Here is a 72,089-nt window from a genome sequence, read left to right on the forward strand (position 1 = left end):
CGTCTTCCTAAAACCTCATTACCTAACACCTCTTCTGTCTCTGTTGTCACAAGTTTTTCTTTTTCAACTGGACAACCATCTTTCACTTCATAAGCTCGACCACTGGTGTCAACTGCATGCACCAAATCATTATCCTGGAAATAACTCTCCTCATTAAAAAATGCCTCACAGCTTGAACTATGCATCCATTCTCCAGAAAAAACTTCACAAAAATTACTACGATTAACTATTCTCTTCCATCTACTATTTCTTTTGAAATCATAAATTGCCTTGTTTAGCTTCCTAATTCTATTGATTATCAAAATAAATAACTTACGTTTAATTTCAAATGCCTGATCAATAACTTTCTCAACTATTTTTTTTCTCTTATAAAAAACCACTTTCTGTTGACCTTTCTTAATATTTTTTAACAAATTGCCAATTATCCTGTTGCGGAACATTCGTTTACGAATGTCCCTAAACTGTTGTTTCCTTCTACTATCATGCACAGAGTTATCTCTTGCTCTAGCAGTAACATTTTTCATTGGCCTTTCCTTTCCGTTTAAATTGCTTCTCTTTTTCTGGACTGAAACATTTTCTGTAGTAATATTTTTTTACTACAGATATTTCTTATGAATGTTTTTGTACTCTTACCCGGTGCTTTCTTGGTGACTAGACAAATCTTTTTGTTAGAGGACTGCTGCATTTTTTCATGGACCTGCTGTCTTTGACGTTTTGCAGCCTTTCTCAGTCTTTCTTTGGTTGGCATGCTCAAATCTTGAAATGATCTGCAGTTGAATCTGTGGTAAAATATAATAAAAAATGTTATTAACCACTATTACCAAACAGTAAATCAATAACAGTCATCAAAAACTTAACACACTACTTGACATTTTTACATAGAATATTTTTTAGTGCTTGGCAAATTTAGAATACAGAAATAGCAGAAAAGAAATGGAATTTATATTCATTTTACCTGTGCTGTTTTATATGTGAATCTGATCTAATTTTATGAGCATACTTTAATATTTTATTGAAGACACTACACATAACCTGTTTTTGAAGGTGTCTTTATTTTTAAATGAAACGGTTTACATTTTTACTTTTCATTTATTATAAATTTTTAAAATAAATGTTTATAGTTCCATAGGCTCAAGCACGTCAGCTTCCCATCCTATGTCATACAATTCTGACAAATCTGCATCCTCATCACGTTCTTCTTCATCCTCAGGATTTAAATCATCCAAGGGATCAACATCCACTGATGTCCAATTTTTCAGTGAACAGGACTCATCTCTTCTTAACCTTGGATAAGCCTCACCGACTCTGTGTCCCCTGCACATACTTAAATGTAAAGGGGCAGATTTATGTTAACTGGCACATCCCCAGGGATGCACCAGTTAACGTGCACCGCTGCTCTGTCACCCATGGTGTGCCGCATTTACAATCAGATAGGACAATGCTGCATCAAAACCCTGCGCCTGCTTGAAGCAGGCATAGGTCTTGACGCAGCATTGTGGAGATGGGGCACCCCTGAGCCTTGCTGGAGCTGCATCGCACTTGCGATGCAACTCCAGCAATGCGCCACCTTTACGGCACATATGCGTCACGCATCTGTGCAGTTTTTGCCCCATGGTGCGGCGCATTGTAAATGCAGCACACCATGGGTGGCGGAACAGCGGCGCAGGATGACTGGCACATCCCTGGGGATGCGCCAGTCATCATAAATCTATCCCTAAGCTTCTTATCTTGTTGGAGATGAACCGCCATATGTATCATCAAACTATTTTGCATTTCCTAAATAGCGAATTTTAAGGAATCGCTATTTAGGAAATGCAAAACGGTATGTATGTACAAAATCGCTATTAAATAGCGATTCTTTACCATTCCTAATTTGCGATGAGCAAATTGCTAATTGCAAATTACCCATTCATTTCCATGGGCCAGGAGGCCCATAGGAATGAAGGTGCAATTTGCGATTAGCAATTAGCTAATCGCAAATTAGGAATTTTTCCAAGGGTGCAGGGGTGTCTCAAGAACACCCTGCTGCTGCACCCCTGAAAAAGAAATTTGGGGGCATATGGCGCACATACATGCCCTAAGGGCATGTATGGGCGTCATATGGCACCTTTTGTTTTTGGGGAAAAAAAGCTTTTTGAAAAGAATTCGCAAATTACCACCAACTAGAAGTTGGTGGTAATTTGCAAATCCTTAATGGCATTTTTTGCATATTTTTTGTTTGATACATTGCATTTAAGGAATCGCAAAATTTGCAAATCCTTAAGTGCAATCGCAAAATAAGGAATAGCAAATTTTGCTATTCCTTATTTTGCATCAAACTTGTTTGATACATACCATTTGTCTAATTAGCATTCGCAAAGGCCGAAATTCGCAGAATTTCGGCCTTTGCGAATGCTAATTAGCTTGATACATATGGCCCCAAGTGAGGCCTGTCTTGCAACATGGTGCATCTTTTGCATCACTGCTGCATCGGTTTCATGTGGCACGTTTTTTTTTTACAGCATGACACATCTGCCTAAATGCATCAATTTGTAATTTTGTCGCCACATAGCAAATCTTTTGCACCGCCACTGCGTCACAAAAGTGACGCACAGTGGCGCAAAAGAGGCATACACCTATCATAAATCTGTCCCTAGCATTTTAAATGATTAATTCAGGATGACGATAAGGTGTGGCCTATCCAGAGGTTTGTTTAAGGTGAGGCCTACTCAGGGTTGCAGATCAAAGTTACGCTTGTTGAAGAATACAGAGGAGATAATACATGTAAAGGCCTACCAATGAAGTAAGTGATGTCCACTTCATTGCGCCAGTCATCATAAATCTATCCCTAAGCTTCTTATCTTGTTGAAGATGAACCGCCATATGTATCATCAAACTATTTTGCATTTCCTAAATAGCGAATTTTAAGGAATAAATAGTGATTCTTTACCATTCCTAATTTGCGATGAGCAAATTGCTAATTGCAAATTACCCAGAGACACTCAAATGCCTTATAAAGAAGCATACACCATTATGTCCTTGTCATAAATTTTAAAAACATTCCTTTACCTCAAAAACGATTTTCAAGTCATAATTTGAAAACACTGCACATGGGGAAATGACTTAAAATGTCCTTAAGACACATAAAAGTGTTTTTTGAAAGTCTTTGCAACTTTTTTGGGTCACTTTTAACATGGCTATGTAACTCAAACAATCAAAATCTAAATTTGCCAAGCACAGGTGGGAGCATATTTACAAGGAATTTGCACCACGGGGAAAGGTCTTTTAATTTAATATGGGAAAAATAACATCAGAGACACTAAAATGCCTTATAAAGAAGCATACACCATTATGTCCTTGTCATAAATTTTAAAACCATTCCTTTTCCTCAAAAACGATTTTCAAGTCATAATTTGAAAACACTCCACATGGGGAAATGACTTAAAATGTCCTTAAGACACATGAAAGCGTTTTTTGATTGCCTTTGCAGCATGTTTGGGTCACTTTTAACATGGCTATGTAACGCAAACAATCAAAATCTAAATTTGCCATGCACAGGTGGGAGCATATTTACAAGGAATTTGCTCCACAGGGAAAGGTCTTACATTAAAATGGGAAAAATAACATCAGAGACACTCAAATGCCTTATAAAGAAGCATACACCATTATGTCCTTGTCATAAATTTTAAAACCATTCCTTTTCCTCAAAAACGATTTTCAAGTCATAATTTGAAAACACTCCACAGCTCCTATGCACAAAAACACCCTGTCAGTACTAATACTTCACATTTTCTCCAATTACAATTTCTCAAAGAAACAAAATCTATTTGTAAAACACTTGAGACAAAGCAACATTTTAAAAACACAACTTTCTTCATAATTTTCTCCTTAAAGCACACTATTCTCTATCTAAATTAAAGAAATCTTTTCTCACCTTAGCAAATACTTTATGAGTTTCAAAACAGTCTCAGAAACACACCAATTTGTCTTTAGCAGAGCAAAAGGTATGCACACCAGAGGCTGGAACCAACAATGGCACAGAAATGCTGTAATTCTTCACACATATCTCTCATGTCACCCAATCAAAACTCTTCCCTCACTTTTTTCAAATCAAAACCCTTCCCCCCTCTGCCCTCTCTGCCTTTTTTGCATAGCAACCACCTCTTGGAAGACCTCTGGTGTTTGCAAGTTCACACAACAATGTTTCAATTGAACTCTGAACTCTCAGTGCACCTGCATATCCAGTGCAATCTTTCATTTAATGATTTTTTATTGACCATTCAAAATACATCTTTCAAAGAACTCATACATGCACCCTAACTTTCTGTTTTCAGCAATCAAAATCCACCAATCACTGTTACTGCTTCATTAACACAGAAACTCCACAGTTTTTTTCATTTTAAACTCTTATTTTTTCAACTGCCATTTCATTGCCACACTTCATCTGACTGCAGCAGAACCTTCTCTCACCATGTTTTCTGTCTGGATTGTTGGACATAGTTACATCTATTGGGCTCAGAGGTATGCTGAGAACAGAAATTTACCTAACCTCAATTTACAAGATGTGGAAATTAAGTGGTTTGGCCACAGAGGATTAAAATGTCACCAATTGATACCATTGGTGAAAACCTTTATGCATTTGCCAAAACCTGACCTGTTAATTGTGCACTGTGGAGGTAATGATTTGGGCACTTTGACTGGGGTAGGTCTGCAAATGCTTTTAAAGGACACCTTTGAGCAATTGATGGCACTTTTTCCTCAAACTGCCTTGGTATATTCAAATATATGCCAAAGACAGAAATGGAGGTGGTCAAACCAATTTTGTCCACAAATTGAGAAGTCGAGGAAGCATGTAAACAAATCTGTTTCAGATTACATGAGAGACCATGGAATGGGCTCCATGTACAACAATAACTTGCGTTTCTACATGCAAGATATCTACAGAGGAGATGGAGTTTACTTCTCAGATGAGGGCAACAGAATTTTCATTCTGAATTTAAGACTGTGCATTGGTACCTACTTATAAGTACCTAAATGTACCATAAACCCAAAAGCTCTTCTCAGAGCTACCCTACATCTGATCACTCACAATTATTATTTTTCTCTAACTTTTTTCACTAATTTTCAACAAAGTACGCTCCCCCGGACGCTACCCGGTACGCGTACCGGAAGCTAACCTCGCGAAATTTTTTAAAAAAATGTTTTTTTTTCGCACATATAAGCCTCCTCAGCCACCCTCAGAAAACCTAGGGGCTCAAGATAAGTCTACCGTGCCCCCTTCTACCCATTCTGAACATTATTTGCCCTCCATCTTGTATCTTAATTCGACCGAAACACAAAATGGTGGACTCCCGTACCGCTTCAGGTTCGCGTACCGGGGCGCTCGCCAGTTCGCGTACCGGGTCGCTCCCTGGGAAGCGCACCATCAAAAAAGGTGGGAAAGTAATTTACAGAAAAGCGACTGGAGACAATTTCACCAAATATAGATTAGCTCATACTACATACCAATCCCTACCATTTTCACAAATTTGATTGAAATTCCATTTAGCCATTTAGCCTGTAGACCTCTCTAAATACCGTGAGGTAAATTACTTCACAAAACACATCTGAAGTGTTGGAATTGACAACCAATGAAAATGTTACTTTCATTTTCTACTTTTTTTACCTGACATTTGATTGGTTATATACCTGAATATATATAAAGGAAGAGAAGGAAACACAGCCATTTTGACTACTACTTCCTGGTGTACATTTCAATAGGATTTTCACTAATCACTTCAACTTCTTTGTAAAGGTAAGTTGTTATTTTAAAAACTGAAGTATATTGTGCACTATAAGTTAATATGGTAAACTTTTTCTGATAGTTATATACTATCCCTCTGTAGTAGTTATAGATTTAGATAGACTTCTCTGTTATAGTTATGGATGGAGTTAGGTTTCTCTTGTATAATTATGAATTTACTTACGTTAAATCACATACACTTTTTTATATTCCTACTTCCACTCTGATACTATACACTGCCCAAAGATAAATTCACTGATAAAAACTGCCTATCTAAAATTAATCCCAACAGTGCCCTATCTCTACTAATATATATATTTTTTTATCCAAATTTCAGGCAAAATGGAAGGCAAACACAAAGTTTCATTTCAAATTGTCCTGCAAGAGAGCAGCCAAGAAATAATTGATCCAAATTATATAGAATTTATGGATGAAACTTGGGACCAAGAACTACTGCAATGTGTGCAAGCAGTAGATGACCTCCTTCAAAATGAGGACATTTTACACACTCAGAGATTACAAACTATGTTCAATGAAAATAACGACATTTCAGACAGTGAAATGTTAGAAATGTTATTAAATTTTGAAACACAATCACAATAATAAATAATTGCTTAAAAAATAAAAAAATTAAAAAATAATCAACAAAACCAACAATCAATTAACATACAGTATTTGAAAAGTCTATCATTCTTTTTTCCTTATAGTACGCTCCCCAGAACGCTTCCCACGCAAAAAAACTAAAAATCTTTTTTTTTATTTTTTTTTGCCCTGCGGGGCCCTTTTAAAGCCTCCACATCAAACCTAGGGGGTCAGGGAGGATCTACTATGCCCCCTTATGGTCATTTCCCCCTTTGTTTTGGTCTCCTCTTGTCTCTCGATCCTACCGAGAGACAAGATGGCGGCCGCTCCGGACTGTTTAGAATGTTGACAGACACCGGAGAGCCAATCAGCTTCGCTACGCGAAGTTCCGTTACGCGTCAAGAACGCGAACCGGAGCGCTGCCTGGAGCGCGCTTACAGATATATATCTTTTTTTGAACGTTAATTTCTCAAAATCCACTGGAGCACATATATTGAGACCTAGCAAAGGCACATCGGGCTAACAGTCCCTACAATTTTGCCAAGTTTCGTGCAAATCCATTCAGCCGTTCGGCCTAAAAGTGAGGCCAACCGCCCTATGGAAATTAACATGGGAAAAACACGTTTTGGGACCCCCCTTTTTTCTCGACCCCCCCTTGATGAACCCCCCCCCAAATTTCCAGGGGCTGCTCAGAAACAAAATGTTCCATTTTCCTGAAAATTTCAGCCAATTCCGTCCACAAACGCCAAAGTTAATAGACATAGAATTTTCAAAAATTCCATAGGGAAAAAATCCTAACTATATATACCTACTGGCGACCGCCAGTAGGTAATATATATATATATATATATATTCGCTCTAAGGTTGTCCACCTTTGAGTAGCACATGAGCAGCAGCTTGATTAATGTGCTGGGCTAGCACTCAATAAAAATATTTGCACCATTTCTGGGTCTCGCTGCTCCTGTTTTCCTGTTCGACAGTGACTGCTGTTGCTGATTATTTCGACACGGGAGCACTACATACCTCATATATATATATATATATATATATATACATATACATATTACCTACTGGCGGTCGCCAGTAGGTAGTTATAGTTAGGACCTACTTTCCATAGGAAATCCACAACATTCTATTTGGAATAACTTTGGCGCCAGTGGACCAATCTTCGCGAATTTCTCCAAGAAAATGGCCTGCTCAGTTCCGCTCTTTCCCTGAAAGTTTCGGGGTGATTCGTGAAGTGGGGGCCGAGAAAAAAAGGGGGGTCCCAAACGTGTTTTCCCCATGCAATTTTCCATAGGGACCTTTAGCCAGGGCTACAGCCCGAACGGCTGAACGGAATTACACCAAATTTGGCCGAGAGGTAGAGTTTGGCTCTCAGATTGTGCTTTTTGTTAAATGGTGTATATCCGTTCTGTAGTTCTGAGAAAATTACAAGTAAAATCATAGCAATATCTAGAGACGGATTTCTACACGCGGACGGAGATCCGTTCAAGTACGAGTGCGAGCTGCATGCTGATTGGCTGTCAACTGTCTGTCAACACTCGAAACCAGGAAGTGTTGGCGGCCATCTTGTACCTCGGTAGAACCGAGACAAAAGAAAACAGTAAAACAAAGTTGAGAAATAAAGAAAGGGGGCATGGTAGAAACATTCTGACCCTATAGGCTTGCTCAGGGGGTGGTACATGGATCTTTAGGCTCAATTTTTATTTTTTTTTAAATAAAAAACTTGCGTGGTACTTGTGTGGTACTCATACGCGGTGGAAAAGGTGAACAAAAATGAGAAGTCCGTTTTATTCATTAGGTCCCGGGGGAGTAAATTATCGTGGCAATTTGTTTCCATAATGGGGGGCTTGTAAGGTGCCCGAGTACTGGGGAACGCCACTCCTTTGGTTTTATTTTGAAGTATGCGGGGGGTTACGGTCCTCTTCCCTGCAGTCTCGGGGAGCAGCACCCCTCGGTGTTTTTAAAAAAAATATATGTTTTGAGCTCTCCCTCCCTCTCTCCCCATACAAGTCGCGGGGAACACCCACTTTCTGGGGCAGTAATATGTAAAATGACCTTCCAGCTCCGGGTACCTGCACTGTCTGTTTTTTTAAAATTAATATTGGGAGGGCGTCGTGCGGCCCCCTTAGTGGAACCATTGATGGTCCTGGGGAGCACCATTTCCCAGGGCTGGCTCTTGCAGTGTGTCGGGGTGCGTACTCCCGGGACACTGCTGTTTGCTATGGTAGGGTGGTACCGTCGCCGCAACGCCGCTCCCAGTTTACCATAGCAAACCGTTTTTTTCTATTTAAAAGAGAAAGCAAGTTAATCTGCTCTCTCTTTGAAGTAGGAAAGCAGATTGGTAGGGCGCGGGGAGCCGTCTGGGATCGTGGGGGCATTGGGGCTAACAGAAAGAAAAACATAGTTCTTTTTGAGAACCAGGGGGCATATTATCAAGGACCGGTGGTAAAATTATCGCCGTTTTATCGGCATGAAACTGCCGATAAAACGGCGATAATGGGCTTGATAATACGCCCTTGTTAATTCTCATAGAAGCCTATGTTCTGGTGTTAACATGGGCTTCTATGGGAAATAACAAGCTGTATTATCAAGCCCATTATCGCCGTTTTATCGGCAGTTTCCTGCCGATAAAACAGCGATAATTTTAACAACGGTCCTTGATAATATGCCCCTAAGTTTACTGGTTAAAAAAAGAGCTATATTTCTATGATAGTATGTAAAACTTTTCGGTTTTTTTGTGCAGCAGTTGTACTCTGTACGGATGCGCAGCTTCGTTTCTAAGCCCACATTTTTTTCTTTTTGTTCAAGTTCAACAAGTAAACCTTTCTTTATTTCAGGTATTAAATTTGCCGCTTTCTTTTCCCGGGTCGTGTGTGTCATCCGCTGCTGTACTTTTGTAATATATTAATAATCATCTATATTTATTTGAAACGTAGTGTCGAGGCGCCAATCGTTGATTACGTACTCTGTCCACCGCCATTTTAGTCGTTTTTCACCATTATTTTTATTATATCCGTTACTTTCATTTTACCATCCTCCTGCGTCCTCCTGCGGTGATGTGCAAGAAGACATGATGCACTTACTATGCTCTTGCGAGAAAATGCAAGAGGAGAGGAAACTCCTTTTGAAATGACACTTTATTCGGTTTGGGATACGTACACGAAGGAGTGCAGTACTAACTTGTTTCTCATCTCAAGACCCCCAACTGAGCTGCGGCCTTGAACATTTTTTAAAGGCTGTGGAGAAAAAAATGCCAGGACTAGAATCTTGATCTGTTCTGATCCCAACTTGTTTTGTAACAGAATCTATGTCTACTTCCAGATTCTGTGTGACAAATGAAAGACTAATACGATTTTATAACTATGAAGAATAGAGCACAAAATGTTCATACTATGACGGTTTTAAACATATGTAATTTTATATTGAGTTTTATTTTTAACTCATATTTTGTATCGTACTGCATTGGTTTTAATTAACTGTGCAAATAAATTACTACTTACTACTTACAGTACTCCTATTTTCTCTGTGATCGATGAGATTTCTTGCCACAGACACCACAGTATTTGTCGAATCAACCACATTATTTGTCCTTGGCCTCAGATGTTATCAGACTTGGGCACACGTATACCTACGAACTAAATTGAAGCACGTAAGCCACAGCCATTAGAACGCGTGTTCGTCAACAGAAAGACATTATTATGATTATACCTTTATCATGCGTGGTAAATGTATACTAGTTGTAAAAGCATGCGTGCTAATGGCTTCGTGGTGACGATCACGCGTGGTTATGACTGCGTTGTAATGGCTGTTTCCTCCCAATGGACAGTACAGCAATTGGGTCTGGGCGTTGTGGACTGCAAGGCAGTAGGCGGAGGGCAACACAGCATCTCATACAATATAGAAATTTTTGTGGGGTCATTGGTTGAGGGGCGTCATTGAGGCGCACACATTTAAATTTGTAGGGGGGTAGGTTTGCACTGGAAAATGTTGCATGAGGTTTATAAATGTGGTACACATTGTTAAGTATTATTTTGATTTCTTTTCTAAATTGTAGTCTATCCAGAGGAAATATAACTCAGTACTTTTCAATCCTAGTCTTGAACATCTTACTATAGTATTTCAACATTATTTGTATTGTGGACCGTCATACCCCCTGTTAGACCTGTCAGCCCTTTGGGTGGTCCCTCCTAATTTTTCTTTCTCTCCTTTTTGCCTTCTATATATATATTTTTTGTGTGTCCACTACATTTTTGTTGTTGACCCTAGGTCTCTGGGCGCCTCACTATTACCCATTAGTAATGAGGTGCAGGTGCTCCTTTAAAATGGAGGAAGGTTGTTCTCTCATAAAATGGTGGCCTGCTAACTGTTCAGATTACCTCACAGCCTAAGGCCATAGGGTTGTCATGAGGCGTTCCAGAACCTTCTGGTCCACTCTAGACACTCTAGGCCGAGGCTATATAAGTCGGAATGTTGTGCGGCCATTTTGTGGGGTGAGCTGAGGAGAGAGGTATTCATCAGGTGTGGAATGAGCGGGAGTCCAGGCTGTGGAGCGAGGAGGTGGGCGCGCTGTGGAGGGTTTGACTGCCTCTTGGGGCTGCTCCCTTTACTGTCTGATGCTATCCCTCAACCGTGGATCTGACCCGGCAGAACCATTCACTCATGATATACCTAATATTTAAGAGGAGTGTGCCTACCCCCAGTAGGGACCGCTAAATGAGGACTGAGCAGCATTGTCAGGTGAGGGCCGCTAAGTCAGCCTCCTATTTAGGGTAAGCCCCCGTGGAGTTGGTTCCCTGTCTTTGTTGACATTAGTGGCCGGCGCGAACAGATTCCCAGCTGTAACTACGAGACCCGACTGAGTCTACCCTCTTCCGCAACCATAAACTTACTGTGCCTCTGATAGACTCCAGGTGGTCCCGAGTTCCCCACGTTGGAGTGGCTCACAGCTGCAGGTCTGCGGGAACTTGTGAGGTGAGGGGGTGCTGCGCTGAAGTGTTGGAGCCGGCAGCGCCTTCCGGAGTGAGCCCATGTTGGAGTGACAGGAGGCGGGGCGGGTGACAGGCCCTATTGGTGGTTCGGTTCCCGACTAGGAAGTGCCTGGGACCATCGGGGTTAACCGGAGGGCCCGTCATCAGGAGTTTATTTCCCTCGGAGGGGACCTGAGTGGAGCCGACCTGGCGCTAGTGAGAGGAGCCCGGGAAAGAGTAAGGCGGGACTAGGAGAGGTCGGGAGGGTCAGAGTTCAACCTCACGGTGGGCGTGAGGAGAAAGAAACGCGCAGGCAGCTGAAAGCGCTCGGATTACAGGTTGACTTGTCTGCAGAGTTGAGCCTGCCTTCATCGAACTGGGCCACTATTAACCCCTAAATCCCCGAGAGAAAGCCTTGGCCCCTCAGCCTATTTCCATCGGCTGGATCGCCTGATTCCACAGTAAGCAGGGCTGTGGGCTGGGAAGTTGGGGTCAGCGGAACCTCTCAGGGAGTTCTCCCCTCACTGCATAACGGTCCAGCGAACTGAGGAATAACTGTGGAACCATCTTAAACTGTACAAGTCTGTGAGAAAGTACGAAGTAAATGCACGATTATTCACAAGCTAGGAAGTGTATCTCATCTGAATAAATGTCTAAGCTGCAACTCTTTTCTAAAGCTAGTGTGAAAACTGAAAGAAGGTGATTGTAAATGATAACTGCATTTAAGTTGAAATGTTGTCATGGCCAATTAACTCCATTTAGGCTTAACTTGATAGATATATGTGGCAAACATCTACTGACTTTGGCTACAGTGTCATGCTAATGGTCTGTCTACTATTAGCCAGGATCATATATAATTGAGCCATTACCTGAATGGGGTGCTGTTTGAATCTATTGCATTGAATTAATTCAAAAGGGTAAGTGAAGCTCACTAGTAATTCATGAGTTGTGTCATGTTGTAGAATCACAGAGTCAAGTACACCATATGTAAAATGATGAGGTGTTAAGGTTAATGCAACTGGAACCAAATTTAAAGAGAATATAAAGCTTTTCTAATTTTCTAAAAGATGGTGTGGTGTCATGTTTCTGGTGGAAGTACGCTGTGTTACTGAGTTGAGTGTGACGCAAGTAAACACAAAGGGGCAGATTTATGTTGGGAATGCGCCACGTTTGCGTCACGCAACTGCGGCGTAAACGTGGCGCATCCCTACGACCCATTTACAACGTGACGCATCTAGGCAGATGCGTCACGTTGTAAAGCCCTGCGCCACTTGTGGGCGTTCCGGCGCAGGGTGGGCGTTCCGGGGCAGGTGCGCCTCGCAAAAGTGGCTGAGTGAAATCTATAAGATTTCACTCAGTCACTTTCAGGCCAATGCTGCGTCAAAACCCTGCGCCTGCTTGAAGCAGGCGTAGGTCTTGATGCAGCATTGGTCAGATAGGGCACCCCCGAGCCTTGCTGGAGCTGCGTCTCGCTTGCGACGCAACTCCAGCAATGCGCCACCTTTACGGCACAGATGCGTCACGCATCTGTGCCGGTTTTGCCCCATGGTGCGCCGCATTGTAAATGCGGCGCACCATGGGTGGCGGAGCTGCGGCGCATGATAACTGGCGCATCCCTGGGGATGCGCCAGTCATCATAAATCTGCCCCAAAAGCTTTGGAGTTAGGCCTTCCCACTTGTGCCAATCTACCCTAGGTGGACCGGTGTTCCCGGGTCCAACATATTGGTGTTCAGTGGTGGGATTAGGGCTTGTGCTTGCGTCCACTTGACAGTGGCTCAGTGTACACCACGCACCCTACACCTGAAATTTTTTAGATTTCTCCTAGTTGGTCTCCCTGATTGGACGTTTTTGTTTTTTCCAAATTCCTTTCTGGTTGTGGGTTGAAGTAGCCTTTATTTGACACCTCTCTCTTGAGTAACCTAAATAAATGTCTGAGGGCCCGCCTGTTAAAATGGAGTTTGAGTTGGCTGAGTTAGAGACTTACACAGCGGCCCAACTTAGGGAATTTTGCCAAGAGAAAGGGGTGTTCTTCAAGCGTGGTGCGAAGAAAGTGGAACTCCAAACCAGCTTGAGAGCATGGGTGGCAGCTCACCCAGATGGGGAAAAGGGGAGGAAGAAAGTGATCGTGACACCATCATAGAAGTGCAAAACAACAGTTGATGGACAGAATGCAGAACAATGTCATACATTCACCCCAGTAGAGAGATCTGGGCCTAAATCCATCGTTTTTTTGCACTCCACACCACCCCCGTTCAGACATGGCCATATGCAAATCAGCCTTGACCCTGTGCCTCATGGGAACAGTCCAACCCGAACTGCCAAGCCATGTCTTTCCTGGACCGAAATCAAGCATCCTAGGACCAGTTTCTGGCTATCAGCCGTCTTCAGCCAGGATAGCTTGACTCCAGTGGTGTGGAGAGCACTTGCATTTGTTTTTTTTCTTTTGTTTTTTGTATTTGTCACCCCGAGTGAGACGGGTATGCTCAGACGTGAGTCCCGTGCTCTCCATGCCACTGGAATCAAGCTATCCAGGCTGATGAGGGCTCAGGAAATTGAGTTTGACATTTTTTGGAGACGCTGAACAGGCACAGATAAGGAAAGAAAAATACACTCATACAGAGGGGAATCAAAAGATTCCTAAATCTGAGGAGGGACAGATAGGTTCAGAAGAACGCGTTCAGGCTGGAGACAAGCCAAGTGCAGTAAGACCTGATCAGGACCAGTTAGGATTAGAAAAACAAGTTCAGGGAAAAAAACAAAATAAAGAAAACTCTGAACAGGAACAGTTAGACAATGCGGAACATGTTCAGGTGAAGACTAGCACTTCGAGAAGTCCTGAATTTGGTCAATTAGAGAGGAAGTCAGAAGACGTAGAAAATCAAAATGTGCCACAATGTAAATAAAAGAATCTTCGAGAGTGACAAGGAAATTGAAAGTGCAGGACAAACAAAAAAGTTTGAAAGGGTGATAATTGGCCCATATATGTCAAAAGATTAAGATCAAGACAATAAATGAAGAACCTGAACAAGTAAATGAAGTCACAAGCCTATCAGAACAGACAAACAAATGAAGAAGTCAGAGAATAAAAATACCGACTAACAAATTCAAAGGCCGTGAGTGGACCTATGTGATTCTTGAAGAACTTGAAAATCTTGATATAAATGAGGAAAGTGATGAAGAAGTAAAAGTTGATCAGTTTGACGAAGGAGAAGTAAAACCTCCTTGAAAAATGTAAATAAACAAAATGGCATTGAAATATTTTCGGACTACGTAGGGCACACTATGAAACAAGTTTATGAACAGCATAGCTGCAAGGAAGGGAGTTTGGTAACCAAAAATGACGTTTTATCTGTAGTTGATGAAATGGAAGAAAATTTTGTTAAAATAAGAAATACAAGTGAACAGGTAGTTAACGGTCCCGGGAAATCTAGCTATGACACTTAGATTTGTTACATGGAATGTGCGCGGCTTAAATGATGTTCAAAAGAGGCACAAGATAGGTATCCGATTACGTCAGATGAATGTAGATTTTATTTTTTTGCAAGAGACACACATAATGAGTACGCAGGAGTATTGCCTCAACCAGTTAGGTTACCATCTTATAGCCAGTTCTAAGCAAGGTGCAAAAAATAGAGGGGTCGCTATCTTGTCAAGGAGTAAAAACTTGACAATTGGGAAAAAATTGGAGGATAAATGGGGAAGGTGGGTCATGGTGGAGATTGAGATAGAAGGTGTATGGACAACGATGGTGGCAGTTTACGGGTCTACGCAGGATGATCCGGAGGTGCTACAGTTTCTAGATTCTGAATTAGCTGTCTGGTCCCCGCAGGTCATTCTAGGTGGAGATTTGAATATTAATGGGGCAGAAGGGCTAGGAACAGGACAAAATAGGTGTTATAAAGGACGCAAGAAAAGAGTTGTAGAGATAAAGAAGTCCAGTAGACAGTTCTTGTAGTTATAGTTTATTCCTTAGGTTACAGCTTAGTAAGTTCCAATGTAGTCTTAATATAAGTTCCTAATATATGCCCCACCAGGAGCGGCCTCCTGGCTGCTCAGCCCATCTTCTCCAACTGCTCTCACTTCAAGCACAAACCTCCTCAACGTTCTAAATGACATCACATAGCAAGAGCATCAAAGCCAGGGACATTCATTACATAAGAAGGAGATTACTACACATCTTCCCCTTTATAATATTTAACAACACAAAATAGTATAACATAGGAAGAGAAGATAAACATTCCAGAAGTACACATAAAAGAACACCATAATAATATAACCAAATCTACTTATGTAGTAATAATAATAATGCAAAAGTAAAGCAATAATGAGAAATGTAAGTAATAAAAATTATCCTTGCTTATGTACTAATAATAAATACAATGCAATAGTAATAATAATGTAAGTAATAAACAGTAAAACATCTTTCTCCATGTAATAATGATGACAATAATGGCATAGTAAATATAATAATAGTACTGTAAGTAATAAAATAGCCTTCCCTATGTAATAACACTAATAATAAATAAATGGTAAATAGTAAATGTAGTAATAGCAATGTAAATAACAAAATATTAATATAGAAGTCGTAAACTTAAACAAATAGTAGGACCAGGGAATACCATATGTCCTCTACTGTACACATTGTAATAAATCGCAGGACCAGAGAATATTACATCCCCTCTACTGCCTATACTGTAACATTCTGTTCACCTACCAGGGACAAGGAATGCTCTCTCTTGCACACATTTGCAGGAAAAAATTAATCGCAGGACCAGAGAATGTCACATCCGCTCTACTGCCTACACTGTAGCATTCCGTTCACCTACCAGGGACAAGGAATGCCTTCTTTTGCACACATTTGCAGGAAAATAAATTGCAGGACCAGAGAATATCACATCCTCTCTACTGCCTACACTGTAACATTCCGTTCACCTACCAGGGACAAGGAATGCCCACTCTTGCACACATTTGCAGGGGAAAATAAATTCCAGGAAATATCACATTCCTTCAACTACACACACTATAATAATCCATCCTCTCCCTGTAAATTACTATAAACGTGAATCTACCTCCCTATGTAAGGAAACAACAACTACGTAACATTAGAAACAACACTTACCCAGCATAAGGCCCACCCTCATGCAAGGTAAAATTGTACTTGTAATAATAATAAAGCTGAAAACTGTACACTGATAAACTAAAAAAAAAACGTTCTTGAATAATAAAAATAAATCCTTCAACTGAAACACTGGAAAGTGAAAAGTGAAATGTGAAAAAGACCACTAGATGGCAGTCTTGCACAGCATAGTAATATTTCATAATGCAGGATAAACCAAATCTGAACTCGTTGAAATTGCTCCGTAAACGTTCCTAAAATGCTTTACAAGGAACCAGAAAGAAATGTAATAGAAGTGTTCCGTGAATGTTCCAAGAAGGGTGAAATGTCTTGATGAGTCCGATTTATTAAAAGCTTTGTGTGAAGTGACGCCTCGAGAAGCAGTCTCATCGACAGAAACCTGGCTTAAAACTGCGTTAGACGTGAAAACAGTAAACACTCACTTCACCCGAAACTGCGTAGATTCCCAGTCAGCTCCAGACAGGTAGTGCTCACGAGAGACAAACAGAGGACCCTTGACCTCTGAACTTTACGTTTCCCTCACGCACGTTGAGATGACGAGCTGACATGTCGAAGAAGAATCACCGGCTCGTATCCCTGATGACGCATGGAGCACAATTCAAAATTTGCTAACATTCGTGACAAGAATTTTCAATTCTATTAAGGACAAGGAGGCGAGGATTATGCTTAGTCTCATTTCTTTACTGACACATAGCAGCCAATCACATTACAGTAAAGAAAAACCAGAAAAATACGTCACGTATGAACCCAGGGCAACCATAGAGTACACCCATAGTATATAAACAGTCTCAGAGGTAACCACTTCCTCTTTCTTTGTCCAAATCCAGTAGGAAGAACCAATTGAACATCAGAAAACCACGGAGAACATCACCCGAAAGGGCCAAAATCCGAACGAGGAGGAGGAGGAACTTCCAAAAGCCACAGGAACAGAAGCAGTCCCACGAGGAGTAGAAACTCGCAGCAGAACTTCCACAAGGGCGGAGCCGGAGGAACCTCACTTGGGATCAGAGCCTGAAAAGAGACACAAAGCCGTAATACACATCCTGTGTAATCATGAGCAAATAAAGGGTGGGTAGAGCAAAAATCAAAGCATCCATTACATTTCATCAGAAAAGAACTATGAAGCATTGCATAGTAACAATATAATAGATACATGCATATACAAAGGGTGGGATAATCCTCGCCTCCTTGTCCTTAATAGAATTGAAAATTCTTGTCACGAATGTTAGCAAATTTTGAATTCTATTTCAGGACAGGAGGCTCCGATTATGCTTGTTTAAAGCTCATCCACCACAACAGAAGCAACAGTAGGAACAGGCTTGAAATAGAATGTCTTAAACACTGAATCTGAGGACCAATCCGCAGCTTTCATAATGTCACATAAAGAGACCCCCAATGAAAAAGCCTTAGAGGCCATGGCTCCCCGAGCCGAGTGAGCACCAAAAACAGAAACATCAATGCCCGCTTCCTCCATAAGCCATCTTACCCAACGGGCCAAAGTGGCTGGAGCAACGGGACGAAAGGGTTTTTGCAAAGCAATCAACAATTGACCCTGCATATCAGATCGATGAAGAGAAGTACTCACCTCATACTCCTTAAGGCATTGAACCACACAAAGGTTGGGTCGAGCCGGAAAAGAAGGATACGAAATGACCTCCGTGTTAGTTTTTGTGCGCCGGGAAAGGCGAAAGGAAACACCCTCAGGCGTGAAACTACGACCCGCTAGATCTAGAGCGCGGACGTCAGAAATGCGTTTGCAGGAAAGCAAACACAGTAACATAGTAAGCTTGGCTGAAAGTTGCTTACGAGATAATAAGGAATTAACCGGCCAAGCTTCTAGAAAACGTAGTACCACAGAAACATCCCAAAGGGAAACATATTTAGGCTTAGGAGGAGTAGCCATACGAATACCTTTCAGAAGTTTGGCTACGAGAGGATGTTCCCCAACTGGCTTGCCATCGACAGGAAGATGACCCGCCGAGATGGCGGAACGGAAATTGTTGACTGTGTAATAAGCCAAACCCGAAGAGGAGGACAGGGAGGACAAAAAATTGCATATCAAAGAGATATCAGCCGATGTGGGATCGACTTGCCGTTGAGCACACCAATCACTCCAACGTTTCCAGGAACTTCTGTAGCGCTTGTGAGTGTTAGGGGCCCAGGCATTGCTGAGGAATCTGGCAGCGTCTTCAGAAAGGCCTGGCACCGTCCAACGTTCCCCGAAATCCGCCACGCCAGGAGAAGGAGGGAGCCTGACTGAACCAGGGGATGCGGATTCTGCAATGGATCCAGAAGGAGATTCGCCCTCTGAGGAAGAAGAAAGGGCAGGTCGCATGCCATCTCCAGAAGAACAGGGAACCATGGCTGAGCTCTCCAGAGAGGGGCAATCAGAATCAATTCCGCCTGAAAGCGCGTCACGTAGGCTAGAACCCTCGGGAGCATCATAAATGGGGGAAACGCATAACAGAGGGATGTCGGCCACGTCTGGAGGAAAGCATCGGTGGCTAGAGCCTCCGGATCCGGTCGCCAGCTGAAGAACTGGGGAAGTTGGGCGTTGAGCCGGGACGCAAAGAGGTCGATCAGACACGGACCCCAGTTGCGAAGCAGTTGGCGAAACACCCTGGGGTGGAGTCTCCAGTCGCTGAAGTCCCTCAGATGTCTGGAGTTCCAGTCCGCCACTAGATTGCGAGACCCGGGAAGATACTCTGCAATAACAGTGATCTTGCGTTGGAGGCAATAATGCCAGAACTCCTTGGCAATCTCTGCCAACAACCGCGACCGAGTTCCCCCCAGCTTGTTGATGTAACGCACTGCGGAGACATTGTCCATCCGGAGAAGGATGCAGCAGTGGGATTGAAGAGGCGACAGGCATTTGATCGCAAATGACCCCGCTAGCAACTCCAAACAGTTGATGTGGAGTGAAAGTTCCCGCGGAGACCACCGTCCCCCCGTCGAGACCGGACCGCAACGGGCTCCCCAGCCCCAACGACTGGCATCCGATTCGATCACAATCTCCGGGGAGGAGCCGAAGAGGGCTCTGCCGTTCCAGGCCTCCATGTGATCCAACCACCATTGCATCTCCAGCCTGGCCTCCTCCGAGAGAGGTATCAAATTGGAATACCGGAGGCCACGCTGAAGATGCTGGATCTTCAGACGCTGAAGGGCCCGATAATGTAGCGGTGCTGGAAATATTGCCTGCAGGGAAGACGCCAAAAGCCCGACTACTCGTGCTAACAACCTCAATGACACAGTCGGACTCGAGATAATGGAATTCAATTCCTTCTTGATATAGCGAATCTTCTGCTGGGGCAGCAGCAGCTGACAAGTGATGGAGTTGACTCTGAACCCCAAGAAATCGATGACCTGAGAAGGATGAAGAACAGATTTGGGAACATTCACCAGAAATCCGAGGGACTGGAGAAGGTCTATGGTCCAGTCCAGATGAGTCATTAGTCGGACCGGACAATCCGCCAGAAGGAGGATGTCGTCCAAATAAATGATCAAACGAACCCCACGACTGCGGAGCGATTCCACTACAGGACGTAACAGTTTCGTGAAGCACCACGGTGCCGACGAAAGGCCGAAGGGAAGGACTTGGTATTGATACCAAGTCCCCTGCCACTGAAACTGCAGAAAACGGCGATGTGGATGGAAGATCGGGACCGAAAGGTAAGCATCTTTGAGGTCCAAACGAACCATCCAATCCCGTTCCCTCAAGAGGTCTCTCAACAGATGGATACCCTCCATCTTGAAATGTCTGTAAACTACCCCCGCATTGAAGTCCTTCAGATTGAGGACCAACCGTGAACCTCCTCCCTTCTTGTCCACCAGAAAGATCGAGCTGGCAAATCCCTGCGGATGGCGGACTGTCGGCACAATGGCCCCCTTCAATACCAGAGACTTGAGTTCCTCTGTGATGAACTCCTGACTTTCCTTTGAGAAGTGAAGAAGGAAGGGAGGACGAGATTGGTGAATGGGATGATAGAATTCGATTTTGAATCCCTGAACTGTTTCCAGCACCCAAGCATCGCCTGAGATTGTGCGCCAATTGGCTAGAAAATGGCGGATCCTGCCCCCCAGAACAACACTGCATGCAGGAAGAAGTCTCACCTGAAGCGGCGGAATCTTGACGTCCGCCGGAGTAGCCACCTGAACCTCCTTTCTTGAACTGCCCACGTCCTTTCCTGGAAGGGTAGAAGTTAGATCGCTGGGCATAACCGGAATCCTGATGGCCTCCCTTCTGGGACTGGTTCCCACGTTGAGTGGATTGGTATTGACCACGGCCGGACGAACGTCCCCAGTTTCGTCCGGCCTTGTTAAAAACCGGACGCATGGCCCGTTTTAAAGTGGCCTGTGCTTTGTCAATACTACTAAAAGTGCTGACAAAATGGGTGAGCTCCTTCAAAAAGGATTGACCAAAAAGAAGACCCTGAGCAGCAGCACCTGCCTCTGAGGAAGAAAGTTCAGACAATTTCGGGTCCAGTTTCAGAAGAATAGAACGCCGGCGTTCACTTGAAAGGGCACAGTTGGCGTTCCCTAAAAAACAGACGGCTCGCTGTGCCCACTGAATGAGCTCGTCAGGGTCGACAGTGGAAGAGGCTTCTTTGGCCCGGAAGCCTAGATCCAACATTTTTGTGATAGGACCTAAGAGGTCCAAAACCTTATCCTGACAAGCCCGCCAGGAACGGCCTAGACCTTTTTTGGGGTCCTTGGAGAATTTGGTCATGTACGTAAGAATGGTAGGGTCGACCTCCGGCGTGTCCGCCAGGTTGTCCGCCAAATCTGGCCGCGGACACTCTGAGCGAAGACGCGCTCGTACATCTTTATCAAAAGGGTGTCTGATATACTGCTGAACATAGTCAGCCACAGCCGGGGAAGGAAGCCAGGCGGAAGAATTCGGGTGCACAATATCCTCGGGCTCAAAAGTTAAAACAGGAGGCCGAGAGGAGGCGTCCACAAAATGTTCTTTGCATTTACGTTTTTTGGGAGGAGGAGGCAAAACCTCCGACGAGGAGGAGGAAGCATCATGGTCGTCGCTCTCCACCAGTACAGGGACAGCCTTGGATTTAGAGGACAATGACCGAGCCAACTTCCGAAAGACCGAAGAATGGGGGTTACCAGGAGAGGAGGACTTCTTGGAGGGAAGCCAACCTTGCTGTTGCGCATATTGCGTCAAATGGCGTTTCAGGGGAGTAATGGCGCGAGCCATTGCCCTATTCATAGAGAGTTGTACCCCTTTGTCCAGTGCCTCCACCAGGTCCTGCTCAAAAAAGTCAGACCCCTCCTCCTCAAAGTCACCTTCCTCCCCAAAATGATAGGAGCCACTCATGATACACTGGGAGTGTAGTAAATCAGCCCACCAGGTGACAAGAAATCTGGTATGTTAGTGACACAGTCTGAGGGAGTGAAAAAACCTCACAGTCAGCAAGATAAGCAGGAAAAACTGCATAGAAGACAAGATATAAAGCGTGGAGGGAGGCTTGCCGACCAAAAAAATCACCACTCTAGGCAAAGCCTATGCAATTTTACAACCGGGACCTTTTTCCAAGCACCGGCGTCGAACGGGACAAGCTGACAGGCAGTGGGCGTATACGTCAACAGACGCGTTCAAGAGCCGGTGCTGTGTTGACAGAAAAACACAGCTGCGCGAGGAAAAGCCCTTAGGGACAAAGGTCGCGCATGCGCAGACACACGGCTCGCCCGACAGCCAAGGAGTCTGCTCGCGCTGAACGCGCGCGAGGCAGGACAGTCCCCAACTCCCTCCACCAAATACGGGACAAACGGCAACAAGTGCCCGACCCCGGGAGGTGACACACGCTCCCACCGACGCGCCGGCCGAGGAAATGGTAAACGACCAAGACGGCAGCAAGAGCGCGAAATAAGCGCCAAAGCAACAGCACACAGCGCGCACAAAGCGGTATGAATTTAACCAACAATACAAGTTAAACAGTAATAGAAGAACAAGTTTGCACTTAACTGGCTGCGGAGCAGCAAAGAAAGAGGAAGTGGTTACCTCTGAGACTGTTTATATACTATGGGTGTACTCTATGGTTGCCCTGGGTTCATACGTGACGTATTTTTCTGTTTTTTCTTTACTGTAATGTGATTGGCTGCTATGTGTCAGTAAAGAAATGAGACTAAGCATAATCGGAGCCTCCTGTCCTGAAATAGAATCGCTAACTCCCCAAGAAAGTTCCACAGCGTCATCATAATCAGTTTGAGTCTGCACGGTAAAGAGCTCCAGAGTAACGAACGTTTCCCAAGGATTGATAAGGATCAGTTGAAAGAAAACAACGCAGTTAAATCTTGGAGATAACTTCCATACCGTTACAGCATGCAGAAACACACTCCGACGAGCCAGGTTGGGTGAAGGAGCCGTTTTTAATTCAAATTGTTTTTTTTTTAATGTTAATTCTTTTGTAGATCAATGAGTGGATTTTTCCGACCTGTGTGCCTTCCAAAATAGAAAGTTACATATTCTTGATTACTGCTCAACAGGGATGACAGCTGGTACGTGTAACACAAGAAAAGTGAATCCTGAAAGCGCTATCTGCTGGAAATAACACTTTTACCAATGAATAGCAACATATTTGTATGAAAGTTCTCTCTCTCTCTGTGCAGCAATATGTGAATGCTCTCTCTGAATGCTCTCTCAGCGCAGCATACAAGGAGCTTCTTGTAATATCCATGTAAGAAAAGGAAAGCCTTACTGTACTTTGAAAATCACTTTGCGCAGCACTCATTCTGTGACTTGTTATAATCACTGCCCTTGATGCACAGACTCCTTAACATTACAGAGCTCTTTGCAGATACATTTTACGGTCTCACACACAAGTGGATCTAGCACATAGAATTATTTAGGGCGACCGTTGTCAGGGTCACTGGTGGGGCAGGTGCTAGATAGTTTAATTAGTTCAATGTCTTTACTAAGATAAGTACCTTCAGTTCCAGTTCCAGTAGCTGGCAAATGTTCTATTTTTTTTCTCCACGCGTAAGTTCTTCTCCTTTTAAATCGTCGCCAATGTAGAGATAAAGAAGTCCAGTAGACAGTTCTTGTAGTTATAGTTTATTCCTTAGGTTACAGCTTAGTAAGTTCCAATGTAGTCTTAATATAAGTTCCTAATATATGCCCCACCAGGAGCGGCCTCCTGGCTGCTCAGCCCATCTTCTCCAACTGCTCTCACTTCAAGCACAAACCTCCTCAACGTTCTAAATTCCTTTCTGGTTGTGGGTTGAAGTAGCCTTTATTTGACACCTCTCTCTTGAGTAACCTAAATAAATGTCTGAGGGCCCGCCTGTTAAAATGGAGTTTGAGTTGGCTGAGTTAGAGACTTACACAGCGGCCCAACTTAGGGAATTTTGCCAAGAGAAAGGGGTGTTCTTCAAGCGTGGTGCGAAGAAAGTGGAACTCCAAACCAGCTTGAGAGCATGGGTGGCAGCTCACCCAGATGGGGAAAAGGGGAGGAAGAAAGTGATCGTGACACCATCATAGAAGTGCAAAACAACAGTTGATGGACAGAATGCAGAACAATGTCATACATTCACCCCAGTAGAGAGATCTGGGCCTAAATCCATCGTTTTTTTGCACTCCACACCACCCCCGTTCAGACATGGCCATATGCAAATCAGCCTTGACCCTGTGCCTCATGGGAACAGTCCAACCCGAACTGCCAAGCCATGTCTTTCCTGGACCGAAATCAAGCATCCTAGGACCAGTTTCTGGCTATCAGCCGTCTTCAGCCAGGATAGCTTGACTCCAGTGGTGTGGAGAGCACTTGCATTTGTTTTTTTTCTATTGTTTTTTGTATTTGTCACCCCGAGTGAGACGGGTATGCTCAGACGTGAGTCCCGTGCTCTCCATGCCACTGGAATCAAGCTATCCAGGCTGATGAGGGCTCAGGAAATTGAGTTTGACATTTTTTGGAGACGCTGAACAGGCACAGATAAGGAAAGAAAAATACACTCATACAGAGGGGAATCAAAAGATTCCTAAATCTGAGGAGGGACAGATAGGTTCAGAAGAACGCGTTCAGGCTGGAGACAAGCCAAGTGCAGTAAGACCTGATCAGGACCAGTTAGGATTAGAAAAACAAGTTCAGGGAAAAAAACTAAATAAAGAAAACCCTGAACAGGAACAGTTAGACAATGCGGAACATGTTCAGGTGAAGACTAGCACTTCGAGAAGTCCTGAATTTGGTCAATTAGAGAGGAAGTCAGAAGACGTAGAAAATCAAAATGTGCCACAATGTAAATAAAAGAATCTTCGAGAGTGACAAGGAAATTGAAAGTGCAGGACAAACAAAAAAGTTTGAAAGGGTGATAATTGGCCCATATATGTCAAAAGATTAAGATCAAGACAATAAATGAAGAACCTGAACAAGTAAATGAAGTCACAAGCCTATCAGAACAGACAAACAAATGAAGAAGTCAGAGAATAAAAATACCGACTAACAAATTCAAAGGCCGTGAGTGGACCTATGTGATTCTTGAAGAACTTGAAAATCTTGATATAAATGAGGAAAGTGATGAAGAAGTAAAAGTTGATCAGTTTGACGAAGGAGAAGTAAAACCTCCTTGAAAAATGTAAATAAACAAAATGGCATTGAAATATTTTCGGACTACGTAGGGCACACTATGAAACAAGTTTATGAACAGCATAGCTGCAAGGAAGGGAGTTTGGTAACCAAAAATGACGTTTTATCTGTAGTTGATGAAATGGAAGAAAATTTTGTTAAAATAAGAAATACAAGTGAACAGGTAGTTAACGGTCCCGGGAAATCTAGCTATGACACTTAGATTTGTTACATGGAATGTGCGCGGCTTAAATGATGTTCAAAAGAGGCACAAGATAGGTATCCGATTACGTCAGATGAATGTAGATTTTATTTTTTTGCAAGAGACACACATAATGAGTACGCAGGAGTATTGCCTCAACCAGTTAGGTTACCATCTTATAGCCAGTTCTAAGCAAGGTGCAAAAAATAGAGGGGTCGCTATCTTGTCAAGGAGTAAAAACTTGACAATTGGGAAAAAATTGGAGGATAAATGGGGAAGGTGGGTCATGGTGGAGATTGAGATAGAAGGTGTATGGACAACGATGGTGGCAGTTTACGGGTCTACGCAGGATGATCCGGAGGTGCTACAGTTTCTAGATTCTGAATTAGCTGTCTGGTCCCCGCAGGTCATTCTAGGTGGAGATTTGAATATTAATGGGGCAGAAGGGCTAGGAACAGGACAAAATAGGTGTTATAAAGGACGCAAGAAAAGAGTTGTAGAGATAAAGAAGTCCAGTAGACAGTTCTTGTAGTTATAGTTTATTCCTTAGGTTACAGCTTAGTAAGTTCCAATGTAGTCTTAATATAAGTTCCTAATATATGCCCCACCAGGAGCGGCCTCCTGGCTGCTCAGCCCATCTTCTCCAACTGCTCTCACTTCAAGCACAAACCTCCTCAACGTTCTAAATGACATCACATAGCAAGAGCATCAAAGCCAGGGACATTCATTACATAAGAAGGAGATTACTACACATCTTCCCCTTTATAATATTTAACAACACAAAATAGTATAACATAGGAAGAGAAGATAAACATTCCAGAAGTACACATAAAAGAACACCATAATAATATAACCAAATCTACTTATGTAGTAATAATAATAATGCAAAAGTAAAGCAATAATGAGAAATGTAAGTAATAAAAATTATCCTTGCTTATGTACTAATAATAAATACAATGCAATAGTAATAATAATGTAAGTAATAAACAGTAAAACATCTTTCTCCATGTAATAATGATGACAATAATGGCATAGTAAATATAATAATAGTACTGTAAGTAATAAAATAGCCTTCCCTATGTAATAACACTAATAATAAATAAATGGTAAATAGTAAATGTAGTAATAGCAATGTAAATAACAAAATATTAATATAGAAGTCGTAAACTTAAACAAATAGTAGGACCAGGGAATACCATATGTCCTCTACTGTACACATTGTAATAAATCGCAGGACCAGAGAATATTACATCCCCTCTACTGCCTATACTGTAACATTCTGTTCACCTACCAGGGACAAGGAATGCTCTCTCTTGCACACATTTGCAGGAAAAAATTAATCGCAGGACCAGAGAATGTCACATCCGCTCTACTGCCTACACTGTAGCATTCCGTTCACCTACCAGGGACAAGGAATGCCTTCTTTTGCACACATTTGCAGGAAAATAAATTGCAGGACCAGAGAATATCACATCCTCTCTACTGCCTACACTGTAACATTCCGTTCACCTACCAGGGACAAGGAATGCCCACTCTTGCACACATTTGCAGGGGAAAATAAATTCCAGGAAATATCACATTCCTTCAACTACACACACTATAATAATCCATCCTCTCCCTGTAAATTACTATAAACGTGAATCTACCTCCCTATGTAAGGAAACAACAACTACGTAACATTAGAAACAACACTTACCCAGCATAAGGCCCACCCTCATGCAAGGTAAAATTGTACTTGTAATAATAATAAAGCTGAAAACTGTACACTGATAAACTAAAAAAAAAACGTTCTTGAATAATAAAAATAAATCCTTCAACTGAAACACTGGAAAGTGAAAAGTGAAATGTGAAAAAGACCACTAGATGGCAGTCTTGCACAGCATAGTAATATTTCATAATGCAGGATAAACCAAATCTGAACTCGTTGAAATTGCTCCGTAAACGTTCCTAAAATGCTTTACAAGGAACCAGAAAGAAATGTAATAGAAGTGTTCCGTGAATGTTCCAAGAAGGGTGAAATGTCTTGATGAGTCCGATTTATTAAAAGCTTTGTGTGAAGTGACGCCTCGAGAAGCAGTCTCATCGACAGAAACCTGGCTTAAAACTGCGTTAGACGTGAAAACAGTAAACACTCACTTCACCCGAAACTGCGTAGATTCCCAGTCAGCTCCAGACAGGTAGTGCTCACGAGAGACAAACAGAGGACCCTTGACCTCTGAACTTTACGTTTCCCTCACGCACGTTGAGATGACGAGCTGACATGTCGAAGAAGAATCACCGGCTCGTATCCCTGATGACGCATGGAGCACAATTCAAAATTTGCTAACATTCGTGACAAGAATTTTCAATTCTATTAAGGACAAGGAGGCGAGGATTATGCTTAGTCTCATTTCTTTACTGACACATAGCAGCCAATCACATTACAGTAAAGAAAAAACAGAAAAATACGTCACGTATGAACCCAGGGCAACCATAGAGTACACCCATAGTATATAAACAGTCTCAGAGGTAACCACTTCCTCTTTCTTTGTCCAAATCCAGTAGGAAGAACCAATTGAACATCAGAAAACCACGGAGAACATCACCCGAAAGGGCCAAAATCCGAACGAGGAGGAGGAGGAACTTCCAAAAGCCACAGGAACAGAAGCAGTCCCACGAGGAGTAGAAACTCGCAGCAGAACTTCCACAAGGGCGGAGCCGGAGGAACCTCACTTGGGATCAGAGCCTGAAAAGAGACACAAAGCCGTAATACACATCCTGTGTAATCATGAGCAAATAAAGGGTGGGTAGAGCAAAAATCAAAGCATCCATTACATTTCATCAGAAAAGAACTATGAAGCATTGCATAGTAACAATATAATAGATACATGCATATACAAAGGGTGGGATAATCCTCGCCTCCTTGTCCTTAATAGAATTGAAAATTCTTGTCACGAATGTTAGCAAATTTTGAATTCTATTTCAGGACAGGAGGCTCCGATTATGCTTGTTTAAAGCTCATCCACCACAACAGAAGCAACAGTAGGAACAGGCTTGAAATAGAATGTCTTAAACACTGAATCTGAGGACCAATCCGCAGCTTTCATAATGTCACATAAAGAGACCCCCAATGAAAAAGCCTTAGAGGCCATGGCTCCCCGAGCCGAGTGAGCACCAAAAACAGAAACATCAATGCCCGCTTCCTCCATAAGCCATCTTACCCAACGGGCCAAAGTGGCTGGAGCAACGGGACGAAAGGGTTTTTGCAAAGCAATCAACAATTGACCCTGCATATCAGATCGATGAAGAGAAGTACTCACCTCATACTCCTTAAGGCATTGAACCACACAAAGGTTGGGTCGAGCCGGAAAAGAAGGATACGAAATGACCTCCGTGTTAGTTTTTGTGCGCCGGGAAAGGCGAAAGGAAACACCCTCAGGCGTGAAACTACGACCCGCTAGATCTAGAGCGCGGACGTCAGAAATGCGTTTGCAGGAAAGCAAACACAGTAACATAGTAAGCTTGGCTGAAAGTTGCTTACGAGATAATAAGGAATTAACCGGCCAAGCTTCTAGAAAACGTAGTACCACAGAAACATCCCAAAGGGAAACATATTTAGGCTTAGGAGGAGTAGCCATACGAATACCTTTCAGAAGTTTGGCTACGAGAGGATGTTCCCCAACTGGCTTGCCATCGACAGGAAGATGACCCGCCGAGATGGCGGAACGGAAATTGTTGACTGTGTAATAAGCCAAACCCGAAGAGGAGGACAGGGAGGACAAAAAATTGCATATCAAAGAGATATCAGCCGATGTGGGATCGACTTGCCGTTGAGCACACCAATCACTCCAACGTTTCCAGGAACTTCTGTAGCGCTTGTGAGTGTTAGGGGCCCAGGCATTGCTGAGGAATCTGGCAGCGTCTTCAGAAAGGCCTGGCACCGTCCAACGTTCCCCGAAATCCGCCACGCCAGGAGAAGGAGGGAGCCTGACTGAACCAGGGGATGCGGATTCTGCAATGGATCCAGAAGGAGATTCGCCCTCTGAGGAAGAAGAAAGGGCAGGTCGCATGCCATCTCCAGAAGAACAGGGAACCATGGCTGAGCTCTCCAGAGAGGGGCAATCAGAATCAATTCCGCCTGAAAGCGCGTCACGTAGGCTAGAACCCTCGGGAGCATCATAAATGGGGGAAACGCATAACAGAGGGATGTCGGCCACGTCTGGAGGAAAGCATCGGTGGCTAGAGCCTCCGGATCCGGTCGCCAGCTGAAGAACTGGGGAAGTTGGGCGTTGAGCCGGGACGCAAAGAGGTCGATCAGACACGGACCCCAGTTGCGAAGCAGTTGGCGAAACACCCTGGGGTGGAGTCTCCAGTCGCTGAAGTCCCTCAGATGTCTGGAGTTCCAGTCCGCCACTAGATTGCGAGACCCGGGAAGATACTCTGCAATAACAGTGATCTTGCGTTGGAGGCAATAATGCCAGAACTCCTTGGCAATCTCTGCCAACAACCGCGACCGAGTTCCCCCCAGCTTGTTGATGTAACGCACTGCGGAGACATTGTCCATCCGGAGAAGGATGCAGCAGTGGGATTGAAGAGGCGACAGGCATTTGATCGCAAATGACCCCGCTAGCAACTCCAAACAGTTGATGTGGAGTGAAAGTTCCCGCGGAGACCACCGTCCCCCCGTCGAGACCGGACCGCAACGGGCCCCCCAGCCCCAACGACTGGCATCCGATTCGATCACAATCTCCGGGGAGGAGCCGAAGAGGGCTCTGCCGTTCCAGGCCTCCATGTGATCCAACCACCATTGCATCTCCAGCCTGGCCTCCTCCGAGAGAGGTATCAAATCGGAATACCGGAGGCCACGCTGAAGATGCTGGATCTTCAGACGCTGAAGGGCCCGATAATGTAGCGGTGCTGGAAATATTGCCTGCAGGGAAGACGCCAAAAGCCCGACTACTCGTGCTAACAACCTCAATGACACAGTCGGACTCGAGATAATGGAATTCAATTCCTTCTTGATATAGCGAATCTTCTGCTGGGGCAGCAGCAGCTGACAAGTGATGGAGTTGACTCTGAACCCCAAGAAATCGATGACCTGAGAAGGATGAAGAACAGATTTGGGAACATTCACCAGAAATCCGAGGGACTGGAGAAGGTCTATGGTCCAGTCCAGATGAGTCATTAGTCGGACCGGACAATCCGCCAGAAGGAGGATGTCGTCCAAATAAATGATCAAACGAACCCCACGACTGCGGAGCGATTCCACTACAGGACGTAACAGTTTCGTGAAGCACCACGGTGCCGACGAAAGGCCGAAGGGAAGGACTTGGTATTGATACCAAGTCCCCTGCCACTGAAACTGCAGAAAACGGCGATGTGGATGGAAGATCGGGACCGAAAGGTAAGCATCTTTGAGGTCCAAACGAACCATCCAATCCCGTTCCCTCAAGAGGTCTCTCAACAGATGGATACCCTCCATCTTGAAATGTCTGTAAACTACCCCCGCATTGAAGTCCTTCAGATTGAGGACCAACCGTGAACCTCCTCCCTTCTTGTCCACCAGAAAGATCGAGCTGGCAAATCCCTGCGGATGGCGGACTGTCGGCACAATGGCCCCCTTCAATACCAGAGACTTGAGTTCCTCTGTGATGAACTCCTGACTTTCCTTTGAGAAGTGAAGAAGGAAGGGAGGACGAGATTGGTGAATGGGATGATAGAATTCGATTTTGAATCCCTGAACTGTTTCCAGCACCCAAGCATCGCCTGAGATTGTGCGCCAATTGGCTAGAAAATGGCGGATCCTGCCCCCCAGAACAACACTGCATGCAGGAAGAAGTCTCACCTGAAGCGGCGGAATCTTGACGTCCGCCGGAGTAGCCACCTGAACCTCCTTTCTTGAACTGCCCACGTCCTTTCCTGGAAGGGTAGAAGTTAGATCGCTGGGCATAACCGGAATCCTGATGGCCTCCCTTCTGGGACTGGTTCCCACGTTGAGTGGATTGGTATTGACCACGGCCGGACGAACGTCCCCAGTTTCGTCCGGCCTTGTTAAAAACCGGACGCATGGCCCGTTTTAAAGTGGCCTGTGCTTTGTCAATACTACTAAAAGTGCTGACAAAATGGGTGAGCTCCTTCAAAAAGGATTGACCAAAAAGAAGACCCTGAGCAGCAGCACCTGCCTCTGAGGAAGAAAGTTCAGACAATTTCGGGTCCAGTTTCAGAAGAATAGAACGCCGGCGTTCACTTGAAAGGGCACAGTTGGCGTTCCCTAAAAAACAGACGGCTCGCTGTGCCCACTGAATGAGCTCGTCAGGGTCGACAGTGGAAGAGGCTTCTTTGGCCCGGAAGCCTAGATCCAACATTTTTGTGATAGGACCTAAGAGGTCCAAAACCTTATCCTGACAAGCCCGCCAGGAACGGTCTAGACCTTTTTTGGGGTCCTTGGAGAATTTGGTCATGTACGTAAGAATGGTAGGGTCGACCTCCGGCGTGTCCGCCAGGTTGTCCGCCAAATCTGGCCGCGGACACTCTGAGCGAAGACGCGCTCGTACATCTTTATCAAAAGGGTGTCTGATATACTGCTGAACATAGTCAGCCACAGCCGGGGAAGGAAGCCAGGCGGAAGAATTCGGGTGCACAATATCCTCGGGCTCAAAAGTTAAAACAGGAGGCCGAGAGGAGGCGTCCACAAAATGTTCTTTGCATTTACGTTTTTTGGGAGGAGGAGGCAAAACCTCCGACGAGGAGGAGGAAGCATGATGGTCGTCGCTCTCCACCAGTACAGGGACAGCCTTGGATTTAGAGGACAATGACCGAGCCAACTTCCGAAAGACCGAAGAATGGGGGTTACCAGGAGAGGAGGACTTCTTGGAGGGAAGCCAACCTTGCTGTTGCGCATATTGCGTCAAATGGCGTTTCAGGGGAGTAATGGCGCGAGCCATTGCCCTATTCATAGAGAGTTGTACCCCTTTGTCCAGTGCCTCCACCAGGTCCTGCTCAAAAAAGTCAGACCCCTCCTCCTCAAAGTCACCTTCCTCCCCAAAATGATAGGAGCCACTCATGATACACTGGGAGTGTAGTAAATCAGCCCACCAGGTGACAAGAAATCTGGTATGTCAGTGACACAGTCTGAGGGAGTGAAAAAACCTCACAGTCAGCAAGATAAGCAGGAAAAACTGCATAGAAGACAAGATATAAAGCGTGGAGGGAGGCTTGCCGACCAAAAAAATCACCACTCTAGGCAAAGCCTATGCAATTTTACAACCGGGACCTTTTTCCAAGCACCGGCGTCGAACGGGACAAGCTGACAGGCAGTGGGCGTATACGTCAACAGACGCGTTCAAGAGCCGGTGCTGTGTTGACAGAAAAACACAGCTGCGCGAGGAAAAGCCCTTAGGGACAAAGGTCGCGCATGCGCAGACACACGGCTCGCCCGACAGCCAAGGAGTCTGCTCGCGCTGAACGCGCGCGAGGCAGGACAGTCCCCAACTCCCTCCACCAAATACGGGACAAACGGCAACAAGTGCCCGACCCCGGGAGGTGACACACGCTCCCACCGACGCGCCGGCCGAGGAAATGGTAAACGACCAAGACGGCAGCAAGAGCGCGAAATAAGCGCCAAAGCAACAGCACACAGCGCGCACAAAGCGGTATGAATTTAACCAACAATACAAGTTAAACAGTAATAGAAGAACAAGTTTGCACTTAACTGGCTGCGGAGCAGCAAAGAAAGAGGAAGTGGTTACCTCTGAGACTGTTTATATACTATGGGTGTACTCTATGGTTGCCCTGGGTTCATACGTGACGTATTTTTCTGTTTTTTCTTTACTGTAATGTGATTGGCTGCTATGTGTCAGTAAAGAAATGAGACTAAGCATAATCGGAGCCTCCTGTCCTGAAATAGAATCGCTAACTCCCCAAGAAAGTTCCACAGCGTCATCATAATCAGTTTGAGTCTGCACGGTAAAGAGCTCCAGAGTAACGAACGTTTCCCAAGGATTGATAAGGATCAGTTGAAAGAAAACAACGCAGTTAAATCTTGGAGATAACTTCCATACCGTTACAGCATGCAGAAACACACTCCGACGAGCCAGGTTGGGTGAAGGAGCCGTTTTTAATTCAAATTGTTTTTTTTTTAATGTTAATTCTTTTGTAGATCAATGAGTGGATTTTTCCGACCTGTGTGCCTTCCAAAATAGAAAGTTACATATTCTTGATTACTGCTCAACAGGGATGACAGCTGGTACGTGTAACACAAGAAAAGTGAATCCTGAAAGCGCTATCTGCTGGAAATAACACTTTTACCAATGAATAGCAACATATTTGTATGAAAGTTCTCTCTCTCTCTGTGCAGCAATATGTGAATGCTCTCTCTGAATGCTCTCTCAGCGCAGCATACAAGGAGCTTCTTGTAATATCCATGTAAGAAAAGGAAAGCCTTACTGTACTTTGAAAATCACTTTGCGCAGCACTCATTCTGTGACTTGTTATAATCACTGCCCTTGATGCACAGACTCCTTAACATTACAGAGCTCTTTGCAGATACATTTTACGGTCTCACACACAAGTGGATCTAGCACATAGAATTATTTAGGGCGACCGTTGTCAGGGTCACTGGTGGGGCAGGTGCTAGATAGTTTAATTAGTTCAATGTCTTTACTAAGATAAGTACCTTCAGTTCCAGTTCCAGTAGCTGGCAAATGTTCTATTTTTTTTCTCCACGCGTAAGTTCTTCTCCTTTTAAATCGTCGCCAATGTAGAGATAAAGAAGTCCAGTAGACAGTTCTTGTAGTTATAGTTTATTCCTTAGGTTACAGCTTAGTAAGTTCCAATGTAGTCTTAATATAAGTTCCTAATATATGCCCCACCAGGAGCGGCCTCCTGGCTGCTCAGCCCATCTTCTCCAACTGCTCTCACTTCAAGCACAAACCTCCTCAACGTTCTAAATTACATCACATAGCAAGAGCATCCAAGCCAGGGACATTCATTACATAAGATGGAGATTACTACAAGAGTCCACAAGGCTCTTCTGGATCTACTGATTAATAATAATTTGAGGGATGTCTGGGGCACAATTAGAGCAGAACAAAAAGGATATACCTATTTTTCTGCGCCGCATCAAGTCTGTGTTAGACTGGATTACTTTATGATTTCTAATAATTTAATGTCAAGGGTCAAGATTGATAGGCTTCCAAGAATTCTCAGCGACCATAACCCATTAATTTTGGTAATGAAACTAGAAGGAGGAATAAGACCTAATCGGGTATGGACATTTGAAAGAAGGCTTCTCCTAGAGGAAGACTATATATCACATATGTCAAAATGGATCACTGAGTTTTTTTAACATAACAAAGGAAGTACGTCGGTGGGAGTCATCTGGGATGCTTTTAAGGCGGGTGTCCGCGGTGAAACATGTAGTTATAGCATTTATAAACGTAAAATGGAAGGGCTCCGGCAAAGGGAGTTAAAGAGGTCTGCCTCGGAGGTAGAAGAACAACTCAATAATTGCATTATTAGAGGGGAACCAGCTGAACAATATATATTAGATCTAATAAAAGTTAAAAGCGAAGCTGAAGATGAATTATCAAAAAAAAGCGGCGGCATACTATACAATCGGAAGGGAGAAGTGCTATGAGTACAATGAAAAAGTTGGGCATGTACTCGCTATGCGTACCAGGCAGATAGCGGCTGAAGGGACTGTAAGGGAAATCAGAGATGGAAATGGTAATTTGCAAACAGATCCGGAAGAGATTAGGGAAGTATTCAGGAAATATTATCAGACCCTATATGATTCTCAATATTCCTGTAGCAATGAAGAGATCAGGGAGTACCTGGAGAATATCCCAACGGAGAGGGTTTTGGATGCAGATGCAGATGGATTAGAAAGTGAGTTAGAGGTGGAAGAGATCAAGGAAGCTATGGGTAGACTCCCCTCAGGAAAGGCTGCTGGCCTGGACCAGATACCTTTAGAATTCTATAAAACTTTCTGGGGTATGCTGGCTAAAGAGTTAACTAAAGTGTTTCAAGCTGCCCAGCTCGGTGAGTCTATCCCAAAGTCGTGGGGGGGTGCAGACATTGTTCTAATTTTAAAAAAAGGTAAGCCGTACACTGAGCCTGGGTCATACCACCCCATCACATTAATGAACAATGACACCAAAATATACTCAAAAGCTTTGGCAATGAGATTCGCTGAGGTGATAAGTGCTCTAGTCAGCTCAACTCAACATGGTTTTATTCCTGGAAGAGGAACAACTCACCACATTAGGAAAGTTATAACACTGTTCGATGCCGCCGAGGTCACAGGAGACCCGATGGCAGTAATGCTGCTGGATGCTGAAAAAGCGTTTGACCGGGTCTCCTGGGACTATTTGTGGTATACCTTAGCAAGATCTGGATTTAGGGGCGGTTTCATAAAAGCTTTGCAAACTTTATATAAAGAACCGCTTGCGGCTCTACGAATTAATGGGGGCGCCACGGGTCAATTCATGATCAAAAGAGGTACACGGCAGGGGTGCCCATGTTCCCCCCTACTCTTTGCCATGTATATGGACCCACTGATCCGTAAGCTAGACTTATGTCCAGAGATAACTCCATTATCAACACTGGTGGGACCCTGTAAGATATTAGCGTATGCTGATGACGTGGCGGTGGTCACCCCAAACCCCACGGAGGCAACTGTTTTTATAGAAGAAGAGACCCGTAGATTTGGACAGATATCGGGGTATGCCCTAAATGCTTCCAAGACCCAGATTATTATAAATTCAGCGACAGTGTGTGACGATAATCGGGTGGCCCAGGCAGGGACCTATCTTGGAATAAATATCCCAGCTGATATAAATAATTTGGTGGGAAATAATATCGCTCCAATAATAAGCAAAACAAAGAAAGATTTGGATCGCTATGAAAATTTACATTTATCATTAGTAGGTCGGGTCAACATTATTAAAATGATGATACTGCCAACATTTTTGTATATATTTAGGGCGATACCACTTCTATTTGATAATAAATGGTTCAAAATATGTGAACAAATGATCAATCGGTTTATATGGGCTAGAGGAAAGACACGCAGGGCATTGAGATACATGTCTCTACCGCGGGAGCGTGGGGGCTGGTCGCTACCAGACTTAAGAGTGTATTATTGGGCTGCTGCATTCCAAAATATGTTGGGATTGGTTGGGGGGCTGACGTGGATGGATGGGACAATATCGGTTCACTTGCTATTTATGGTTTGGTCTTGGGTAAAAATGTCGAAAATATTTTTTTGAGATTCACTGAGGAAAGTTATTATAAAAAAACACGGTTTAAGACTATATTGGCTGCCTATAACGTTTGGAAGGGAATATCAAAGAAGATAGGAATTGGGAAATATAATTACTACACTAGGTTTAAAAATAATCCTTCCCTCCCTAGTATGGTTTTTTCAGGAGCTGTATTTCAAGATTGGGAGAGGCGGGGGATAAGAAAGATCGGAGATATTCAGGGCCCCCAAGGTATATTACAGTTTGTAGAACTGCAGGATAGATATACTTTAGATACAAAACATTTCTTTAAATACCTCCAAATAAGGAGCTGTTTAATAAATAGGAAAGGAGGGCCTTTGGGGTTTGATAGAAATGTATTGTTGGACCTTATAGAAGTAGGCTCCGATTGTACTATAAAGAGATTTTATTTTGAGATGACATCATTAAAAAAAGATGATATGGAGAAATGGATTAATAAGTGGTCTGAAGATTTGGATATAGCCAATGAGATTTTCTCAGAGTCATTAGAGATGGGAATAAAATTGTTGTGCTCATCATCTCTACAGGCTCAACATTATAAGATCCTATATCATCTGTATTATACGCCTGGGAAAATTGCTCAATGGGGGGGGTCTCTCGGGAACCACTTGTTTTACGGAGGCGGATTTAATACATATTTTTTCACTCGGCCCACAATTAAATGGTATAAAACAGGATATCGAGAAATTTTTGCGAAATGCATTATCAATCACAATAGAATTGAATTCAGCAGTAATGCTATTAGGAGTTAACCCCGAGGGTCATGTGAAAAATGAAAATTTTGTATTCGTTGTAATGGCTATTCTTAGACTGTTAGTGGCCTCGGCATGGTCGGATCCTAATCCTCCCACATATCATCAATGGCTGGGTAAGGTATTATCTATACAAAAGTTAGAATCCGCTGTGTATGCCAGGAGGGGGAAAAAGGGTAAGAAACTTGGTCTACAAATATGGGAGCCCCTCATTCGATGGAAACAAGGTCCCGATCATTGAATAGTGGATTGTTGGGGAGGGGGGGGAAATTGAGAATGTACTGTATAGAAACTTTATGTATCTAGTGTATATATGATTCATTTTGGACAAATTGGGCATGAATTGGTACCATATTGTTTTCCTTGTTTTTCGTATATGCTCCTATTGTAATTATGAATTTGTGCTGTTCTACATGGAATGCTACTGTCTCCTGCCCATGACTTAAGGGAAAAAGGGGGGAAAACTCTTCAATAAAAATATCAACAAAAAAAAAAAAGAAAAATGTCAATAAAATTGCAGAAATAAAATAAGAAAAGAAGAAGAGTAATCTTCTTAATAATGAAAAGAGAAAGAGTTGCTGAAAGACCAAAACAAAATTGTATAAATAAATGCCGTAGAATGTGCATAGGTAGCATCCTATTAGTGCTTATAGTACGAAGGAGCCCGATTCACAGAATGAACTTAAGACTTAATCCTAAACGTACTACTATTTTGGTATTCGCAGAATGCACTTACTACAATTAGCATTCACAGAATGAACTTACTACTTTTAGTATTCACAGAAGTTAGGATTTTGCCATAAGTTTGTCTTAAGACAAACTTAAGACAGACTTAAGACAGACTTAAGACAAAATCCAAACTTCTGTGAATAACAAAAGTAGTAAGTTCATTCTGTGAATGCCAAAAGTATTAAGTGCATTCTGTGAATACGAAAATAGTAGTAAGTTTAGGATTGAGTCTTAAGTTCATTCTGTGAATCTGGCCCGTTGTGTTTAACTGTAGCAATATCGTACATGATGAGTCTTGAAAAGAATAGTATAGACACACATGAAAAATCAGCATGAAAGAAGATAGAGAAGAACTGATACTAACACAGCTTTAAATGTTTTCACCAAATTATTGTTTCAATATGTAGACACAATGGAAATTAGTGATTGTTATGTATGTATGAAACTACCCGCTTCAGTAGCAGAAGGTGTTATATATCACCATTTACCCCTAACATATGTCATATCCTGCAATATATTAACAAGTATATTTTATAGAACAGGGAAATTACAATATTATTCTTCGAATTTAGATGTGATTTTTCTCATGGTTCCTATGCGAAAGAATATGAATCATGCCCAATTTATGGGTGCGTTTTTCTTAACACAAAAGATAATAGATATAGAGGAAGCTCATGAGAAAAATTTGACATTTTCATTACAGAAGAAGAAAATATATTTTTGAATTTAGTAGAGGAAACAAATCCAGAAGAAAGCCAATGAGCAGAAAAGTCATATTCCACCATGGGCTGAAAAAGAAAGTATTTACACACCTGGCAAGACTCATGCTGCTATGGCCCTAGATTTTGAAAAGAAAGGGAAGATCTGTCTACATAGGTTAAAGATTGACTATAACAATGCATTTACTGGCTCCAGTGAATGTGAACAAAATGTATTGATTCTTGGAGGATGGGTATTAAAAGGAGGAACGGATCTAGTATTTCCTGAAATCTATTATGTGTGTGGGTACAAAGCTTAATTTAAGCTTCCTGCACGTTGGTATGGGAGTTGCTATTTTGGAATAGTATTCCGTAAAGTCTATCATGTTAAAAGAATCACTGGAAACAATGAAAACAGTAGTGAATTAATCCTAAATAGAAGAGCTAGTTTCACAGAAATAGTAGGTGACATATTTAGTGCATTGATACCTTCAGTGGGAGTAGTCTTAAATTCACATAGAATTTGTCAATTACCCACAGTAGTTGATCGTTTATCAACTAGTACTGCTGGAGGGTTTCTGATGATCAATACCGAAATGGTTGCGATAAGATCAATTGTTTTCCAAAATCGGTTTGCCCTTGATATACTATTGGCAAAAGTGGGCGGAGTCTGTAAAATGTTGAAAGAGCAACATTGTTGTACATATATTCCTGACAAAAGTATTGAAATTGGAAGATATATTAAAAATATTACGAAATTGGAAGAAGATTTGAAGCCACTGGAAGTTGATAGTGCATGGAAGAAATTAACAAATAGTCTAACATCAATAGGTTCATGGTTTGCTAATCTGGGAAAAGTAATGGTGATACAAATAATATTACCCATACTAGGAATAACAATGATAGTTTTGATAGTAATGATCTGGTGCAAATGTAGAATAAGGAGAAGAAAGTATGAAGTAAATAACAAGTAAAGACAAGAAAGTATGAAGAAATCAGGTTAGAAGAAATGAAAAGAGAATTGTGCAAGAAAATGACAAATTTGAAGGACAAAGAGGATGATGAAATTGAGAAGCCAGAGAAGGGAATTGAGATATGCTAAAGTTGGTATCTGATTGGGTGTAAGTAAGTTGTGATGGCATAAATGTCATCAGAGAGGGTATTGATGGAGCAAGGATTTGAAACAGAACTGAACAATCCTCTCATATAAAACGGTAATATTAAGTATTAATAAATGTTTGGTATACTAATCTCGCATCAAAAACCTACATTTCTTAGTCAGAGGGAAGCTTGCGTATGTGTTTTACTAACAAGTAACCTGAATGTGATTAAAGATGGCTTCTAAACAGGGGAATTGAACTGCGCATGAGGACATAACGCATGGAGGGAAAAGCTTGCTTCTGCGCAATAACAACAAAAATGGCCACTTAGAAACTGAAGTGCCAAGCATCTGCTTTGCTGAAACTAAAATGAGTTACATCCTAAATGCTAAAGCAAATATAGTCATTATAAGTAAATGGTAAAAGTGTAGAAATAAGTGGAATATAGTGAAATCATTTTATTTTGAAATTAATATTTGTTCTCTTAGACTTTTGTAATAGTTCGCATTTGGGCCTTGAAGGGGTATTGGAGTCTGAAACTCATGTGACCAAGTCGCATGCGCGGAAGGGAAAACTTTGAAATGGTGACCTGAAGTCTTGGGACCCGTCCAAGGCCAAGCCTTCTACATGGCCTAGGAACAGCTGAACATCCTGAAGACTCAATGGACAATCATGCAAATTTGTATACAATGTTGTTATAATGTTATGAACATGAGTGGGAAATAGAGCTTGGGAGAAACATATTAATGGGTGAACTTAAGACAATAGTCTTAAGAAAAGTACTGCAATTTTAGTATGGTGTGATGATCATCCCCTCTGCCTGTCCAATCAGAATAAAAGAATTTCACAAAAGTGAAACATTTGGTGGTGGTACATGCCCTTACAAAACTATAATTGGGGTAACTTATTAGATTAGGTAGCTGAGGTCAAAGACTAAGGACCCGATTCACAGAATGAACTTAAGACTCAATCCTAAACTTACTACTATTTTGGTATTCACAGAATGCACTTACTATTTTTGGCAGTTACAGAATGAACTTACTACTTTTGGTATTCACAGAAGTTAGGATTTTGTCTAAAGTTTGTCTTAAGACAAACTTAAGACAGACTTAAGACAGACTTAAGACAAAATCCTACCTTCTGTGAATACCAAAAGTAGTAAGTTAATTCTGTGAATGCCAAAAGTAGTAAGTGCATTCTGTGAATACCAAAATAGTAGTAAGTTTAGGATTGTGTCTTGAGTTCATTCTGTGAATCGAGCCCGGTATGCTGAGAGGCAGAGATGCTGTCCGAATCCTAATCAACACTTTAGAGAAGCAGGTTTAGAAGGTAGGTGAGTGAGGAATAGACAGTGTAGTCTTAGAGCTGAACGCGTAAGAACCGAGGAGGTTAGAACTAGAACTGTACGCGGAAGAACCGAGGAGGTAACAGAATTTGGGAAAAAAAAGCGAAAGAATCAAGGAGGATTTTAGTATCAGAGAGGGGTGAGACGCAGGTGTCTAATCCAGAGGAGGTCATCTGTCCTGTCCAGAACCTGTCCTGAATCTGTCCAGAACCTGTACCGAATCAGTCCTGAACCTTTTGACACCTGAATCTTTCGAGGGGATCCACTAACTCTTGGCCAGAGGAGTCTGATTTCACACCATCATAGGTAAATATAAATCTGTGTATTCGTGTCTATGTACCTTTTCTCTCTGTCATCTTTTTCCTGGGGTACTTGTTGTTGCTGAAATCCTATATAAAATTGATGTATTTGATCAACCTTTCTTTGGAGGTTTGGAGTTAACACTGTAATTTGCTTGCTCTTAAGAATCATTTTTATAAACATTTTAAATGGTACCTGAGTCTGTGGTTATTCACATTAAATAAATAGGGTAAATAATCTGTATCATAATTAGCTAATATAATCAACTGAAATAGATCCATAAGTCATAAATAGAGCTTATTCTGACAATGAATATAAATATTAGGAAGTAAATATATATATTAGTCTTAGCTCTATAAAATTGATCCCCAGCGGTGATTACCGATATATAGGTTGGGTGTATGAATGTGTGTGTGTTTATGGACCCTGCTGAATATCTGATAGTAGTTGTCCGCAGGTTGGTATCCGCTGGAACACTACCACGCACTTGTTCACAGACTAGACACAGAGTCAACCGCGAGGACTGCAGTCACATGTTTATATTTCAAAGATGCCCTGCTCCAGCAGGCCTCTGAGTATTATGGTGTTTGTAGTGCTGCAAATTAAAACCCCAGTGGGTCTCAATGTTGCTCACAGTCTCATGCACACAATGTTAACACAGTGGGTTGCCATTATGGTCTCCAACCTGCTGCCTGCCAATACCTGTAGCCTTCATCAGAAAAACCACAAGTCCCAGGTACCACACACTCGTGGTCCACTGATCCGCACATCCGCTGCGGGCAGTTCCACGACCGGCCTGGCCGTATCATAGTCAAAAACACAAAGGGGTGCCCCATATATATATATTTGGTGATTTTTAAATTGTTTTATTTATTTATTTAACAGAGGGGTAGGTGCAGCATCTGCAATATTTTAGAACGGAACCCTTTTGGCTCTTAATAGATTCCATAGAGCTGTGACAAAGGTTTCAGAGTGCAATGCCATAAAAGCTTGTTTTAGAATGTTGAGTTCTCAGTTACACGGAGCAGAATAAAGACGTGCCAGCTTCCGCTTATTCATCTCTTTACTAGTGCCATCACTGGAGTGCCTGAATGCATTCGTTGCTCTGAGGTTGGTGTAGAGTTGCTATTTGACCAGTATTTTACCTGCCAGGCTGTTATGCATATGGCACAACAAGTAAAAGAAAACAAGGAACATCATAGCAATGTGGTATTGTTTCTCCAGTTTAACCAGTTTACCGCAGCGGCAATTCCGTCGTCGTGCGGCAGGTTTAATGAGAGGGCGGGGCCGCGTCAGCCAACGGACGTGTGCAGCACTACAAAGGTAGTGCGCGCGATGGCCTTTGGCCGACAGAAGCACTCAAGGAGTTAATATAAACTTAAAGGAATAAACAAAATACAGGTTCAAACAAACAAGACTACTCCTAATAAGACCTTTAGAAAAGTAAAGAGAGCAGAATGATAAATACAAGAAGAATACAAAAGACTTTGGGCCGTATTTACAAGAATCCTGCTCCGCCAAAGCATCACTTTTAATGATGCTCCAGTGGCATAGGCCTCTCAATCATATCAACAAGGCCATGGAAAGCCACCATGTGTGGCTTGTCATGGTTCATAGATATGCTGTAAGGCAACATAGCTCAAGTCGCTGCGTTGCCTTACACTGCCTCTGGGAAGCATGCTATGGGTGTTGTGTTTTGTATTCCCAGTCAATGCCCATGGTTATTGACACATTCCCAAATTTACAAGATAGCGTAAAGCTGGGAATGTGTCAAACCCCTGCACCTTTCCTTGGGTGGCATAACAGCTGTTTTTGTGCAGAAATGTGTGCCTTCCTAAACAAAAACCTGATTTCAATTCAGGCACCCTTGCTCCATGGTGCTAGGCAGCCATTTGTGCAGAAGAGCAGTGTAGGGTGACCAACTGGCATGTGTTCAAATTCAGGACAGTGAGTGTAAAAATTCAGGACAAAGGATCAAAATTCAGGACAAAATTCAGGACAGGAGGTCAGAATTCAGGTCAAAAACTCTGGACAAAACATACATTTAACAGACACATCAGTGGAAGTCGCACAATATGACATGAGTAAATAGACAACCAACACAAGTACAAGTCAAAATAAGTTTATATTAGGTTGATACAACCTTGAACTGCATCTAATGTTTGTGAGTGAAACTTAAACCCCTACAATTGCATATTCCCCCCAAAAAATTGAAAAAAGATCAAAAGCTGAAGGCTTCGCAGAACTTACACGCCCCCACTCCCCCATTGGAAAAAAACACAGATCAATCATCCAAGAGGGTTGAGAGATGGGGGCGCAAGGTAAACATGAAAATAATATCAGCACAAATGACGAAATTTTGTACTATTGAAGCAAAAGAAATAAATGATAAAGGACAATTTTATTTGTACCATAATCACTGCTTGTGTGACAGTTTAAGAGGCTAACAGTGGCTGTACCTGGGTAACACACGCCAAAATGAAACTTCCACCTCCCCAGAGCTTGTCCCCTGGTGAGGTGACAGGAGCCCATAAACAAAAGCAGTTTGCCTTGCCCTGTGCTCTGGCAGGAGTAGCCCCAACAAATGCTGTCACTGAGCAGGGGGCACATTATAATTCTGTATGTGATAATTAGGCCGACCTACAGAATGATAATGGCTGATAACAGTCTGTGCCATATCGGGGAGGGATTTTGCAGGCCACAGATCACAGCAGGAGCGCAAGCTGGTCCCTGCTGTGAGAGTTACAGAACTTTCAGGCAGCTTGCTCCAATGTCTGGAATTATGCACAAAAGGCGTGCGTGAAAGAATTCCTCACGGACAACGCACAAGAGGCCCAAATAATGGACAATCCATGAAATGTATGGATGGTTGGTCATCTTAATGACAACCTTCCCCAGACTCCTGTGTGTGAGGAGTACAGTCCTGTACTTACAGGCTCCCTAGAGGCTCCTGTGTGCGAGAAATACAGACCTGTAGTTAGAACCTCCCCCCAGGCTCCTGTGTGTAAAGAGTACAGACCTATTATTACAACCTCCCCCCAGGCTCCTGTGTGTGTGTAGTACAGTCCTGTGGTTACAAGCTCCCCCCAGGCTTCTGTGAGTAAAGAGTACAGTCCTGTAGTTACAACCTCCCCCCAGGCTCCTGTGTGTGAGGAGTACAGTCCTGTAGTTACAACCTCCCCCCGGGCTCCTGTGTGTAAAGATTAAAGTCCTGTAGTTACAAGCCCCCCTAGGCTCCGGTGTTTGAGGGGTACAGTCCTGTAGTTCCAACCTCCCTCAGCTTCCTGGGTGTAAGGATTAACGTCCTGTAGTTACAACCTCCCCCCAGGCACCTGTGTGTAAGGATTAACGTCCTGTAGTTACAACCTCCCCCCGGCTCCTGTGTGTGAGGAGTACAGTCCTGTAGTTACAACCTCCCCCCAGGCTCCTGTGTGTAAGGATTAACTTCCTGTAGTTACAACCTCCCCCCAGGCTCCTGTGTGTAAGGATTAACTTCATGTAGTTACAACCTCCCCCCAGGCTCCTGTGTGTAAGGATTACAGTCCTGTAGATACAACCTTTCCCCAGGCACCTGTGTGTAAGGATTAACATCCTGTAGTTACAACCTCCCCCGGGACTCCTTTGTGTAAGGATTAAAGTCCTGTAGTTACAAGCCCCCCTAGGCTCCGGTGTTTGAGGGGTACAGTCCTGTAGTTACAACCTCCCCCATGCTCCTGGGTGTAAGGACTAACGTCCTGTAGTTACAACCTCCCCCCAGGCACCTATGTGTAAGGATTACAGTCCTGTAGTTACAACCTCCCCCCAGGCTCCTGTGTGTAAGGATTAACTTCCTATAGTTACAACCTCCCCCCAGGCACATGTGTGTAAGGATTACAGTCCTGTAGTTACAACCTACCCCAGGTTCCTGTGTGTAAGGATTAACGTCCTGTAGTTACAACCTCCCCCCAGGCTCCTGTGTGTAAGGATTAACTTCCTGTAGTTACAACCTCCCCCCAGGCTCCTGTGTGTAAGGATTAACTTCATGTAGTTACAACCTCCCCCAGGCTCCTGTGTGTAAGGATTACAGTCCTGTAGATACAACCTCTCCCCAGGCACCTGTGTGTAAGGATTAACATCCTGTAGTTACAACCTCCCCCCAGGCTCCTGTGTGTAAGGATAAAAGTCCTGTAGTTACAAGCTCCCCTAGGCTCCGGTGTTTGAGGGGTACAATCCTGTAGTTACAACCTCACCCAGGCTCCTGGGTGTAAGGACTAACGTCCTGTAGTTACAACCTCCCCCCAGGCACCTGTGTGTAAGGATTACAGTCCTGTAGTTACAACCTCTGCCCAGGCTCCTGTGTGTAAGGATTAATGTCCTGTAGTTACAACCTCACCCCAGGCTCCTGTGTGTGAGGAGTACAGTCTTGTAGTTACAACCTCCCCCCAGGTACCTGTGTGTAAGGATTAAAGTCCTGTAGTTACAACCTCTCCCCAGGCTCCTGTCTGTAAGGATTAACTTCCTGTAGTTACAACCTCCCCCCAGGCTCCTGTGTGTAAGGATTAACTTCCTGTAGTTACAACCTCCCCCAGGCTCCTGGGTGTAAGGACTAACGTCCTGTAGTTACAACCTCCCCCCAGGCACCTGTGTGTAAGGATTACAGTCCTGTAGTTACAACCTCTGCCCAGGCTCCTTTGTGTAAGGATTATTGTCCTGTAGTTACAACCTCACCCCAGGCTCCTGTGTGTGAGGAGTACAGTCTTGTAGTTACATCCTCCCCCCAGGCACCTGTGTGTAAGGATTAAAGTCCTGTAGTTACAACCTCCCCCCAGGCTCCTGTCTGTAAGGATTAACTTCCTGTAGGTACAACCTCCCCCCAGGCTCCTGTGTGTAAGGATTAACTTCCTGTAGTTACAACCTCCCCCCAGGCTCTTGTGTGTGAGGAGTACAGTCTTGTAGTTACAACCTCCCCCCAGGCACCTGTGTGTAAGGATTAAAGTCCTGTAGTTACAAGCTACCGTAGGCTCGGTCTTTAAGGGGTACAGTCCTGTGGCTACAAGTGCCGCCCGAGGCTCCAGTGTATTCTGTTAGTGTCTTCAGTTTATCAATTCAAAGATGCTGGCCTATAGGAAAGCCTATATACTTAAAAAAAAAGGGAATAATATTAAAAAAATAATGCTTTCATTGAATCTTTAACCGGTTCACAAAGTCTTAATGAATCTGTAGTCCATTTGGAGATTTTGCACCTATAGTGTTTTGTGAATTCTGATACTCCGTACAGGACAGTAACGGCCCATTTTAAGCACTGATCGTATTACACTTATTTGTTTTCTTTGGACAAGAGAAAACTTAAGTGCAAAGTTTTCATGAAAATTAAATGTGTCTGTTTACGGTACTTCTCGGGGAGCCAAATTCCATTCCTCACCTCACCAGTCTGTCTCCTTCATCGCAATATTCGAGTCTCTATCTCTGAGGGATTATTTTAATTACTGTCACTTAGGAGATATCTTGAGGGACTGTATTATTTTCAGATATAATGATATGATCTCCATTTACGGTAAGGTAGCTCAGTAGTTGGAGCCCCTGCAGCCATGACCCGTACCTAACATAAAGGTCAAAGTTTAAAATGGTGACAGGGACTTGCTCAACCATTCAACCCTTCAATCCGAAGAGAACTATGGCCATTGATTATGAGTCCCCTTTTGTGGTTCCTGCGAAACGGTTGGAGCAGTCCAGAATAGTCATTCAAAAACATATTGAATTCTGGGAATTGTTGTTTTGGTTCACTCCAATCGCTCTATAAATATACTTGAATGTGGTGGATTCGCTAATAATACAATTAGGTTTACAGGCCCTGCACTTTGCAAAACTATACTAAAAAGAACACTTTGCAAATATTTGAGAGAGGAGAGAGTGTGTGTGGCCGCTGTAACGATTTTTTTATACAAGCTCACATTGCATCATGAGCAACTTCCAAACCATTGTATTTTTCCAAGTGTTCAGTTATATTGCTTCATTGGTAGAACAGTTTAGCTCTATTCCTGATGAAGTGTGACAATGACGACATTAAAATAGCACCCAATAAGCGTCCTATTGGTTCAAACACTTAGGGCCCGATTCAAAGAACTAACTTAAGACAAATTCCTAAACATACTACTATTTTGGTATTCACAGAATGCACTTACTACTTTTGGCATTCACAGAATGAATTTGCTACTTTTGGTATTCACAGAAGTTAGGATTTTGTCTTAAGACAGTCTGCTGACCAAGGTCCACGACCCTGCCGTGTCGGGAAGTGAATCCTGGTCCCGGGCCGACTTCTGCTCTTGGGTCTGCCGCCTCTAACCAGTGAGCCACACCAATCCACAGAACAGTGCAGCAAACAGAGCAGCAAAGTGACGTGCAGCGCTGTCCTGCTTTAAAATGATATAAATGAGGAGCTTCATGTAACCTATTAATTGAGTTTCAGCTTTTGTCTCTCCAAGATCTCAAAACCTGTCAAAAAGGCGGGTATTTTTTATATATGTATATAAGGTCAACTCGCCCCAAAGGTACCGGAGACATATGCATACCCATGATCCTTTTCACATTACTGCGTTAACCGCCTGCGTCTTCATTCTTAAATAAAACCACAGATTGATTTAGAACTTATGTTGTTTAGATGTATAAATCTGTCCCTCGCAAATATTTAACTGACAGTTATAAATTACATGTGGTGTAGGCCTATTAATACAATCGTTTATAAATATAGACGATCCTTATTCAAGCAAATAACTTCATACTGTCACAAAGCAGCTTTGCGAGCTTTACGCATACCGCGCTTTCATTTGCAATTTGTGTGGTGAGTGGTGAGTGATATGCGGTAACGTTAGGAATTTTTGAAGGATCTCTTCTCTGACAGAGATCTGTATTATTCGTGGTCTAAAGATTAGTGAGTCATCTAAATGTTGTCTGGTTTAATTTAGCAAATGAAAATACTACACTAACTTTACTATACTTGAAATGTCGGGAAGTGTGGCTGATTCCTCTATAATGGATGTTTCTTTTAGTAGGGCTCGGAGGGTGGAATTCTTAGTGGTGCTGCAGCAAGTCTCTCTCTAGGGCTCAGCTCTATAGAGCGTGCATGCGCTGTCTTTCTCGAACAGAGACATGTTGGGGCAGATTTATAATTACTGGCGCATCCCCGCAAATTAGCAGGGATGCGGCAGTAATTGTGCGCCACAGCTCCTTCACCCATGGGGCCTCATTTATGAGAAATGACCGTCACGGCGTGAAAGCAGCGATGCGTCACTTCTCAGTGCGCCCTCCTTGGGACATTCCTGTTGCGTCATATTTAAAATATGACGCATCATGTCGCAAAGAGTTACAGATACATCAGTATTTCTGACGTATCTGTTAGCGCAAAAGTGACGCATTGCTGGAGTGTGTCACAAAATTGACGCAACTCCAGCAATGTGTCCTTTCCCCATGTGAAAGGGCCTGCGTCAGTCTTACGCCTGCTGTGGGGCAGGTGCAAGATTTTGACGCAACGGAGTCCTAGAAGTGACGCAGTGAAATCACTTCTACGAGGCTTTATACGGGGGAACGCCCCCCTTGCATACATTATACCTGACGCAGGTATAATGTAGCGCAGGGGTTTACAAAGTGACGCATCTATCTAGATGCGTCACTTTGTAAATATGGTGCAAAAAGGCACATTTTTTACGCCGCACCGGCGGCGTAAAAGTGACGCACAGCCTCATAAATGAGGCCCAAGGTGCGCCGCATTGTAAATGCCATGGGGCCAAAAAAGCAAAGATGCGTCACGCATCTGTGCCGTAAAGGCGGCGCATTGCTGGAGCTCCAGCAATGCTCTGGGGGGGCCTATTCTTTCAATGCTGCCGCAAGCCTTACGCCTGCTTCAAGCAGGCGCAGGGTTTTGACGCAGCATTGGCCTAAAAGTGACTGAGTGAAATCTTGTAGATTTCACTCAGCCACTTTTAGGAGGCGTTCCTGGGCAGGAACGCCCCCCCCGAACGCCTCCTTATGGCGCAGGACTTTACAAAGTGACGCATCTCCCAGATGCGTCACGTTGTTAATACCCCGCACCATGCGCATCTTTTGCGCCGCCGCTGCGTCACAAAAGTGACGCAACGGCAGTGCAACGGCAGCGCAAAAGAGGCCTAAGGGGCTTGTAAATCTGCCCCGTTGTATCTATCTGCTGTGTGTGCTTCAGGCCGCCCATAGGCTGGCCATGTGCCTGCTCCTGCTTGGCTTATCAATTCTGCATGCATCCGTCATGCCTCTTGCAGAGTTTCGCCATCCTGAGAGCAGCTACTTCTAAACCTACCCAGCGTGCATTCTGAGGCAGTGTTTCAGAGCTACTTTTGAAAGATCGAGCCTATACAGCGCTTACGCTCTTAGGCAATCTGTTGTCTGTACTTTGTGGGGTCTGACCAGTGGCGTCTAGCAGGGAACAGGGGTGGTAGACGGTAAAGGGGGTACAAAAAAAAGAACACTTACCTTTTGCCGGCCGCTGTCTCTCCTCAGCTTCCGTTGCAAACAGGAAGAACCCATGCACCTCCCCTAAGCCAATCACAACGCTGCAATGCAGCTTTGCGATTAGTCTGAGTGCCATGGTTCAGCGCTCAGACAGGCAAAGGGAGCCTGCGCATGTTCCACACTAGACTGTGCATTGCAGCCTGGTAGGGAACATGCAAAGTGCGCATGACTGTTTAACTGGCCTAAGATGGCCGGCCAAGTATTCATGCCCATTTGAAGTGTGCAAATCACTCCTCAACCGGTGACTCTGCACTGAGGACACAGGAGGGCGCTGTGGTGCAGTAATCTGAGCAGTCGAGGCAGACTAGCGGCGGGAGCAGCTGAGCGGTTGGAGCGAGGCTGCGAGGCTGCGAATTTGTGAGGCAGAGCTGGGAGCTGGGAGCCGGGAGGTGCGAGCCGAGGTGGAAGCAGGTGCCGGGGAGGCCGTGAGCCGTGAGCCGTAAGGCGTGCAGGCGGCATCTCGCATCCTCGCATCCCGCGTCCTGCGTCAAGCATCCTGCATACCACACCAGGAGGGAACCGGGAGTCAGGTGCGGGTTGAGCGCGGGTCGAGCGTGGGTCAGGGGTGGGCCGTGAGCACTGGCCCAGAAGCTCCCTGAAGCTCCCCGAAGCCCAGAAGCTCCCTGAAGCTCCCTGAAGCCCTGAACCGCCAAGAGGCAGACTGCACTGAGTGGGCCCAGAGAGCACCGGCCCTGAAACTGCATGCTGCAGTCCACGCACAATTTGGTGAGGTGAGGAGGGGAGAGCATTTTTCTTTCACTCTGTCTCTGCTCTGCTCTGCATTACTGGAAGAAGGAGGCTAATAAAGTTACCCTTCATTAAAAACGAGGAATATGTACAGGAATAGGTACATGTATTCAAGTAGTGACAATATGTTTTAAAACATCAGAAACAGCTTCAACTGCATTTCTACTACGATTTTCGATATTGTGACTAGAAGCGCTGGCCCTAAAATTCTCGGAAGCTCACTGAAGTCCTAAAGCCCCAAAGTGGCCTGAGGTCGGGGAGGGCACGGAGGCACGGAGGCGCCGCACGCTTGTAGAACCAAAGTGCTCAGTACGGGCATACAGAGGCGGCTGCAGGCCCGTGACCAATTTTAAAGTTAGATCAGTTCCGAGGAGCAAAGGGGAGGTAAGCGCAAAGGAGGTATCCGAAGTGGCCGGTACCCCTGGAAAATCCTGAGTGCTTGAAACACCCTTACTGAGGCATCTGAGGCATCTCAACACGCCAGCCAACCCAGATCTTGAACTAGAGCTGAGAGAAGAAGACTGGGATCCAGGAGCAACGCACTGTCAATCTGAGCAACGAAGGAGCAAGGTGTAGTAACGTCCTGCGAGGGAGCAGCAGAACCAGTGAGGAGTGGTGGAGGGGGTGAGTGGCAGAAGTGATAGAGGTTGCACGTAGCAGTAAAGGTAATCACTGTCTGGAAAGGAATCTGGTAAAGATAATCACTGGTTGGATAGGAACTTGGTGAGGAGTGCAGCGGAGTGTGGAGAGTGGGACCAGTTTCCCGCGACTGCTCTTTGCCGTACATTATCACCAACCACCCCACCGCGCAAGCAAACACTCACCGAGATCCCAGTGTAAAGTTCCTAAAGTGAAGTGGGTAGTTTTGGGCTACCATAGGAACTAAACAATGAGGTCGGGGAGAATACGGAGGAATCCCCCACAGACCATAAAAAGGAAATCCAAAACGAAAGGACTGACTAGCTCCTCTGAAGACACTCCAGCCAACCCCCCCACTACCTCGCTAATACCCCCAATCTACTCAATTTTTGGCTCAATTAGGCCCAGTGGAAAATTTACATTTTTGAAAGACCCTGTAACAGCAATTTATACAATGCCAGCAATCCCAAACGGATTACAAAAACCGATGACCCCGAGCAAACCAACTATACAGCCGGCTGAACAACATTCACCCTTGCCTGGTGTAAACATCACCTCAGCAGAGGATTTTGGAATAGATCAATCAGGCAGGTGCACACAAATCACCGAGGGAAATAATAAGCATAAGTTACAAATACAAGCACAAGTACACATGGACCACATGGAAAACAGAAGTCATGTCTCGGCCAAAGACTCGGCCCAAGAACAAATGAATCATCGGAAGTTGTCGAGCGTTATTGAGTGGATATTGGACAGCCCTAGTGACAAAGCTTTGGAAGAGATTTTACCAAACACACAGCTTCAAAGCCCTAGTGACAAACTTTTGGAAGAGATTTTTCCAAATACCCAGTTTCAAAGGACCACAACGACACCAAAACTGTCAGTTCAATCAGCAAAAGGTACAAATAAACTTCTATCAAGGGCCAGCAGTCCACCGATAATTGGTAATGAGGAGGGAAGCCACAATACTAGCACCACAGAAGTGGCACACCAGGTACAACCAAATAACCACTCAACTCCAAGATTGGACTCACGTCTAAATCAATTAAAGCGCAAACACAGTAAAGATACTGATGGGTGCGATCTGTGGTCGGACTCCCAAATCTTTTGGGACAAGAATCAAAGCATAGTGTCCTGCAACACAAAGCAAGAAAAACAAAAAAAGTGCAAATGGCTGCAAGCAAAAGAATTCTCAAAAAAAGCCAGCAGTTGCAGTAACGGAGGTAAAAGGAAAAACCTTAAGTGAACAGCACCAAACCAATTTATCAACCCAGGAACTAGCAAACAATAACATAATTGAGATATCAAGTGGGTCAAACCAGGACATAGAAAACAAAGCTCAACCAGTTTCGCCCACGGAACCAACAATAATAAATATTTCGAGTGTGTCAGTACCATGCGACCAATCACCTGCAAAAAGGTCACCACACAAAGGTTTCTCACGCACACAACATGAGGAACATCGAAATCCCGTAACTCAAGACAAATACGATAAATCGAATGCACGCAAGCAAGCAGGTGTGAGCGATCTCAGCCAAAATCTGGAATCTATGATTGCCCTACACAGTGCACTAGGTAATATCCTGGAAACTTCAATCAAAACATTGAACATGCAGTCAGACAAACTTGACATCCAAATTCTTCTAATGAGTACTATAGCTGAACATATAGCCACCATAAATAAAAAAATGGATACCTTGGGAAACTTGTTCAATGTTTTTCGGGAGCAGCCCCGTCCCGGGACCCAGGTCCCACACTGCACTTGCAGTCCAATACTGGAAAAATTAAAAGACTTACCGTCAATACTTGGAGACATTCTGCATGAATGCAAGTACGCAAATCAGGGCGCAAAAAACATATTAAATGGAAGAGACCTCACCGCTCAGCAAAAGGATGCACATAAAGAAGCAATATCAACCCGGGAAAAGAGAAAGTCAGAACTGACAGCACCTGTATTACAACAAATAACAGACAAAGAATCAAAACAAAACTCGCCACACAGAAAAAAACTTGGCGACAAACAGAAACAACAAAACATCACAGGGAACAACTCAGGAACCTGGAATAGCATTTCTTACGAATCATTAGAAAAAGAACAGCACGAACAAGATGGCGAAAAAAATCTGCAGATCAAACTACCGTTAACCAAAAGGCAGAAAAAACGCGCGAGGAAAAATAGAAATCAATTATTAAACCGTATACCTGCACCCGAGCAAGCCTTGACCAATTTCCCGATCTTCAACTGTCGAAAAACAATTACTAAAACCCAAGAGGGAGTTGCCGAGGGGTCACGTCAGTCACTAACAACGTCAAAACCCCACAGCAGCTCTCGGAAGCACAGTGCAAAAGAAAAAGGGCGGCAGCTAACCGTCAAAGAGGATTGCTGTAATGACTCAGCACAGAGAAAAAGAACAAGAGCATCAACAATATTTGAGGAGATCGACTACGCAATAAGCACAGACACAGATGACTCAAAGAAGGAGGATTGGAGTCTGGAAAGTATCGATTATAATCATCCACACCTAAACAAAATACTAGGAAGTCCTAAGGACGAGCCAATTAGCAATGGGAATAACGTAAGGCAAAAAACTTGGGCTAATCAACAAGGTACTAACCACCACACAAGGAATCAAGAGGACAGTAGTCACGAATCCACCAAGCATGGAGCCCAAAGGGTAGTGAACAAAGGTCCAGATAATATTCACAAAGCTGCTTTAAAACCTGATTTAACTATGAGTATCAACATCACCTCCAAAAGAGATAAAATAAAGGCAAGACAAGTCATAGCAAAAGTTGACCGGAATAAAGAAGACCAATTGCAAGTAAAGATCACTACCGAGCAACAGCATCAAACCATAGGTTCGGAAAAGACCATAAGGCCAGATCCTAACCCACTCAACAACGTGAACGATCGTACTCCCAACACAAATCCAGGCGGTCCTAAAAGAACAATATTGAAAGTAAAAACTAAAGAAAGTATACTGCCAGAACAACCAGGGGACGATGCTCATAGCCAACAGGTTAATAGCACAAGGGCGGACGGAACACACAATGGAAGCAATAAAGCAGGGACAACTCGGCTGCACGATAACACGCACGGTGCGCAACCTATAATATCCAGAAGGTTACTTTTTATACCCAATTATAAAATGCAAGGTACGCAAGATTATCTAAACTGAGGAAACATCTTACACCTAATATCGGTGATCCGGAGCCTCAACCACATAACACCCACAGACCTGTTGACAATCGAATTCATCACCCTCGGAAACAACACCCCCAAGGAAGGCACCCTCACAACTTGGAGGAGCGCGGAAACTGTCAAACAGTTACTCAATGAAACCAGGAAATTTGAAGAATGGGGGATCTCGCTTAAGGAAGATACAACAACAGGTTATCCCTCGCCCCTATTAAGAAAGCGCACCAAATTAGGAGACCATACTGGGGTTAGTCGATGTACATACTCGGTACTGCAAGGGGCAAGGGGTGCAGATACTTCTAAAATTGACCAACAAAACAGGCAAATGCAAGACCCAACGGAATACTGAAATAAAAGCAGGGCGCTCAACACTGGACATAGCATAGTAAAAGTCCTTTCCTGGAATATCGCCGGTGCCAAAGAATTTTTAAACAACAGTAGGAAAATAGACACTTGGGATACATACGATATCATTGCTCTGCAGGAAACTTGGCTAACAGAGCCAATTGATGTTCCAGGTAGAATTAGTTTTCATGTCAACGCAATTCGCGCTCAGCGTTACGGTCGAGCAAAGGGGGGTTTGTCGGTCTACATAAGCACTGCACTAAACATCAAGGCCTCCCAACTGGCAGCCTCCATACCAGACAATGCAAATAATCAAATTAGAGAGGGTATCCCAGGCAGGTATTGGAACTATTATATTAATCAATATATACGCCCATCCAAAAACGAAGGTAAAAAAAGAATTATTCAAGGGCATCAATAATTTAATATCAGGGTTCCGCCTTGACCAACCAGGATGGGAGATAATTCTGACGGGCGATTTCAATGCAAATCTCATACAGCTCCCAGAAGAGGAAGACAATATCATGGCTGCAAACGAATTCTGGGGGGTTGAAACACAGGAGATCCCGCCAACTAAGAGAAACGACCAAGTGGGAAAACAGTTGATGTGGGCCCTGGAAAATCATGGGTTGCGGGTACTAAATGGAAGAATCAAGCAGGATAAACCGCCTTCAATAACCCACATAGGCCCCAGCACGAGTACAATTCTGGACTACACCATCGTCTCGCTCCCCCTGCTGGGGCTAATCAACATTTTCCAAATTCAAAGTTCACCGGAGAGTGATCATTTAATGCAGCACATCGAGATTAAATTGGCACCATTCAAACACTTAAAAGCTCGATCAACAGCAGGGGAACAAACAACAGTCAACCTGAAGCGATTAAGGTGGACTACTAACTCACTACCACAAATAGCCAAGGAGGCAAAGCACCTACTTCAAACCATAACTGATGAAAGTGAACTGTGTGCAGAAACATGGACTGCCTTTTTGGAGAAGTTACCAAAAACTGGAGTCAACCTGCGCGAGAACTTAAATCAAAAGAAACATAGTCAGACCAGCAAGACTATATTGTCCTTAAGAAGGCGTTTGCGGGCACCCATGAGGCACGCAAAGGGTCGCATTTCGGATATGCACGCTTGGCAAACGTTTCGATCAATCAGGAAGCAATACAAAAAACAAATCTGGTTGGAAAATAAAACCAAAGTCACTGACTTTTGGACCAAATTGCTACACAACATAAAAAAATCCGACTCCAGAGCATTCTGGTCACAAGTAAACTCACTAAATAGATCAGTGCAAACAACAAGCATGACCTGTGTTACGGAAAATGCATGGGTCCAACCTTTACTTGATACTTTTTCAGTAAACCAATTGGTGCCATCTACAATACAAGCTCAAAAAACACAAAAAATATTAAAAATTGTGGAAGTGAAGACCACTGTCCCTGTAGAACTTAACAACTTGAGGATCATCCAGCGAGACGGAGACCAGACATTAAGATCGTACGTGGAATTTGAAACAGCGCAAATAGTTAAGAGAAGCAGACAAGACTGTGCACCTGGACCAAATGGTGTCCCCCAGGCTATATACAAGGAGGACCCTTATTTCTGGGCACCCAAGTTAAACATCCTATTCAGATCAATAAATGACACGAGTCGGCTGCCAGAAAGTTGGAGAGGGGCGATTATAAATCCAATTTACAAAGGAGGAGACCGTATAAATCCAGCAAATTACCGTTTAATTGCACTCATCGATGCCGAAGCAAAATATTACGCATCCTTGGTGTTAATGGACCTTTTAAAATGGTCTGAGGATAATCAGAAGATCCCGGTAAACCAGACTGGTTTCCGTAGGGGCACAGGCACCATGGCCAACGCCATGGCAATAAGTTTAATCGCCGAAAAATGCATGCAAAACCATCAAGTATTGTACTCTTGTTTCATCGACTTCAAGGCGGCCTTTGACCGTATTAACCGTCAACTACTATGGTCCAAATTAAAACAGCAGGGCTTGCCAGATACAATTCTAAACCCTATAATGAATTTATACACAGATACCTGGATGCAGGTAAAGATCGCCAATGGGCACCGGCTGACACGAAAGATTAAAACACACGACGGATTAAAGCAGGGCTGTGTGTTGGCCCCTTATCTTTTCAATCTGTTCATGGCAGATCTAACCTTGAGGCTGGATAGCACTAATGCTCACCCACCGCGGCTAGGAACACTACGCCTGACACATCTCTCCTATGCCGAGGATGTGGTGCTCCTAAGTCAAAGAAAGATAGGTCTGCAACGTCTCCTGCATGAACTGGCAGATTACACAAAACTTAATCTTCTCGAAATCAATAGCCAGAAAACAAAGATCATGATACTGACCCGTCGACGTAATACTCTGCCGGTTTTTGTGATAGACAATAAAAAATTGGAAGTGGTGGGCAATTACAAGTATTTGGGAATACAATTGGACAGCCGCCTCAACTTTTCCCTGCACTTCGATGCTATCGAAAAAAAAGGAATAGCCCTGCTACACGCGTTTAATAGCATCTCCAAACAGCTAAAGGGCCCGTTTTTTAATCCACTTCTGACAGTCATCAAAGCCAAGCTGTTACCCACAATAGGCTATGGCAGTGTGTTACATCATGGCAGAAGTGCACAGCTTCTAGACCGAATCCAAACTAGAGTCTACAAGCGGGTTTTTAGCTTACCGTCCAATGCATCACCTGCGCAGGTCCGACTGGAGTTCGGCCTGAAATCCCAAGAACTACAAAAAAAGTATGAGACCATTAAATTCTGGTACGATATTTGGATGAACAGGGAAACAGGAATCAACCAAGCTACGTGGGATGCAATGCAAAATAATCCCAACTCTCAGTATGCTAAGTATCTAAAACTATCACTCGACACTACTGAACTTACATCCTTGTGGCAAACTAAGCTACCGGTATCATCATTTAAGCTAGCGATTAAAAAAGCTGCAAACAGGCATTCGTTGATCAATGACAAATCAATCCTCAGTCACCGATCACATGCCTGGATGATAATTCAATCGTACAAAGTGCTCAAACCGGCAGCTTATCTTGGTCTTTCCTTTTCCCCATATGTCAAAACGAAATATCTTAATTTAAGGATGGGTAATCTGCCGACAAACGCGGACAAACCAGAATGGAGGAAACCAGACACCAAGGAGTGTGATTTATGTGGCGATGCAAAACAAGACTTTATCCACCTACTCTGCATCTGCCCTGCACTGGATCAGGAACGACGGTACTGGTTAAAAACAAAGTTAATTGAACACAGAGTACGTACCTGCCGCTCTGCTGTCATACAAGTCTTGTGTACAGAGGATCCACAATTAATCTGCAGATCAGTCAAACTTGTCACGAACTTTGAGAACAAAAGGGATACTATCATACAAGTTTGAAAAAGTAAAGACAAAAACAATGAAGATAAAGATCATGCGGCTAATTTTAGAGTAAATAAGATTTAGTTCCCTCTTTTTAATGTCACGCAAGTCTTCCACCTGCCGCTTGTTCTTTGGTAGTCAACGGAACATGAGTTCCACTCACCGTTCCTCAACAAGTAAATGGATAATATAAAATTGAATTGACTTGGCACTTGACGTCCCTTGTACGTAATCTTGTTTTTTTTTTTTTTAATTATTTTTTTAATGTTGCTAAATTTAAACCATGGATGCTCGTTGATCATTCATTTTAAACCGCTGTTCCTTTTTCTATTTTTTGTAATGGTTTTAACTAACTATACAATAAAGCTTATTCAATTCAATTCAATTCAATTCAATTCAATTCACTCCTCAACCGTGCCACCAGCCCCACCCTGCACTAACCCAGCTCGTAGAGAAAAAATAAATGATAACAACGTGGTTATTATTATTTTATTTGTTCTTTCTCCTGCTCTGAGAGCAGTTCAGCGACGCTACTCTGCCTTAGTGGAAGAGCCACCCCTCGGTCTGACTCCTCCCATGCTTTGGATGGGCTTTTGTGTTTGTCGTTTAAAAATCGTATTTCATCAAGAAGGAGGGAAGAGGAATTAAGGTCCATTCAGTTCCCCTGAATCGATACTGTGGCAATCAAAATGGGAAAGGACACTGGTATCTACTATGACCAATGGTTATATTTGACAACCCTCATAGACGCTTAGATTATTACGATGCGGTGTATCTTTTTATCCGCCCCTTATCTAGCGTCATGGCATAGTCATTGGGTAGTCAAATGACGTGCTATATGCCTGCATCATCCGAGGCAACCTCTGGTAAGAGTAGAAGTGTCCAGGAATTTTTGGGACACCAACAGAGGAATGATGTCTAGAGCAGTCAGAGAGGATAGGTTAAAAAACAGTCACACCAAAACCAAAATTTATTTTAAAGAGGTGGGCACTGATGGTTAAAAATATTTGGGTATATTAGATAATCGAGTTACTGGATTATCATATGTTTCTTATGAATTGGTCGACATGTTTCAGCTCGCCTGGGCCCAGCCGGGTCTATGGAGCTTTCGTCAGGACAAAAAAAGGGGGGATTGTACTCACACAACTTGTGAAGTTTTCAAATATGGTATGGAACTCTCATACTGAAATTCCTGCATTGTGGGAACAAAATAAAACATCATACTTCTCAATGAGAAAGTAAAAGTTGCATATAACACATATACAAACAGTATTTGTAATTCGCAAATAAACAAGCAATCATTCTAATAAACGAATACTTATTTTAGGCGTGCATAACGTTATGAGCACTAGAGCAAGAGAGCTGGGAAGAGGAGAGTAAGTAGGTCCAAGTCTAAACTGTCAGTCATCACATATGCCATGACGCTAGATAAGGGGCGGATAAAAAGATACACCGCATCGTAATAATCTAAGCGTCTATGAGGATTGTCAAATATAACCATTGGTTATAGTAGATACCAGTGTCCTTTCCCATTTTGATTGCCACAGTTTAAAAATCGTAGCCTGAAAATGACTAATACTGGGTGTATGTCCCACCTTTTTTCAAAAGTTCACTCCCATGGAGTATTGCCACAGGAGCGAGCAGTGGCGCGCACAGTGGCTGCTGCAGCAGGACACACACTTTGCTCTGACAACTAACGTCCCGTACCATTATTTCCATCCTCTCCCCGGCCTCTCTCCCGTCTTTCACATTCCACCCTCATTTTATTTTGCCAGCACGGCATGCTTTAACTATAACTAGTGAGCTAAAAAACGGTGTTGGATCTAGCCCTGATCTCTTGACTGGGTGAGAGTATTCTGCTTAATTCAGAGACTCTGTCCCTCACCACCCCTTGTTGTAAATATTTTTGTCCACCCTAAGCGTGGAAGGGTATACTCAGACATGAGTCCCTTGCTCATTGCACCATCAGGATTCAAGCAAGCCGGGCCGAAGACGGCTGAAATGCCAGAAACCGGTCCCCGGAAGCTTGTTTCCTTCCCAGTGTAAGAATTGGCTTTTGTAGTTTGGTTTGCCCTGTTCCCATCATGCACTGGGACAGGAACAGACTAATTTGCATACAGCCAGGTTCTGAAACTGGGATGGTGCAGTGAGCTAAAAAACGGTGTTGGATCTAGCCCTGATCTCTTGACTGGGTGAGAGTATTCTGCTTAATTCAGAGTCTCTGTCCCTCACCACCCCTTGTTGTAAATATTTTTGTCCACCCTAAGCGTGGAAGGGTATACTCAGACATGAGTCCCTTGCTTATTGCACCATCAGGATTCAAGCAAGCCGGGCCGAAGACGGCTGAAATGCCAGAACCCGGTCCCCCGGAAGCTTGTTTCCTTCCCAGTGTAAGAATTGTTTTTTGTAGTTTGGTTTGCCCTGTTCCCATCATGCACTGGGACAGGAACAGACTAATTTGCATACAGCCAGGTTCTGAAACTGGGATGGTGCAGTGAGCTAAAAAACGGTGTTGGATCTAGCCCTGATCTCTTGACTGGGTGAGAGTATTCTGCTTAATTCAGAGACTCTGTCCCTCACCACCCCTTGTTGTAAATATTTTTGTCCACCCTAAGCGTGGAAGGGTATACTCAGACATGAGTCCCTTGCTCATTGCACCATCAGGATTCAAGCAAGACGGCTGAAATGCCAGAAATGCCAGAAACCAGTCCCCGGAAGCTTGTTTCCTTCCCAGTGTAAGAATTGGCTTTTGTAGTTTGGTTTGCCCTGTTCCCATCATGCACTGGGACAGGAACAGACTAATTTGCATACAGCCAGGTTCTGAAACTGGGATGGTGCAGTGAGCTAAAAACGGTGTTGGATATAGCCCTGATCTCTTGACTGGGTGAGAGTATTCTGCTTAATTCAGAGACTCTGTCCCTCACCACCCCTTGTTGTAAATATTTTTGTCCACCCTAAGCGTGGAAGGGTATACTCAGATGTGAGTCCCTTGCTCATTGCACCATCAGGATTCAAGCAAGCCGGGCCGAAAACGGCTGAAATGCCAGAAACCGGTCCCCGGAAGCTTGTTTCCTTCCCAGTGTAAGAATTGGCTTTTGTAGTTTGGTTTGCCCTGTTCTCATCATGCACTGGGACAGGAACAGACTAATTTGCATACAGCCAGGTTCTGAAACTGGGATGGTGCAGTGAGCTAAAAAACGGTGTTGGATCTAGCCCTGATCTCTTGACTAGGTGAGAGTATTCTGCTTAATTCAGAGACTCTGTCCCTCACCACCCCTTGTTGTAAATATTAACTATAGCGGCTGCACACCTTCTTTTCTTCTTTTTTGGCAGAGGCTGCATTTAATTAAATGACTAGCTTGCCTCCTGAGTTGGGCAGTCACAATAAGGCTTGCTTTTTTAGTTAACATTTGCAGTAAGCGAGAGACGCGGTTCTAATGATGGTAGCTCACATGCGCGAAAAGCCTGCTTGTTACGTAGAGCGCTCGTTGGGACTGAAATGATTTGGAATAAAAGGAAGTGGTATGCTATTACGCATGCACACAATGGGGCACATGTGCAGTATTGATTCGGGACATTAATGAGGAACTTCAAGTTACGGTCCAGAAGCTGCAGGGGGAGAATGGAGAAGCCTGCCCCGAAGGCAGCACAGCCAGCACACCCTGAGGGCAGCACAGCCTGGTAGCGAGGCCTGGTGACAGGGGCGGCTCTAGGCTCATGTCGGATCTGGGAAGGGAGCGTAGGAAGGGGGCCCCCGGAGGAACGCAGGCGCAGAGGCCAGTGAAGAGGAGGGGGTCAGGGTGTTTGGAAGTGGAACAGAGCCGGAGGCCGCCAAATCCCTGCCAGGGGCTGCCACGCAAATATGTATCCATCCTCAGAGGTTAATATATTAAGGATATATATTGGCGTGGCGGCCCCTGGTGTTTGGCGGCCCTGTGCAGGTGCACAGCTTGCACATGCCTAAGGCCGCCCCTGCTGGTGAGTACACAGATGGCGCTGTGGAAATCCTTCTGGGCCCCTTACCCTGTGAGGACGCTGTTGCCCCGTGTTGCGCTGAGGAAATTCTTCTTGTGCCTGAGTCTGCTGCTTGTCCCCCTCTCGCCGCCGCCTTTCACATTCACGCGGCCGCCGAGCAGAGGGGGGCATTAAACTACATATCCCGCCTGCCCTTGCGGCAGGAATCTCGGCACCAGAGCGCGCCAGGCGGCGCTGAAAAGTCGCGTCACCCAGGTGGAGCGGGTGGCGCTGTGGAAATCCTTCTGGGCCCCTTACCCTGTGAGGACGCTGTTGCCCCGTGTTGCGCTGAGGAAATTCTTCTTGTGCCTGAGTCTGCTGCTTGTCCCCCTCTCGCCGCCGCCTTTCACATTCACGCGGCCGCCGAGCAGAGGGGGGCATTAAACTACATATCCCGCCTGCCCTTGCGGCGGGAATCTCGGCACCAGAGCGCGCCAGGCGGCGCTGAAAAGTCGTGTCACCCCCGCGTCGCGGGAGCACCCGGGGCTAAGCCCGGGCAAAGGGCGGGCCCTCTGTGGCCCTCGGTGACTGAGGTAGGCTGGGCTGGGCCCGGTTATTTCCATTTCTACCTACCATTACACTGGTGGATAACGAAGTGTCACTCGAGAAGGTAAAGCAAACTTCTTTGTCTCCATAGACATTGACCGGAGGTCAATTGATCTCTCCTCTCCATTTTCCACACTATTTTACGGTTCATTTATCATTTTTTATATTAATATAACTTCAGTGGATATACCCTCTTTTTTTTGACGATACCCCCTTGGAAAATTAATTTAGAGGATGACAAAGAAACTCCGCTCTGGGAGATTAGTGGGGGGAAGGACCTGTGCAAAAACAAAATCTAACCCCTTAAGAAATAAATCAGTGAATAATTACTCGCTAAAGGGACAATGTCAGCTCTTCGACCTGTGGGAAAAAGCAGTGGATAAGAAATTATTTGTTGATGCAAATGATGGCTTACTTTCTATCGCACAGGTTGGCCCTTCTCAAGTAGATAATATGGTCTCTCCCCCAACACTGACAGTCCCATCTCAAATAGAAATCACTGCAGGGACCAGCCCTGTACATTTTGCTGCTGATGGTCCCATTGGGCCTCATGTTCACTCTATGGAAGGAAAACAAATTAAAAACTCTCCTGCGCCACAGGCTTCTACTGCGTATGTTAGGTCAGGTGGAGATCTTTCTCTGTCATCCATTGACCTCGAACTTTGTGGCCGATATGTGAGTGCAGGAAGTCTGAAATCTTCAGAAGTCATTAAGCCATCAGTGGGCGCTACCCCATCTGGCCTATTGTTATATAGTAGCACTCCTTCCATAAATGTGCAGGATATGTCCGCGTTGTTAAACGTTTCTATGACCCCTGAGTTCAATCTATCTGGAATTTGTCCTCCTGCTGTTACTGGCGAAAAACCAATATCGGAGTCTTTGATTGCCCTTGAACATTTGTTATCTCCTATATTATGTCTTTTGGGCAAATTTGTGGGCAGTTCGGACTGTATCTTGGATTCAGTTAATAAAATATTGAATGCAATGCTGCACAAGGCTCCTGAAATGAGGAGAGCTTCTTTGACCTCGACTGATACTAGCCAGGTAACGGGGAATACAAATGCGCCTTCAGAGAAGCTCGATACAAAGCCGTCAGCTATGGATCAAGAAAATAACATCACGGCCCCACCAGTTCCTGCGGCAAATAATTGTGTAAAAAACTCTGATCTTGAAATAGAGGAAGAAAACCTGTCTGGTTCAGTATGTACAGCAGCACAGGAATTATTCCCAATTTTCAAACCTGGAAAAATAGGGCAACAAGAAGATGATGATCAAGAAATACCAAAAAAAAGCCGGAAACATAGAAATGACAAAGGGAAAAAAAGAAAACCTTTGCGCAAATACAGGAAGAAAAGACAAAGGCGGATAATCTTTCAAGACTCTATCGTTTTAATTGATAATGAGGAGAATGCCATTGATTCTAGCTTGGTGACCACTAAAATGGCAAGTGAATCCTGCCATTTAAATTATGGTCCAGAGACTAACTGTAATACTCTGCCTTTGTCTTTGGAAGATTTGCCTCAGAGGGGTGGACACGGCCCGACTGCCCCGCCTATGGTAGAGACAGGGAGCATTACTCCGGTTGCACTGGGGGATCTCAACCCTTTGGCTCCTTCTTTTGCTCCTATGGTTGAGGCCGGTAAAGGCCACCTCCGCTCTCCCCAGGCAAAAAAATCAATGACTTATGTGGACACCTTTGTTTTGGACTTTGTTCCTTTATTTGATGTAAATATGCCCCTAAATAGATCATGGTTGCTTAAATGTTTCAGTGACCAGGAAAGTCTTCACCTTATTCAATCAAGTGATATTGAGTTAGTTTCTCTGTTAGGTGAAGATAGTGTAACTAGTATAAGAGTCAAATTTTATTCTAAATTCATTGTAAATTTGATATTACAGCAAGTGGAGAATTTCCAATGCAGAGGTATTGATGTTTTGCCTATTTTCGGTTCTGATAAGACCTCTTCTCCCCACGGGATGACCCAAAAGGGTGATAAGCTAGATGGGGCATCTTCTCCGTTTGAGGATCTAAAGATTTGGGACTCTAAGGGGAAACGGTCGGTCTCTAAGGCACTGCTTCTTCCACTAATCCAGAACTCTGCGCCATTAGAGGAGAATCACCGGTGGAATTGGCTGCATAGTGCCCTTGCAACTAAGAGCACAGATAATTCCAAATTATTCCATCATCTTTAATAATCAATTAAAAATTATCTCCTGGAATGCAGCCGGGATACATAGTAGTCCTGAGAAGCTTGATTTTTTGTTCTCGCTGGGAGCAAATGTGATCTGCATCCAAGAAACATGGTGCATTGACAATATCTATGAAGGGAAGGATTACTGTGTGTTGGAAGCACCTGCTGCCCCATCCAGGAAAGGTCATGCTAAAGGGGGAATAGTTTGCTTGTTATCCAATAAACTGCGCTGGAGATTCTCGCATTACATTGATCCTAGTAATCTCTTTCAGGCTATAACAATAGCGAATCTCCCCAGCTTTCCAAATAAATCGGGTGTCGTAATTATCAATGTGTATATCCCCCCTGAAGAGCGTTATAATATTTTATTGAAGCACGTATTTCAGTATATTGGACAGATTAAGAATGTTTCTTCTCCACCCGATGTTATTCTAGCTGGAGATTTGAATTGTAAAATCTCTAACGCTAGTTTAAATTTATTTAGAAATAAACCCAAAGCGGAGGCCCATTTTATCCCACAATCGCTTTTCCCTGACAAAATAATAACTAATAAAAGAGGGAAGATTCTCCTGGAGGAATTATCCGCAGTTGAGGGGCTCATTTTAAATGGGAGATTTCCCTCTGATGTGTCCGCGAAATTTACTCATAAGTCTCCTTTTAGTGCCTCTATTCTTGACTATGTGATCTCTGACTATGACATTTTCCCATATGTTCAGGATCTTATGATAGCCCCTACATCTTTCAGTGATCATAGCATAATTACTATAACTCTCTCTTTCAAACCTCCACCCACTGAGTCTTGGTCTCTTGGTAACAACGACGTCACCTTCCAGGGATCCTCGGGTAGGTGTTGTTGGAACCACACTACCATCAGAGGTGTGCATGATATTTTATGCAAAACTATACTAGAACTAAATGGCTGGTGTGGTTCTGAAATTGCTAATTTTGAAAAATTTATGAGAAAGATCACTCTAGATGCAAAAAAGGTTAGTGGTTCGGGGAAAAAGGTATTTGTTCCCAGTGCATTGCACATCCAGAATAAGGAAATAAATAAATTAGTGCGAGTGCAATATCTAGGCAGATCAGGTGAACTAGCCAAAGAAATATCGAGGTTAAAAAGAAGGAGAATCAGACTAAAAGCGAGACTAAAAAAGGAGAAGGAAGACTTAGTATGGATAAACCTGCGGGAGGCAGTTGTGCATGGCAAAACTAGAGAATTTTGGTCCATAGTCGGGAGGGGATGCGGCACCAGAAGCAGCCCTCTTCCCATTCCTATCTCTGAAGAGGTATGGTCCTCTTACATTAGGAAGTTGTATGCAGGGAACGTAGCTTCGGCTGTAGATAGTGTCCCTGATCTAACATCTGAGGATCGGATTAATTATCCTACAGAGAAATCAATAGAAATGGCCATAAAGAACATGCGTTTGTCCAGCGCAATGGGACCTGACGAACTCCCCATGACGGTTCTAAAGCAGGAACCTTTACTCTGGAGTAAGATTCTTTACCCATTGTTCAAATCCTGCTTTGATACTAAAACGGTCCCTGCCTCTTGGAAGGGAAGTATATTGGTCCCTATTTTTAAGAAGGGAGCTAGGGACTGCCCCATGAACTACCGTTTGATCGCTCTCCTCGATTCAGTTGGAAACATTTTTGCCAAATGTATTTTAAGCTTGCTTGAAAATTGGGTCGAGGAGAATAATATTTTACCATGTGAACAAACGGGTTTCCGTAGGGGACACGGTACATTAGACAATCTCACCACCCTACATGTGATCTCTGATAAATATACACGTGTAAGAGGAGGAGCGGTGTTCGCTGCGTTTATTGATTTGTCCACGGCGTTCGATAAAGTTGATCGTCGAACGCTGTGGAGAAAGTTAGCAGCCCTTGGTTTACCACTATATCTACTGGATCTGTTACGAGCTCTTCATTCAGAAACGTGGTGTAGTGTTCTCCAAGGGGGCGAGAGGGGACTTTCGCATAAAATTCCTTCTTTGAACGGCCTTAAACAAGGCTGTCTTCTGGCACCACTATTGTTCTCATTATACACCGCAGATCTTCTTGCTTCCTTGACAGCTTGTGTGGGTATAGCTCCGGTGGTAGGGGGGACCCCTATTTCTTGTCTCATGTATGCTGATGATATTCTTGTTTTAGATTTAACCCCCAAAGGTCTCGCTAATCGGTTGCAAGCTTTACACGCTTTTGCTGATGCCCATTTTATGAAGATTAATATATCCAAAAGCAAAATTATGTGTATTGCTGGAAAAAAGAAATGCCGTTCTGAAAATTTCGGATGGCTTATTGGTGGCCAGAAATTAGAGGTTGTTAAAACCTATACCTTTTTGGGTAAAATCATTGCGGCCTATTTGAGTGAGAGGCCCCATATCGAGCACAGTTTACGCAAAGCACTTGCGCATGGCAAAGGTTTAAATTCCCTCTATTCTGCCACTGGAAAGAGACACTTTGCTTGTCTTCTTGAAGTGTTTAGGGCAAAGATTCCCCCTACGATATTATATGGCATAGAACTTATAGAGTTGAAGCATTGGGATTTTTGTAACAAAATTGAAGGGAAACTCTTAAGATCCCTATCCACCCTTAATACCTCGTGCTCTTTGGCAGCATGTAGGCTTGATTTCGGCCTCAGGAGCAGCTGGGTTCAGGAACTATGTGCCCTGGTAAGATGGGCGGCTTGCTTGGCTAGAGCCGAATTAGGGTCGATGAGAGCCCTCCTTAAAAAGGAATTACTGGGCAACTTTAAAGAGTTCTCACGATTAGTAAGGAATTTCAGAAGAGCTGTGTCACTTTTAAAGTTAGATGAAAGTGTTTTATTCCTCCATTCATCGTCACAGCTAAAACTCCTGCTATAACTGGCATCGTGGGAACTATGCTATCAAATAGATAAGAACACAATACAAGAAAAAGGGGGCTGTGATCTTCTCCTTAATTCTTATGCTATGAAGTTGGCCCAACCTTATGCCACATGGAATATGCCACATGGTGTTCGTAGATTATGGTTTCTTTTACGATATGATTTATTGCCCTTAAATTCACTTCTATCTAAATGGTATGGAACCTCTTCTATGTGCAATTTCTGTAACTTGAGTATTCAGGATCGTATGCATGTCATGTTGATTTGTCCTGCACTTCGCCTATTGCGGTTTAAATGGTTAAAATCGATATGTCTCCAATTGGGTATTTCTGATGTGAATACTTTTTTACGATTTTTACACTGTCCTCCAAATGAAATGTTTTGCTTCTATATTTTTAACTTTTTTAAAGGCTTTTTAGCTATTTATTAAGGAATCTGGAGAGGTCTGACATTGTTTTCTCTTGTCGATTTTTCTATGGATGAAATTAGTCTGGTATGTATGATTGAATTTTCTTTTTTCTTCTGTCTGTATTTGTCTTTTGAATTTTATGTGGCCCTTACTGAGAGCCAAAACATAATAAAATAAATTGAAAAATTGAGTACACAGATAACTCATCAGCACTCCATCTTACTGCTTTTGACTGCAACTGCACTGTAGGCATGGGACAAGGTACCAGACACTTGGGGGCAGATTTACAAGCCCCATACTCCACATTTGCGCTGCCTTTGCTTCACTTTTGTAATGCAGTGGCGGCGCAAATCCAGTGCCATGCTACGGGGTATTTACAATGTGACGCATCTAGGGAGATGCGTCACGTTGTAAAGCCCTGCACCACATGTGGGCGTTCCTGCACAGGGTGGGGCGTTCCGGCGCAGGAACGCCTCGGAAAAGATTTCACTCAGTCACTTTTCTGACACTGCTGCGTCAAAACCTTACGCCTGCTTGAAGCAGGCGTAAGGATTGACGCAGGCATTGATGTTAGGCATAGGGGCACCGTGAGCCTTGCTGGAGCAGTATCGTGCTTGCGACGCGACTCCAGCAATGCGCCACCTTTCCGCCGGGGGTTCGACACTCATCTGCCCATCCGTGCGCCAGGGTGCGCCGCATTGTAAATGCGGCCCATCAGTGGTGGTGCACGGGTGGTTTGGGGTGTTGCAACTGTTCTGGCGCATCCCTGCTGATTAGCAGAGATGCGCCAGAAGTTGTAAAACTGCCTCTTAAAGTTTATTTACCCACAGCCCACCTTGACCGGCAGCAGCAGTGACTGCAGATGGGTGGCTAGACCCTAAATACTAAGGGGCAGATTTACAATAAGTGGCGCATCCCTGCATATCAGCAGGGATGCGCCACTTATTGTGCGCCATGCCTCCGCCACCATTGAAGCGTCGCATTTACAATGCGGCGCACCAATGGGCAAACACGTCACAGATGCCTGACGCATCTGTGCCGTAAAAGCGGCGCATTGCTGCTCCAGCAAAGCCCTGGGGGCCCTATCTTGTTAATGCTGCGTCAATCCTTAAGCCTGCTTCAAGCGGTGCAGGGTTTTGACGCAGCATGGGCCCCAAAGTGACTGCGTGAAATCTTGTAGATTTCACTCAGCCACTTTTAGGAGGCATTCCTGCGCCGGAACGGCCTCCCCAGCGCAGGAACGCCTCCTTCCGGCGCAGGGCTTTACAACGTGATGCATCTCCCAGATGCGTCACGTTGTAAGTACCCCGCACCATGGCGCTTCTTTTGCGCCGCTGCTGCGTCACAAAAGTGACGCAACGGCGGTGTAAAAGGGGCTCAAGGGGCTTGTAAATCTGCCCCTGAAATGTTATGTTTACTCTTCACTTCACATTCTTGTTGAGTCTTGCTGTCCAGCCCCCTTTTTTTTGCAAGGACGATATGTGTTCCCACCCCTACTGCAACATCACCCCCAGCGTTGTTTGTTTTTATGGGGACTGTTCATCATGAATACGCAGTTGCATACACTGCAATATCAGGAACATCCAAATGTGACACATTATGAAACGTTCCACAAGTGATTGAATTCCCTTTAGGTTGCTGGCGGCGTTTTCAGACCATCCCTCAACTGTCTTGTAAATAAATACATAAGAAACAAATGACACATTCTCGTTCACATCTGCCTAAAGGTAAACAACCATTACAACAAATCTTTTACCCCGCATACCATTGCCCCGCATACCATGACAACTCAAATACCATTACTCCACAATGCCATTACAACGAAAGGCATTACATTTAATCTGCTTTTACCACCCATGCTTTTACTATGAAGGGGCATATTATTAAGGCAGGCGATAAAATTATCGCCGTTTTAGCGGCAGAAAACTGCTGCTTAAACGGCGATAATGGGCTTGATAATATGCTCTATGGAATTCCAATTGAAGCCCATGTAAGATATCTTTCACATCTAACATGGGCTTCAATTGGAATTCCACAGAGCATATCATCAAGCCCATTATCGCCGTTTTAGCTGCAGTTTTCTGCCTCTAAAACGGCGATAATTTTATCGCTTGTCTTGATAATATGCCCCGAAATTCGTTGTAAATGCATGAATGGTAAAAGTATAGGGTTTGGGGTTTGGGGTGTATGGGGCTGATTCACAGAACTAACTTAAGACAAAATCCTAAACTTACTACTTTTGGTATTCACAGAAGTTAGGATTTTGTCTTAAGACAGACTTAAGACAGACTTAAGACAGAATCCTAACTTAAGTCTGTCTTAAGTCTGTTATAAGACAAAATCCTAACTTCTGTGAAAACCAAAAGTAGTAAATTTAGGATTTTGTCTTAAGTTAGTTCTGTGAATCGGACCCTAGGGGTATATGTAATGGGGGTTCATGGGTAATTTTCGGGTTAAGTGCATATTTGGGTTTTGGAGTGCTGGGGTATTTTTAGGATTTAGGGTGGGTTTAGGTTTTGGGGTACTGGGATATTTTTAGGGTTCATGGTGGGTTTAGGTTTGGGGTGCAGGGGTATTTTTGGGGTTCAGTGTGCGTTTAGGTTTTGGGTTGCTGGGGTCTTTTTAGAGGTCAGCGTTTGTTAGGGTTTTGGGGTGCATGGGGTAATTTTAGGGTTCCGGTGCGTTTAGGTTTTGGGGTACTGGGGTATTTTTGGGATTCAGGGTGGGTTAGAGTTTTGGGGTGTAGGGGGTATTTTTAGGATTCAGGGTGAGTTTAGGTTTTGGGGTACTGGGGTATTTTTGGGGTTCAGGGTGCGTTTAGGTTTTGGGGTGCTGGGGTATTTTTAGGGGTCAAGATGGGTTAGGTTTTCGGGTGCTGGGGTATTTTTAGGTGAGAGGGTGGGTTAGGGTTTTGGGGTGTAGGGGGTAATTTTAGGGTTCAGGTTTTGGGGTGCTGGGACATTTCTGGGGTTTAGGGTTGCTTTAGGGATATATATATATATATATACATATATATATTACCTACTGGCGGTTGCCAGTAGGTATATATAGTTAGGATTTTTTCCCATGGGATTTTTGAAAATTTTATGTCTAATAACTTTGGCGTTTGTGGACGGAATTGGCTGAAATTTTCAGGAAAATGGAACATTTTGTTTCTGAGCAGCCCCTGGAAATTTGGGGGGGTTCGTCAAGGGGGGCCGAGAAAAAAGGGGGGTCCCAAAACGTGTTTTTCCCATGTTAATTTCCATAGGGCGGTTGGCCTCACTTTTAGGCCGAACGGCTGAATGGATTTGCACGAAACTTGGCAAAATTGTAGGGACTGTTAGCCCGATGTGCCTTTGCTAGGTCTCAATATATGTGCTCCAGTGGATTTTGAGAAATTAACGTTAAAAAAAAGATATATATCTGTAAGCGCGCTCCAGGCAGCGCTCCGGTTCGCGTACTTGACGCGTAACGGAACTTCGCGTAGCGAAGCTGATTGGCTCTCCGGTGTCTGTCAACATTCCAAACAGTCCGGAGCGGCCGCCATCTTGTCTCTCGGTAGGATCGAGAGACAAGAGGAGACCAAAACAAAGGGGGAAATGACCATAAGGGGGCATAGTAGATCCTCCCTGACCCCCTAGGTTTGATGTGGAGGCTTTAAAAGGGCCCCGCAGGGCAAAAAAAAACCGAACCGGGAAGCGTTCTGGGGAGCGTACTATAAGGAAAAAAGAATGATAGACTTTTCAAATACTGTATGTTAATTGATTGTTGGTTTTGTTGATTATTTTGAATTTTTTTTATTTTTTAAG

This window comes from Lissotriton helveticus, chromosome 1_1 (assembly GCF_964261635.1).
Source record: "Lissotriton helveticus chromosome 1_1, aLisHel1.1, whole genome shotgun sequence".
Lineage (NCBI taxonomy): Eukaryota > Metazoa > Chordata > Amphibia > Caudata > Salamandridae > Lissotriton > Lissotriton helveticus.